We start from the raw sequence: 72089 nt of genomic DNA, 5'->3' as shown, positions 1-72089 counted from the left end.
TGTGTGTGTGTGTGTGTGTGTGTGTGTGTGTGCACACGCACGTGTGTGTTGTCATTGAGTTATAGGTGTTCTTTATATATTCTGGATTTTAAACCTGTGTTAGATACAGTTTCCAAAAACTTACATCAAAGAACCACATTATTCATGAGCTTATGCTTTACTCTATATATGTCCTCTAGTGCATGATAATATTTAAATTTTAGTGACGCCGAATAAACTTTACTTTGCTGTCTGTGTTTTACTTTTGTCTGTGTTGTCTGTGCCATCATAAAAACCCCACCTTTCTTTTTAAAATAGTTTTAGTGCTCACGTTTAGATTTTTAAAAATGTTTTAAATTAATTTAGTAGAGCTGGAGAGATGGTTCAAAGGTTAAGAGCACTTGCTGTTCCCGGAGAGCACTCGGGTTTCATTTCCAGAATGCACAAGCAACCTTAGCTTCAGTTCCAGGGGATCTAACACTATCTTTTAATCAGATATGTCAGGAGTGTGTGTCATATGCGTATATACACACCCACAGGCAAACACTCATGCACACAAAGCTGAAGCAAAAGTGAATTCTGTATTAGCAAAAGGGCCTAAATGTATGCACTCTTTTGATTACAAGTAGCTGTTTCTCAATACCACTGGTACAAAGGAATGTGTTTTCTCCAGTCAATGATGTTTTGGTCATTCTACCAGCAATAAACTATGTGAAATAGCATGCTCCTGAAATGTGTGTTCTGTGCTACTTACTGATCAACCCTCTAGGTTTCTACAGATCTACAAGGAGTTTTCTAGGAAGGTAAATCAGGAAACATGAGATTTTCAACTACTTTCATTTTAAGCTTATTCTTTCCAATTCATGTCCTTCGAGGTTCCATCTGAATTCTAGATTGTATTTATTTTTAATTTCAATGCAAAGTTTTGGGAGCTTTTGATAGAGATTGCAATGAGTCTTTAGATTGCCCTGGGGGCATTATTGATCTCACAACAATGTTAAGCTTTCCAACTCTTGCACATTGTACTTTGTTTTATCTGTTGTTGTTTTTTAATGTCTCCTAACAACTTATTAGAATTTTCAGCATGCAAGAAGTATTCCATTTCTTTGGTTAACACATTCCTGAGTATTTCTTCTATTTGGTACAATGTAATTGCTTTCTTAATTTTCTTTCTGTATGCTGTTTATTTTCAGTGCCTAGAAATGACTGGTTTGTATCTGTTGGTTTGATATTTTCAATTCTGCTTATTTTTATTCTCTCTTTTCTCTCATACATAATGATTTTCGTTTTTTTCAAATAATATATTCTCTGCAATATATAAAGGCAATTTGTGTCTTCCTTTTTACTTTGGGAACTTTTAATTTCTGTGGGGCTTGTTTGTGTTCTCCAATTTCTCTAAGTAGAACTTCAGCAACCTTCTGAATAGCAATAGGAAACCAGGACAATTTTGGCATATTCCTGATCCATAGTGTCTTTGTTACATTTCTATTTCTGTGATAAAACCACCATGACCAAGACAACTCTTAAATCTGACTCATGTTTGTTGAACTGAATCTTTTCAACCAAAGCAAGTTCATTTAGGTAAACTACAAGTTATTCCACAATTGACTTTTAGCAATATAATATGAAGTATATTTACTGGCAGTTCAATATGGTCTTTAAAATTTCAAATGAGTGTAATTGCTGTAGCGCTTTGTGCGAAAGCCCTGTTACAGTGGTTTATGGAAGACTAAGTAATGAAATCAAAATGCAAAACATAAACAATGTGTGTACTATCTAGAGTATCATAAAATGCAAGTAATTTATAGGCCTCTTTACATAGCATCCCTTCTTTAAATTACAGCCTCATGAATTAGAACACTATTAGGGATCAATTTGAATAATTGTACAGTCTCTTAAGCACCAGGAGTTTAACTAAAAGGAAGACAATTCAAAATGACTTTAATAATGCTGTAGTTATAGACTTTCAGGCGTCAGCCCCCTCGGAGAGTCAGCTCCTCTCTCAGGATTCAGTGGCAGGATCATAGACAGGAGATGGTGAAGGATGACACAGCTATTCCTTTGTAGTTCCTCATTGCTCCCCGAAGAGTGAAATGGCTCAGTGAAGACCTTGGGTGGAAAGCAAACTTAAGGCTCTGGTAGACTGAATTATGCCCTCTCATCTCCAAACTGTTAAAGTCTCTATGACCACACCAGAAGGTGGGGGCTTTTGAGAGGTAAGAAAAATAAGGTCAGAGAGTAAGATCTTAATCCTGGTGTGAATGAGGACCTGTTAGAAATGAAGATATGGACAGGGAGGTGAAGGTGGCTCGGCGCATACAGTGTGGGTTGCCCAAGAGTGGGCACTTGGGTTTGGCTCTTCCGACTCCATATAAAGCTGAATGCAGGAGTGTGCATTTGTACCCTCAGTGCTTGTGTGGTGAGGCGGGAGCTGGAGACAAGAGAAGACCAGGAAGCTCAAAGGGCAGCTAGCACGGGGTATGTAGTAGTGAACAATGGAGGATCCCATCTCTAAAAAGGAAGAAGGTGAGGACTGGCATCCAAGATTGTCACCCAACTCCACACAGACACAATGGCACACACACACACACACACACACACACACACACACACACACACACACACACACACACACACACACACACACACACACACACACACACACACACTTGCACATGCCAGATACCCACCATACACATATGTAAAAGATAAAATAAAAAATAACAGTTCATGAAATTCATTAATTCTTTTTCTTTTCCTCTCCTCGCTCTTCTGCTCCTCTCTCCTCTCTTTCCCTCAAAAAGGAGGTGTTGGGGAAATAATGAGAGGACATCCATCTACGCTTTATAGAAGATTCCTTTGGACACTAACCCTGTTGGTTACTAGATGCCAGGCTTTCCAGCACTCACTCCTAAGGAAACCTACTTACTGTGGGTTAAGCCACACGATCTGTAATATTTTGTAACAGCAACTCAAGCTGAGTAACAAAGAGATTTCACAGGATCTTCTTGGGACCAAGAAAGTAAGAAGTCATTCTCCCATGAACAATTCCTGAGGATTCTCTAGTTTCCAAGGTGTCTCTGACCAACTCATGTGACTGGGGATATTAATCCTGGATAAAGTTAATCAAATTCATGTGTGAGGCATATATGGAGAGTCCTCAAAATAGCAGGGAGCCATTACTAGCCTTTCAGAAGCCCTGGGGCCATTTGCCTCATTTGAAGCCCAAAGTCTTCTTAGTCTGGAGAGACAAGCAGATTTGGGGATAAGAGTTAATTTGGCTTTATTTTTCCCGGAGGATGAGAAATTGCTGCAGGTTGAGGTTGCCTTGATAGAGAGATCGTCAATCAAGGAACAGAAAACTGCTGCTGTAGCGTATGGTCCTGAAGGGACCAGCTTCCCTTTTGGCAGCCATAATGGCCGAACACGTGCTTCTGTGACCTTATCCTAGACACTAGAAAGCCAGATGCCTGCCTTGTGACAAGGAAACAATCAGAAGTTAGTCACTAGAAAGTCAGATGCCTGTCTCGTGACAAGGAGCCAATCAGAAGTTAGCTGGTGGCGCTATGCTTTACGACCCTGGGTGTGCTTTAAGGACAAATGCACAGCAATGATGCACAAAGCATAGCAACCACCCTGGGAGGGCCTATGGGCCATAACAACCAGTTGACCAATCAACACAGGGAAAATCCTCCAAGGAGCCACACCAATCGTGAGCCTGTGCGTACCCCTAGACACTCCCCTTACGCTGCCCTATAAAGATCTGTGCGCAGCGGCTTCAAACTGTCTTTGCTAGCCATCTGCCATGGTGGGTGGATCAAAGACCCGAGCTAACACGGGTTAGCTCGTTAAACTGCAATAAAGCCTCATGCAATTTGCATCAAGCTTTCACCTCCATTCTGTGCTTGGGGTGGCCGAGGTCCTGGGCTAAGATTCTGGAAGCCTGGGCTTTCCGAGGGTCTTACAGTCCATATTACACGTCTTGGGACATGTATAACCCATGTCTCCGAGCTGGATCTACCTTTCTCAGTGATTTGACTTTCCTTTATGTGCTTCATCCCTGTATGATGCTGGTCTTTAATTGATAAGGTCTTGAAGTTATTGTATGAAAGCATAATCATATATCTGCCTTAGGGGATTTACATCTTCGCTGTGGATCCTCGTTCTCCAATTGATTGGCATTTCTGTGCCACTGTATCAACCTGAACTTAACACCACTTACTGGGAATTTTGTTATGGAGAGCAGCTGCTGGCTTTTGTGAAGAGCTGGAAGACCTCTTTCAGTTTCTTCTCCTCAAGCATTTTCTTGTCTCCTGGGGTCATATGGTTCTCCAGGGGCAAAATTCAAGCTGTTCTTGGTAGGGTATTTCTCTGATACCCATAAAGCATCTCTCATATCTCTCTCCACTAGAAGTGATTTCCTGTATGATTCTCTTTATTTGCTGGAGAGACATCATCCATTCACTTTCAGTTTCTGGTGAGATATTTGAACCTTACATTCAATCTTGCATTTCATTATTTTCAAAGTTACAGTTTTCCCTTTAAAAACAAAACCTCTTTTCTATTGAGAACTACCCATTTAATTCTCAAAAGAAGAAACACAAATGAACAACCTTTTGAAAAGTTATTTAACATTCTTAGTCACAACGAAAATGAAAATTGAAAACTGTCTTGGAGATTTCATGTCATGTCAGTCAGAAAGGCTGAATTAACAATACAAATGGCACAACTTCTGACGAGAACATTAGGAAAGAGCAGTAATTCACAGGTGGCAGGAATGTAAACTGGCACAGAAAGTGTAGAAAGCAACATGGAATTTTCTAAAACACTAAAAATAAAGCTACAATATACCTCTCCTCTTCCCAGACTGCATCTCTTTCCTTCCTTCTCTCATTCCTTCTCCCTTGCCTCTCTCTGACCAAAGAATTCTAAATCCTACCACACAGAGGCTGTTGTACATCATGGTTTTGGGTTGCCACACTATTCACAGTAGTTAGGAAATGGGATAACCCTAGAGATCAGTCAACAGAACAATGGATAAACTTGAATATGCACAATGGAGTTTTACTCCAATGTAAAGCTAAGTTATTTTCAGGAAAAGAAGTGAAATTAGGAGTTATGTGAATAAAAGTCACCCAGACTATAAAAGACAAACACAATGCATTTCCTTTCAAATGTGGAGCTTAGATTTTAATTTAATTTATAGGTTGTAGAATTGGGAAGGAGACCATGACAGGGGTGAGAAGAGATTGAAATGGGGGAGGTGCTTAAATTTTTATGTTGTGTAACAAATGCATGGTTTATTAGTCCTCTTCTGTTTGAATTTTTGTAAAGAAATATTTATAAGCATCTTTTATGCTTAGTTGCATAAGTAAAATAAAATTTATTAGAACATGTTTTATTGCATATTACAAAGTTGGTTTCTATCAATAAGAAAGTCAGTTGTAGCTGTCCATACAGCCAGATCTCATGATTTCAGCTTTGCTATCATACAATATTGTTTTATCTCCTTCTTACAATATAACAATTTATTAAGCCTTTGAGTATTACATATACACACATACACACATATATACATACGTGTATTTTGACCATACTTTCCAGAACAACTCTCCCCCAATCTTCCCTTCTTCTATTATGCTTTAATAACCCACCAAATCCAATTTGTGCTTTCCACATACACATGCATGTGGGGCCATACACTGGAACACCGTCAGCCTCCCAGGAGCCAACCCCATGAAGAAAGCTGAGTTTTCTTCATCCAGTGGCCATCAACTGTCAATAGGTATTCAGCTAGGAATGGGGGCCAGTGAGCACCTTTCTCCTCCTTGCTAGAAGGCTGTCTGGCTTAATCTTTTGCAGCCGACCACAGCTACTCTGAGTTCATGAATGCATCAGTCCTGTCATGTCTAGAAAACACCTTTTTCGCCCCTGTCCTTCCCACCCTCTGCCTCTTACTGTCACTTAGCCCCATCTCATTCCCCAGTGTTATTGGACACTGGGGGAAGGGGCTGTGCTATGGATTGAAATATACTATATTCTTGTGAAGCTTTTGCAAGATGATCCTGGGACCAAGCCTTGTGGCATCAGTTGAGGTGAGCAGAACTGCATTGGCCAACTTCCCAGTCTGTCTCAAGCTGAGGCTTTTCTTAGGAGGAGGGATTTCCTGTGTAAAGCTCAGAAAAGTTCCAGGCGGCTTCGATGAATTTGCCTACTTTATCTAGAGACCCAGCCAGCACTTAGCAAGAAGGACGATGCATCAAGGTTGGGGCAACAAAGCATAGCACTGTACCCAGTGCTCAAATGTGTGGCAGCAATACTCTCTTTCCTTCCTTCTTTCCCTCCTCCCTTCCTCCCTCCCTCCCTCTCTCCCTCCCTCCCTCCCTCCCTCCCTCCCTCCTTCCCTCCCTCCCTCCCTCCTTCCCTTCCTCCCTCTCTTCCTTCCTCCCTCCCTTCCTTTCCTTTTTTGAATACATTTTATTTAAATTAGAAGCAATTATTTTACATACCAATACCAGTGCCCTCTCCCTCCCATCCTCCCATTTTCTCTCCAGACCCCTATCCCATCCCATCCCCCATCCACTCCCCAGGGAGGGTGAGGCCTTCCATGAGGGATCATCAAAAAATCTGTCAAGTCATTTGGTGTCCCGCGCGCTGTATGTTCTCGCCGGCAAGAAATACACGCAGGACACTCGGATCCTTCTGCAGACAAGCTTTAATGCATCTTGAGAGGGGAGAGCATAAGCTTACCAGAGTGGAGACCCTGAACCAAGAATCCCATTCCTTAATAAAGGCTGGCAAGCAGCCGCCTGGGACATGTGACCCTATGAATGGCTTCAGCTCCTCAGGCCAAATGAGCCACGGGATAGGCAGAGATCAAAGGAATGGAAATTACCCAGCGCCTGTGAAATAATTTACATTTGGTGTCTTCAGGCACCATCATTGTAATGGAGAATGCAGGAACGGCTCCCTACATATCCCCCTTTTTTTATTAATTAATGATAAGGCTTTATATTTTTACAAGCAAATAGGTCACCCATATGTTGAGGGATAGAGGCAGAGGTTGTACCTTCCCAAATCAAACATTAAGACTGTGTACAAGAGTCGCCATCAGGCTGTTAGCTTGACCCGAAGCACTCTCGACCTGTCCTCTGCCGTTTTTCTGGGAAAGGGAGACTGGGGCAGGCAACCCTTATGCAGGACAACATACCTCTCAGAGAAGCCTGCATACTAGGCAACTCTGTGCGATGCCTTTGCTCAACACCCTCATGGGCTGCTCAAACCAGACACTCTACCCTGTGCAATGAGCCTAGGCTCCGGGTGTGCAAGAGCTGTCTGGCCGGCGGCCTATTGCTTAAGCATAGTTAGCCAAATATCAGTGGAAGCACTTGGGCGATCTCTCTTTAGTTTTGAGCCTAGAGCTTACAGACCAGCCAGAAGTAACATCAATCCGCAAACGGCTGCACCAAACAATCCCACCCCCACCCCTTTCTCTCCGTCAAGGACAGGAGTTAATCTGGATAACAATAGCGGCTCTCAACTCCCAGGGAGAGGGTGGAGTTTTGACTTTTGAAGGTCCGAAGGGGCTCTTCGGGTTGAGTCTTTCTGGGATCCACAGAAGATTTTCTTCATCCTGTGGGAAAACACAATAGCTCCCCTGGATCTTATGAGAATAGGATCCGGGCCTCTCCAAAGATCAGTTAAGATATCTTTCCATTTTACCATTTTCTTTGGCCTTTTAGGTTTTGAGGTTTGGCGCTTGGCCTCAGTATGGCCCTGAGCTGTAATGTTTATGAGGCTTTAAAGCCCCAGGCATTCCAGGCCTTTAAGAAATATTGAATAACATACATGGCCTTTTCCCCTATCAAAGACTGGGAAAGCCATCTGTAATTTCCTCAGCTCCTCTAATGGTAAGAAGGAGTGGGTACCAAATAATGGGGGTGCTGATGGAAGTACACCCGCTGGATTAACAGGCGATGGCCTCATATTTGCTTTCACTTTTGGCAGCCGATATCTATCGGGGTGGTATCGTGCTGCCTCCTCCTCTAGCTCTGCTTCCTTGCTAGAGTCTAAAATATCAGAGTCTGAGCTGCTCAGCTCCAAGGCCTCTAGTTTCGTTGTAGGGCAGAGGCTAGGTTTTGAGTCTTTATTTCTCTTAAATTTACCGGGGTGTGACCGGTTATTCCCTATTTTTTCTCCCTCCTTTTTTGTTTCTTTTTCACCTAGCTGAGCTGTTTTCTCTAAAACTTTATCTCTTGAGCTTTTAGAGTCATCAGAGCTATCAAGATTTCAAGCTTTAAACTTATTTACAGAATCCTCTAACAAATTATTCACTCCCTTGTCATTAGACATCCCAGGAGGTCCTTTTTTCTTACTTGTTGTTGTTCTTAACAAATTACTCACTCCCTTGTCACTAGACATCCCGGGAGGTCCTTTTTCCTTATATTTTATTGTTGGGCGTGCCCCATCTCTCACCACATTCGGTTTCTGATATGTAATTCTGGACTTCTTTAAGATTGTTACAACAGTGAGAAAGGTCAAAATAGCTCCTAGCAAAAGCACAGAAGCCTCTATATTAACCTCCCAAAATAGCAACATTCCCAAGCCAAAGTCCAGAAAAAACATACCTCTCCGAATTTACCACCCTGCAGTTCTGAATCCGCCCCATTAGAGGGGTCTCCGCAGTGCCGGAGATGTTAACAAAGTTCCCGGGTTTCGGCACCATATGTCCCGCGTGCTGTATGTTCTCGCCGGCAAGAAATACACGCAGGACACTCGGATCCTTCTGCAGACAAGCTTTAATGCATCTTGAGAGGGGAGAGCATAAGCTTACCAGAGCGGAGACCCTGAACCAAGAATCCCATTCCTTAATAAAGGCTGGCAAGCAGCCGCCTGGGATGTGTTACCCTATGAATGGCTTCAGCTCCTCAGGCCAAATGAGCCACGGGATAGGCAGAGATCAAAGGAATGGAAATTACCCAGCGCCTGTGAAATAATTTACATTTGGTGTCTTCAGGCACCATCATTGTAATGGAGAATGCAGGAACGGCTCCCTACAATTTGGGGCAGGGCCTAGGCCCTCCCATGTGTATCTAGGCTAAGAGAGTATCCCTCCATGGGAAATAGGTCAGAGGCGCCATAGACTGCCCAGTGCTCCTAGCTGACACCCACGTTCAGGGGGCCTGGTTTGGTCCTATGTTGGTTCCCCAGCTGTCAGACTGGGGTCCATGAGTTCCTACTTGCTCAGGTCAGCTGTTTCTATGGGTTTCTACAGCCTGGTCTTGACCCCTTTGTTGGTCATTCCTCCCTCTCGAAAACTGGATTCCAGAAGTTTGGTTCAGTGTTTAGCTGTGGATCTCTGCTCTGCTCCCATCAGCTACTGGATGAAGGCTCTAGAATAGCATTTAAGGTAGTCATCATTCTCATTATAGGGGAAGGGCATTTAAGGTATTGCCTAACCTATTGCTTAGGTTCCTAGTTGAGGTCATCCTTGTGGATCTCTCTGTACAATTCCCTAGTGCCAGATTTCTCTTTAAACCCATAGTGGCTCCCTCTATTGATGTCTCTTTTCTTGCTCTCCTCTCCCCACTCAATCTTCCTGATCCTTCATGTTCTCCTCCCCCCTCCTCTTCTCCCTTCCTCTTTCTCCTACCTCCCGCCATGCTCCCAATTTGTTCAGGGGTGTTTGTCCCTTTCCCCTTCACTGGAGGACTGTGTATGTCCTCTTACGGTCTTCTTTGTTTCCTAGCTTCTCTGGAGGTGTGATTGTAGGGTGGTAATCCTTTGCTCTATGTCTAATATCCATATATGAATGAGTATATACCATTTTTGTCTTTCTGTGACTGGGTTACCTCACTTAGGATGGTTTATTCTAGTTCCATCCATTTGTCTGTGAATTTCAAGATTCCATTGTTTTATTCTGCTGAGTAGTACTCCATTGTGTAAATGTACCACATTTTCTCCATCTATTCTTCAGTTGAGGGGCATCTAGGTTGCTTCCAGGTTCTGGATATTACAAATAATGCTGCCATGAACATAGTTGAACAGATGTCCTTGTTGTATGAGTGTGCATCCTTTGGGTATATGCCTAAGAGTGGAATTGGTGGATCTTGAGGTAGACTGATTCCAGGGAAACCACCATACTGATTTCTAAAGTGGCTGTACAAGTTGGCACTCCCACCAGCAATGGAGAAGTGTTCCCCTTTCTTCACATCCTCCCCAGCATAAATTGTCATTGGTGTTTTTTATTTTAGCCATTCTGACTGTGTAAGATGATATCTCAGACATTTCCCTGATGGCTAAGGATGTTGAGCAATTTCTTAAGTGTCTTTCAGCCATTTTAGATTCCTCTATTGAGAATTCTCCATTTAGTTCTGTACCCCACTTTTTAATTGGATTATTTGGTGTTTTGGTGACTAGCTTCTTGAGTTCTTTGTATATTTTGGAGATCAGCCCTCTGTCTGATGTGGGGTTGGTGAATATCTCTTTGCATTCCGTGGGCTGCTGCTTTGTCTTGTTGACTGACATGTCTTTTTGTCTTATAGAAGCTTCCCAGTTTCAGGAGGTGACATTTATTAATCATAAATCTCAGTGTCTGTACTACTGGTGTTATGTTCAGGAAGTTGTCTCCTGGGAACTCCTACAGCTGATAAACACCTTCAGCAAAGTGGCAAGATACAAGATTAACTAAAAAAAATCAGTAGCCCTACTATATACAGATGATAAGAAGGCTGAGAAAGATATCAGAGAAATATCACCCTTTACAATAGCCACAAATAACATAAAATATCTTGGGGTAACTCTAACCAAACAGGTGAAAGACCTGCATGACAAGAACTTTGAGTCTTTAAAGAAAGAAATTAAAGAAGACACCAGAAAGTGGAAAGATCTCCCATGCTCTTGGATAGGTAGGATCAACATAGTAAAAATGGCAGTCTTGCCAAAAGCAATCTACAGATTCAATGCAATTTTGATCAAAATCCCAGCATAATTATTCACAGACCTTGAAAGGACAATACTCAACTTTATATGGAAAATAAAAGATTCAGGATAGCCAAAACAACCCTGTAAGTAAAGGAACTTTTGGGGGCATCACCATCCCCGACTTCAAGCTCTATTATAGAGCTATAGTAATGAAAACTGCTCAGTATTGGCACAAAAACAGACTAGTTGACTAATGGAATTGAATTGAAAACCCTGATATTAACCCATACACATATGAACACTTGATCTTTGACAAAGAAGCTAAAACTATACAATGAAAAACAGAAAGCATCTTCAACAAATGTGCTGGCATAACTGGATGCTGGAGTGTTGAATACTGCAGATAGATCCATATCTATCGCCATGCACAAAACTTAAGTCCAAATGGATCAAAGACTTAACATAAATCCAGCCACACTGAACCACTTAGAAGAGAAAGTGAGAGGTACCCTTGAGCAATACTCTTTCTAGTGTCTTCAGAGTTTAACGTTTATGGTTTTCTGATTCAGCTACCTTCTCAGACAACAGATATCTTCCTTCAGCCAATATTTGCTGAGAGCTGTGAGAAGCTGAGCAAATACTCTATCTAATTGCAGGAGAACACCCAACTCACAGTCCACACAGGAATTCCTTTTGAATTGTTATATGAAGCATAAAAAATAGGACCATGCTAAAGAATGTTACAAATTAGTAAATAGTCTTGCTCTGTCTGCTAGGTTCTTAACTCAGAGTCTCCATGATGCTTACACCACATATACCTTGTGTTTTTCTTTAAAATATGCCTCCCAGTTTGGAAGGTGTCTGGGGGTAGATAGACCCCCATCAGACCCATGCTGGAATCTCACTTCCTCTCAAACTCTCTTTAGGTCAGTGAGTAAATTGTAGTGTGTTAGACACTAAATCAGTTTCTGTCATGCACTCTTAGGCAAATGATAATTTCCACTGAAAACTATTTCTTTAGTGATGATAAATCTTCAACCATTGCTGACAGATTCAATTTCTGCAAAGCTCAAACTGTCTAGGACATTCAGCTAGGATCATATCACTGGGAACTTACTACCCATCGACTGCTCATTTGATCTCAGATTCACTCATCTTGCTCCCTTCCTCTTTTTTTAATTTTTATTTTTGAAATTATAATTCAATTACAACATTTCTCCCTTACTTTTCTGTCCTCCAAACCCTCTCATAGATCCTACCCCACTCTCCTTCAAATTCATGGCTTCTTTTTTTTCTTTAAAAGCTGTTACAATATCCATCTATGACTACCCAAGTGTCAGCTGTATAAATATGACACTAATGAACATGTCAGACTGGTAGGAGGACAACCCACCAGGCCTCAGTCCCACACAAGTAACTCAAAGTAGCTGAGGAAACCTGGGAACAGGGAGATGGACTTGTTTTGTCGTGGCCTGGCATGTCTCAGCCCCAAGCCACGATAGCCATGAGGTTTGGCCTGAATGGGGGAGTGTGGACTTGAAAGCTCTTAGCAACCCAAATAGCAATAAAGACCAAACACAGGCATCTTGTCATCTTCAGAGAACTCTCAGTTCTCTAAACTAGAGTCTCTTGTTTGTTCAGCATCTTCTTGGCTGTTTCTTAACCATGCTTCCATGGCCACTAGGAGTCCATTTTTCTCCTCCTGACCCCTCTCTGCTCTATGACTCCTAACTCTCTTTTCACTTGGGCTATGCTATACAATAGCAGACTTGCTCGCATTAGCAATACAATTGTAGGCCAGAGCTCTTGGGTGCTCCTGTTTACTGAAACCGGAGGCTGGACCTTAAGACATTCCATAATAGAACTCTCTTAGTCCCAACAGACTTCTCATGGGAGAGCACTCCAGTTGTGATTGCTTGTCTACTGGTAGAAGCCATATTCATGAGTTAAGTTCAACCAACCAGGAGCCTGAGAGCACAACAACCACTGTAGATAACTTTCACTGGTGTGCAAATTTGGGATTTGTAGAGTGTTACTGAATTCCCAATCTATAATACTCTCTTTAAAATTGATCTTTATGGCTGGTGCCATCTTGCCTGGAGATGCCTCGAAGTTACATAGAGTCCTGGAGAATCTGTTCCTAGTAATCTACTTGTTCAAAGTGCACAAAACCCAATATCCATTGCCTCAATGTAGCAGAGAAACTGGGATGTAGTTAGTACCTGAAGACACTTCATGAAATCCTGCTAAAGTTATTGACTCCCCTGGAGTCAGTAAAGGCCTCCACAATGAAGGGACCAGCTCCCCATTTCGGCAGCCATAACAGCCGGATACGTGCTTTTCTGACCTTGTCTTGGTCACTAGAGGTTAGGTGCCTGCCTCATGGCAAGGAACCAATCAGAAGTTAGCTGGTGGTGATATGCTTTACGGCTCTGGGTGTGCTTTATGGACAAGTGCACAGCAATGACTCGCAGAGCATAGCAACCACCCTGGGAGGGCCTATGGGCTATAACAACCAGTTGCCCAATCAACACAGAGCAAGCCCTCCAAGCCTGGAGGCACACCAATCCTGAGCCTGTGCGTACCCCTAGACACTCCCATTACACTGGCCTATAAGAGCTCTATGCAGCTGCTTTGAACTGTCTTTGCTAGCCATCCGCCATGGTGGGTGGGTAAAAGACCCGAGTTAACATGGGGTTAGCTCGTTAAACAACAATAAAGCCTCATGCAGTTTGCATCAAGCTTTCGACTCAGCATGGTGATTGGGGTGGCCGAGATCCCGGGCTCATACTCCGGAGGCTTGAGTTTTCCGGGGGTCTTACACACACAACTCCGTCTCAGGCCGTGCTTGAGAACTTCCGGTGTAGGAATGAGAGAAGTCGGGTATTCTGGAGGGAAGTCAGGTCCTCTGTTTCAGGCAGGGGTCAAATGTTTAGTACTCACTCTTCCTTCCACTGTTTTCCTGACTTGTTCTAGTCCTCATCTTCCCACCCCAGCCGAATTTGGACCCTTAGGAGGGCCTGTGGATCCACTGCTTTTACATTGGCATGCAGCAACCCCTCCCCCACACCCAATCACATGGATCAGTAAGCAGAAAGTAGAGAATGCTGGCCCTCAGCTGACTTTCTTCTTCTCCATCTTTTATTTAAGCTGGTCCTAGATCCTATGGGATATTGCTACTCACATTCAGGCAATCTTGACACGTCCTTACAGACACCAAAGTCCTGCTTCCATCCATAAATGGTTCTTTTTTTTAAAAAAAAATTAACTTTATTGCATGTGCATGAGGTATCAGACCCCTGGAACTGGAGTTACAGACAACTGTGAGCTGCCATGTGGGTGCCGGGAGTTGAACCCGGGACCTCTAGAAGAACAGCCAATGATCTTAACCACTGAGCCATCTCTCCAGCCACCCTAAATGGTTCTTAATCCACTTTAACAATGAATTTTTAAAGATTCTGGCTCCCTAGGGGCAGAACCAGCTCTTAGCTATAGTAAACTTCACCCTGGAGTAGTAGCTGTCTTTGGTTTTAAACCTCAGAGTTGTCTCACACACATCATCTGATTCCTGCTTTCCTAACATCTTTGCAGTTACCTCCATTGTTGGGTTCCCCTTGTTGACCCAAGTGCATGGCTTCTGTGTGGTAGTGGATACTGACTACCTCACTAGGGCTACTGCTGTGTGTGACAAGCACAGTAAATGGCATCATCCTCAGGCTGTTCATGCATACTAACTTGGTCTTCACAGCAAAACTCTACCCTGGTCTTTCAGGAGGCCCCATGGCAGGAGCTTTAGAAGACAACTCACAGGTGATCCCTGGTGGATCTTATAGTGATGTGGACACCAAGTAGGAAAAGATCAACCCAGGAGGTGAGTGGAGCTAAGTGGGGAAGGACAGAGATGACAGTGAGCTAAGCCTAAAGGATAGAGACGACACTGGGTGGTACTCTACAGCATTGCTCCATGTCGATTTTCTTCTTGCATGGTGGTAGAAAGGTGTGTGTCATCCCACTTAAGCCCCTCTCTGGCCTCCCTCATCTAGGCTGGTGGTTAGCAAATTAAGCTTTTATCAACAGGCACAGGGAGGTGAGGGAGGACCGACTGAGCACATCATACAAAGCAGCTGCCTTAGAGGTGCACAGGAACACCATTTAAAAATATTTTATCTGTTTGTGCTTGTGCGTGCATGCATGTGCCTGTGTGTGTGTGTGTGTGTGTGTGTGTGTGTGTGTGTGTGTGTGTGTGTGTATACGCATGTGTTTTCTAAATTGTTCTAGTACCAATAAAAACTCAAGAGTCAGATATTGGGGTGAAAATCTTGTAGATCACAAAAGCAGAAGAGAGACTATCCACCAGCTGACCTTCCCTTTCTTTTTTTAAATTAAATTTTAATTTTTTTTACCAACCACAGTATCCCCTCCCTCTTTTCCCCCTTTTCCCTCCCTCTGCCTCCCTTCTACCCACCCCCATCCATTCCTCCTCCATCTCCATTCAGATGGGTAAGGCCTCCCATGGGAGTCAACAAAACATGGCAAACCAAGCTGAGGCAGGACCAAGCTATTCCCCACTTACTGCATCAAGGAGCTTGGCACAGTGCTAGGCTGTGGATCTCTGCATCTGCTTCCATCAGGTACTGGATGAAGGCTCTATGATGACAACTAGGGCAATCACCAATCTGAACACAGGGGAAGGCCAGTTCAGGGACCCTCTCCATTATTTCTAGGGGTCTTAGCTGGGGATCATCCTTTTGGGTTCTTGGGCGCCTCGCTGGTACCAGGTTTCCCCTAACTCCACAATGGCTCCCTCTACCAATACATCTCCCCCATAATGCACTTGTATCCTTGCACTTACAACTCTACCATCCTGATCCCACAGTTCCCCTCCCCCTCCTCCTCTACTCCTCCGTACTGCCAGTTTATTCAGGACATCCAATCTACTTCCTCTGCCCAGGATGACCCATGTTTCCTTCTTAAGATCCTCTTTGTTACCTAGCTTCTCTGGGACAGAGGACTGGAGCCTGGTTATCCTTTGCTTTATATCTAACATCCATTTATAAGTGACTTCATACCAGTGTTTTTCTTTCTGGGTCTGGATTACCTCACTCAGGATGATTTTTTCTAGTCCATCCATTTGCCTGCGAATTTTATGATAACACTGTTTCTTTTTTCTGCAGAGTGATACTCCATTGTGTAAACGTACCACATTTTCTTTATCCATTCTTCGGTTAAGGGGCATTTAGGTAGTTTCCAAGTTCTGGCTACTATGAATAATGATGCTATGAACATAGTTGAGCAAGCGTTCTTGTGGTATGGGTGTGTATCCTTCGGGTATGTGCCCAAGAGTGGTATCGCTGGGTCTTGAGGTAGATTGATTCCCAATTTTTTGAGAAACCGCCATACTGATTTCCAAGTCCCAGCCAGTGCCTCTTCTCTCCCCAAGTCCCAGATCAAAGAGCATTGGAATTCCAAGTCCCTCCTTTCTATCTGTATTCCTGGCTTCTCTATGACTAATTTCAGTCAGCTAGTCACTGGCTCCACCCCGTGATTCAATGTTAACTTTATTAACACAGTCTAGGAGTGTCAGAGTGCGATCCTTATATCCCACAGTGTGTGTGTGTGTGTGTGTGTGTGTGTGTGTGTGTGTGTGTGTGTGTGTATTCATGTTACATTGCTTCTTGCTTAGAGGGTAACTTGGTAGAATTATTTCAATCCTTTTACCTTTATCTAGCTTCTGAGGCTGAAACTCAGGTCATTAGGCTTGCATGGCAAGCAGTTTTATCCACTGGGCCAATATAGTTCCAAATAATTTTTGATGGATTCTGTGTGGGAGGTGCTTGCTGGGAAGCATCCTGTTTGGAAGATGCCTGCTGGAGAGATGCATGCTGGGAGATGCATACTGGAGTAACTGGGGGAGATGCATGATTTAGGGGAGATGCCTGCTGGAGAGATGCATGCTGGGAGATGCATACTGGAGTAACTGGGGGAGATGCATGATTTAGGGGAGATGCATGGTTATGAAAGCATGCCTAATGGGAAAGATGCAGACTGGGAAGGATGCTTGCTGTGGGATGTGGAGTGAAGATACCACACATTGAAGGAAGCATTTCTGGATCACATAGGGAAGTATGGATCGGTTCTTGCTGCAGTTCTCAAGCCAGCCTTTCTCCCGCTGTGCACCTTAGCTTTCTAATCTACTTAAGGAATACTTAGGTGGGTTCTAGTGCACTCACAGTGTTGTCTCTCAGCATTTGGTATCAGCATCTTGTCTCAGACGGGGGCAGACCTGTTCAACAAGGAGTCTCACATTCTGCCTTTAAGAGAGACATACATGGATCCCCTTGGGAAGGGGAAATAGACAAGATCTCCTGAGTAAATCAGGAGCCTGGGGGATGATGGAGGCAGAGAAGAATATGAAGGAGCAGGATGGTTCAGTTGGGGTAAGGACAGATAGGAAGAGTAAGGAAAGATATCTTGATAGAGGGAGCCATTATAGGGTTAGCTAGAAAACTGGCACTAGGGGAATTGCCAGGAATCCACAAGGATGACCCCAGCTATGACTCTAAGAATTAGTGGAGAGGGTGCCTGAACTGGCCTTCCCCTGTAATCAGATTGGTGACTACCTTAATTGTCATCATAGAACCTTCATCCAGTATCTGATGGAAACAGATGCAGAGATCCACAGCTAAGCACTGAGCAGATCTCCTGGAGTCCAGGTAAAAAGAGGGAGGAATGGTAATATGAACAAAGGGGTCAAAACCATGGGAAAACCCACAAAGACAGCCGACCTGAGCTAGTGGGAGCTTACTGACTCCCAACTGACAGCTGGAGAACCTGCATAAGACCAAACTAGGCCTTCTGAATGTGTGGCTTGGGCAGCTTATGGGACCACTGTCAGTTGGACCAGTATTTATCCCCAGTGCACTAGCTGGCTTTTTGGAGCCTATTTCCTATGGGGAGATACCTTGCTCAGCCTAGATACATGGGGGAAGGCCTTGGTCCTGCCTCATTGTGATATGACAGACTTTGTTCACTCCCCATGGGAGGCCTCACCCTCTCTGAGGAGAGGATGGGGGTGGGTGGGGGAAGGTGGGAGATGTGTTTTAATTAAAAGATTGTTTTAATTAAAAAAAAAAGCCTTGTGCCTCTGAGTGATCCTGTGGCTGTGCCGTGAAATGTGCGTAGTTCTCCACTGAGTGTTTTCCAGCTATTTTCTTGTTGTAAGGATCTGAGATGCTGTTATACTTGACATTTGAAACCAAAAGAGTCACTTCATAGCAATCGAGAAGCTGTTTCAGTTACTGATCACCTCCCACACCCACATAACAATACTGGGTTTTCTCTTAGCTTGAGTTGGGATTAGTAGTCTCCCTATTCTATTCTCCCTCGGTGTCCCTTCTCTTCTTCTCCTTTCTCCTCTCCATGTGTCTACAGGTGCAGGCGGAAGACAAAAAATTTCAAGTGTCTTCCTTAGTCATAGTCATCCTCCACTTTATTTTTGAGAAGAGTCTCTCACTGAACCTAGAACTTCCCAATTTGGCTAGACAAGTAGCCAAGAAGGCCCCCCAAAGAATTCCCTTTTCTCTGCCTCCATCCTTTCTTTTTTAGAACTTCTTAAGACATTTGTTTTCACCATTTGCCTTATTCGATTTTCTGGTTCTTGCTTGATGGAAGCTACAGGGAACCTTGGGTATCTATTGTCAGGGCTCATATTTTGGTTTTCTACGCTTTCTGGTGTTTTGCTTTGTCCTGGGTCAGTTCCCATCATTTCAAACCTGTCCCTGTCATTTCTATAGTGTGACAGCCTACCTGTAACTTTGCCATAAAGCTCAACTCCTCCCAGAAGGTCAACCATTTCAAAATTCATACCTGTGTACATCATACTAAAGACCCACCACCTTAATGGTTCCCTGATGGTGCATAGAAATTATTGAAACAGAGGTGTTGAGATACGATTAAGAACCATTGGCCAGATAGCCCAGAGACTTAGGGTTAAACCAAACATGGCTGGCAAAAAAAGAAAAAGAAAAGAAGAATCAACGAAACAATTCCTAATGATCTTCTGTTATACTTATAGATCATGCCTAGTCCAGTTGCCATTAGAGAGGCTGTCTCTGGCAGCTGATGGGAGCAGATACAGAGACCAGCAGCCAAATATTAGGATGAAAGGGAGCCCAGGATGAATGTCTCCAAGGAATGGGTTCCTTCCCTCAGAACTTGGGAACCCCATGGAAGAGGGAGAGGAAGAATTGTGGGAACCAGAGGAGTTAAGGATACCAGGAGACCACAACCAGTGGAATCAGCTAAGCAAGTCTCACGGGCTTTCACAAAGACTCAAAGCAGCAGTCATAGAGCCTGCGTGGGTCTACCCTCGGTCCTCTGCATATGTTACGGTTATTGGCTTGGTGTTTTGTGGGACTCCTGACAGTGGGTTGAAATGAGCGTGTTTCTGACTCTCTTGCCTATTCTTGGAATATTTTTCCTCCTACTGGGTTGCCTTGCCCAGCCTTAATGTGAGGGTTTCGTCTTATTGTCACTTGTTATGCTGTGTTCAGTTGATATCCTTGGGAGGCCTGCTTTTTCCTGGTGGGTAGATTATGAAGGAGATGGAAAGTGGGGGTGAACTGTGAGGAGTAGAAGAGGAGGAAACTGTGATTGGGAGGTACTGTATGAGAGAAAATGAAAGAAAAAATACCACCTAGATATTTGTTTATAATCCCTTTGCGGTCATTAAAATCTTCATGGATACATGTGTGCCAACCCAAGACTTTACTTTCCAGCTAGCTCCCAGGCAGTATGAGAGGCCAACTGGAGTAAGTAATGACCTCCAGTTTTTCATCCCATGTCTGCTTGTGCATGCAGATACATAGGCAGCAGCTGGAACACCCATTTAGGACACTAAGTTAGCTTTCTGCAGCTTTCCCCATCTCCTCAGTTTGCAGAGGCTTCCAACACAGTGCCCAACCATGGGCCTTTGGGGAAGGACATTTCATATATATTCCAGTTATAGCGTACCTGTTCCCAAGTTTCTTAACCTACTAGATGCGAGGTAATGGCAATGATAGTCAAGAGAGTAGGAGGGTGATAGATGAAAAAGCCAAAAAATGAATAAGAAGAGGAGACGGAAGAGAAAAGAGGGAATGCAGGCTTTCTTTCCCAAGACCTTCCTCCTCCTTGGGACTCAGACTGAGAGAATACTTTAGAATTGGGAGACAGCTCTGCATGAACACCCTGGAGCAAATTCCCCTTTCCTTATTGCTCGTCCCTTCTGCATGTCACTTTGCATTTGTACAATGCGTCCCGTCTGCTGGTAATGCTGTCTGCTTAGAAACTGGATCCATTTCCCTGTTTAAACACAAAAGAAGAAGCTGCCCACAGTATGGAAATGTTACAGAAAATGACCTGTACTGAATAGGAGCCTGTTTTTACAGGCAAATTACAAGTTGCACTTGCAGGTTTTAAATTTAGGACATTTTTCCCTTTTCATATAAATGGAAATAATATTGAACTATCGTTAAATGCTCCAAAAGGCGTGTGAGCTGAGAAATGACTAAAGAGGGGGAGGTGCAGGTTGACATTTATGCTGACTCAGCTCTGAGCTGCAAGATGACAGAAAAGAGCCCAGGCTGTCTCCGAGGATTCTGTACCAATCATGTTAATTGGAAACTGGAAGGAGGAAGTGGTCACAATCAACAGATTTATCACCCAAAGGGCTGAGCAGTTCATAAATTTAATCCAGCAAAAGAATTAGGAAATAGAATTGATGTTTGTAAGAATCGGGGCAGGAGTGGAGAGACCTCTCCAAATAACCTTTCCCAGGCAGATGGCTAGAAAGTGCTTGAACATATTTTATTTGAAGCTATTAGATATATGAAAAGAGGGCTTTCTCCCAGCCCGTAGATGAAGTATTGTAACTATTTTTTTTTACAGCCTTTACAAAAGAAGAACAATAAAGAGACACAAACAGGGTAGTTAAGTTTAATGGTGGTAAAAATCCAGACATCTGAATATATGTAATTTATTTTGCTCAAAACCTCACCCCATTGAGGCTGCTATTAATTAGCATGGAAATGTGTTATAGAGCCAATTTTGCACAAGGTTTGTAATCTTGGCTACTTTATGAAAAGGAAGAACAAAACAACCAGAAAAATGTTTGTCACTTTGTTGCAGAAAGAGGCAGAGGAAAGTCACCAAAATAGCCTGAGGGCATCCATGTGCAAAAATAAGATGCCACCCCCCCAGAGTCCCATCAGAAACCTCCTTCCACTATGGGGGAAGATTGCCCTGAGACAGATGAACTGGATGCCTCCTGTGTTGGTTAGTTCAGTTGTTAACTGGATACAATCTGGAGTCACTTGGGGAGAGAGTTTCAGCGAGGGATGGTCTGGAGCAGAATGGCCTGTGAGCATATCTGTGGGGTTGTCTTGAATACACTAACTGATACAGGAAGATACAGCACACTGTGAACCTCACATTCCCTGAGTATGGGTCCCGTACTAAGTGACAGTGCTGAGCCTGAGATGAAGAGCAACACACAGACATCCATCCTTTCTATTTTGACTGTGGGTGTCATGTGAGCAGCTGTTTTTAGTTCCTTGACTTCCCTGCTGTGATGGACAGTACCCCTTTCTTCCCTAAATTACTTTTGTTGGGAGTGTTTTATCACAGCAACAGAACGTAAGCAAAAGTAGGGCACTACCTGAGTCCCACCAGTCTTATTTATCAACCGTAACTACTAGTCTATATATTTTATAAAGACTTAACTTATAGAGGATGCCAGCGGCATGCATACTCTCTTCCTGGGATCACATCATGACTTCTCTCTACTACATTTCCCAGAATCCTCCTTCTCTTCTAGTCCCACCTATCTTGCTTCCTTATTGGCTAACAGTGTTCTATTCAATAAGAGAGACATATACACAGAAGGACAACCCATCACATATGCTTCGTATAACTGAGAGGAAAACGGAGGTAGGCTCACAGCTCAGAAGTGTCAGGAGAGACTGGGGAGTCCTTGGAGTCTGTGGAAAATGTCACAAGTGAATGGCAAGCTACTGATGTCTGGAAAAGTCTTGCAAGGGTGAGATCCTTGCTGAAATATCCTTTTAAATTGTTTTTAAAAAACATAATAATTTCTATTTAGTGGTGCCTACATTTCATACCATACTTTTCAAAGATACCCAACATTCCTCCTTACAACTCGTCTCAGATCCTCAAACATTTCTCTGATGCCTCCATGTCCTTTTAAATTATCCAGATATATACATGTATAACAATCCAATTAGTGCTACACACTTATGAATGAATGGAATTTGCATATAAATCAATGAAAGTGGAAGAAATTATGCTGGGTAGGGTAACCCAGACCTAGAGAGAGACACATTGTGTCTGTGTCTAAGTGATGAAGACATCCCTTGCTGAGTTACTTGTTTTGTTGTTGCTATTTACTGCTTTCTGTAAAGAAAGGGAGACATGTGTTTGAATTTTGAAGTTTGGTACAGTGGAAAGGATGGAGCTTTGGAGTGGGAAAGGTGCTACTGCTAATCTCTGCACACTTGAGGAATTTAACCAGCTCTTCATCCTGAGGCCCTACCTCTGAAAGAGAAGAGGGTCTCTTAGCCTGCATTTCTGTAGGATTCCAAGTGTTGTAAAGGTTCCTGGTCCCTCTCAAATAGCAGTAAACACCCATGAACAGTATCCTGGAACTCTTTCAGATCACAGGAAATACTCATGAATGATCTCCTGGAACCCTTTTGGATCACAGGAAAACAACCAAGAATGATCTCCTGGAACTCTCTCAAGTTTTGGGCTATGATAACAACTACTAAAATTCCCCCCATTGTTTTATAAATCACTCTTTGTCCTTCTGCCCTGTTAGCTGTTATTTCTCCCAGTTTTTTATCCCAAACTTGTATGGTCAGCAGGGCTGGGGGCACACACACTACTTACACACACACACACACACACACACACACACACACACACACTACTTACACACACACACATACACACACACACTACTTACACACACACACACATACACACACACACTACTTACACACATACACACACACACACACACACACACACACACCATGGGACAGAGAGAGAGAGAGAGAGAGAGAGAGAGAGAGAGAGAGAGAGAGAGAGAGAGAGAAGTAGGGTAGGGGAGTAGGGGAGAATACATCTTAGGGAACAAAGACATGACGTTCTCACCAGAGGCTTCACAGCACAAAGGGACAGCAGAGGCTGTTTCTAGAACCCAGGCCTTGCCACTCACATCTACTGATCTCAATGACATCCTCACCTTTCTGAGGTCCTGCTTCCCATGTGAGGGTGGCAACTTTCCCTCCTCCACCGGGCAGAGCTACTGCACAGATTGATTGGATATGCAACCAGCCAGGGCTATGTCAGGCCCAATGTTCAATGACAAGCAGGACAAGATTTATCATAAGTTGACATGGCAGTAATTGTCCTGTGACTGATAGTGATTTTGCTTTTGGATGCTGAATGGAATATCCTGTAGTAACCCTATTTATATAAATGGATGTATGCACAGACTTCAAAAGAAGAGCAAGAAAAAAGAGCCAACTCTTCCTGCGTATGAATGGAAACGTCACTGCAAAAAACTCCCCTCCTTTCTCAAATTCAGAAAATGTTAACGCACACCGCTGTAAGTTGGAGGACAAATGTGACAGCCCCCTGGGAAGGCAGAGGGAGGACACTGACCAGTGAGCATTACTTGGTATTAGGCTGAATGGCATATCCCTTTAGAAAGTGAGTTCCTAGCCAAAACAAGTAACAGGAATGTTCCTGTGATTAACAAGGTACCAACACACCGGCCAATAATTCAGAGAGTCAGCAAACAGCTAGCAGCTGGCCCCAGACCACCGGAGAATGATTCATGAGCCTTCGCTTCATTCAGCAGCGAAGAGGACACAAGTCCTGGCACAATAACCATATTTCTTACTGGCTTTGTCCAGAGAAAACCTTCAACTAAATTAAGAAGTGAGTTCCTTGGAGTACTTACATCCCGATTAGAAAAACATAAACCGTTTGTGATTATCTCTGTAACCTAAGGGCTCTTGGAGAGGAAACAGGCAGCAATGTTCTGAAACCGTAAATATCAAACTGTCCCAGCCAGATTCTCTTTGGTTGCACTAGGGCAAGGGCCCTGGAATACAGCTGTGCATCTCAGCCGAACCACAATGTGACATCGAACTGAAGTGGAGGTCAGGCCATCACTAGAGCTGAATTCCACGAGAGAATAAAAAAACAAAGAAATGGAGGAACAACTTATAAACTTATATATCAGAAAGAAGGGTGGAAGAGGAAGGAAAGGTGAGGGCAGAGAGAGAGAGAGAGAGAGAGAGAGAGAGAGAGAGAGAGAGAGAGAGAGCAGAAAGAATGGGTCTCCGTTACTAGGTGTGCCTTGTTAAGACCTCACACAGACATCTTTCTCGTTTATTATTAAGAACAGAACTGTAAGGTGGGACACACTGCTTTACAGAGAGGGAAAGGAGCAAAAGCAGCGTGAACAACCAGGGTCACTCCTTAAGTCATTGGGACACTAAGGTTTAGAATCAAGGAAGGAGGAGAGGAGGAGAAGGGAGAAAGAAAAGGCAGAGAAGTTCCGAAGAATGACTATAAGAGGCCACTGGCTTCATTGTGGGAAAATTAGAGGCTTTTCTATCATGGTCAAATGGGCATAAACAGATCAACATTTTAATTGTTCTAAGCTTAACTTTCCGCCCTGGAAAATAAAACTGCAATTAGAAGTGAGGCTGGCTGGAGGTTCCTTCTTGCTAATAAGGATGAAGAATGCCAGCCTGGTGGGCCAATTTGTTAGCAGGGACCACCTTCTGCAAATTCAAAAGATTTTGCAAGCTGCCAGTGCCCTGGGCTTCTTCTTATTTTTTTGCATGCTGGCAAAGAAATCTGCAGAAACCAGGGACAGGGCAACTCAAAATAGCTTCCCAGCATCCATTTAGTTGGAGGAGCCAGGGACGTAGGAAAATTCTTTTCCTGAATGCCAAGAAAAATGCCCCTGAGTAACCCCACCATTGGAATTAGAGTAAAGGCTTCTACCCTCCCCAACCCGCTTCCCTAAAGAAAATAAATAGAAACAGGAAGACAAAGGCAAGGAGAGGCTGTAAAAACAACAGGGCTTTCTTTGTCTCAGAGAAGGAAAGTTGTAGTAGAAGCAAGAATTGAATAAGAGGAGAAACCAAATATGCCCCAGTATGTATTCTTCAAGCACTGGGTGCTGGTTTTTCTTGCATATGCTGTGACATGTGTCTGTTCTCAACAAGCCTATTGTCCTAGTCATGGGACAGAGGTCAGGATTCACACCTGGGTGTTGCCACCTCACATCCTAGGGACTCTGTTTTCTGATTGTCATTGGCCTCACACACCCTAAGGCTCGGCTTTGATTTTAGGCATGTGTTCCATGTACCTGATTTAAAGATATTTGTTTGACTGACACTTCTTATGAATCAGAGGAAAGCATTTAAAAATGTCCTAGCCAGAAGCAATCCCGTTTTCTCATTCAGCATCTGTTTCCGAATCCCCAGACAGTATGCCTTCACAGTGGAGATGTCAGACATTGCCCCGTTTTGATAGCAAGGGAAGACCCTCTGAAGGGCATGGGAGATCGAATGGAAGATGGTCTGTTTTTAGCAATATGGCTCCTATCATAAGACAACCCCAGGACGAGAGCAAAGGTCATGGAAAGCCCCTGTGTCTCAAGGACAGTATGGGTGAGTCCCCCATGATGAAGAGGTAAGAGCCGAACCTACAGAATGTGACCCTTATCCTTCTGAAGTCTCTAATCCTTGCATCAACTTTAACACTGCCTCCAAGTTGACACAGACCAGGAGTTTCTTGGGTCTTACACATTTTTGGAGAACATTCTTGAGATCTCAGATGAGCTGTGCTGATGAATGGGGGCATCATTTAAAACTCAAAAGCTCCACCTGGTTTCCTTCTCTGCTCTTTAATTCTAACACTGAACTCCTTCTCACCAAGTGACTCAGTTTCAAAGTCCTTCAAGTCACAGCAACATTCCAACCTGGAACTTGGAGGCACCACTTCAGCATTCCTGTTCTCAGCTGCCCCCCAGCTCTGTTAACTTCCATCCCTTCACACACACACACCCTCTTCTATTGTGAGCATTCATCATCCCCACAGGACCTCAAACTCAGTGTCTTCATAAACTCCAAGTTCAGTGCCTGCCATGTGGCTGATGTCCAGAATGTCTTAGAAAATAAAGCAAGAATTGACCAGTCACCTTGAACTTGTAGAGGCACAGATCACCATGTCAGGAGTTCATAGTGAAGAGAGGGCTGATATGCAACATGAATAATATACACCCAGAGACAGAGATATTGGGGCTTAAGCTAGAGATCAGAGAAGCAAAGCAGCCAAGCCGCCAGAAAGGTCTTACCTCTACCAAAGCTGGGACAATCATGTCCTCAATGTGGCTGGGGACTAATTATCAGTCCTGAGACCCTGCTCGTGTTTTATATACCTCTCTAGTGCTTGGATTAAAGAAAGAAAGACTTGGGTTCTGCTTTTCTTTTAGACTGATTTAGTCTCATGTAGCCCTGGGTGGACTTGAACTCACAAAGATCCATCTGTCTCCTGAGTCCTGAGTCCTCTATGGCTGTTGCTAGCTTTGCATTCTGATCTCCAGGCAAGATTTATTAGATCATAAACAATATATTTCCACACTGGAATCTCATGGAGGCAAATAAGCAGAGAGAGAGAAAGAGACAGAGAGAGAGAGGAGAGAGAGAGACAGAGAGAGACAGACAGAGAGACAGAGAGACAGAGAGAGAGGAGAGAGAGAGTGAGAGAGAGAGAGTGAGAGAGAGAGAGAGAGAGAGAGAGAGAGAGAGAGAGAGAGAGAGAGAGAGAAGGAGAGAGGAGGAGGGAGGGAGAAGGAGAGAGGGAGAAGGAGAGAGGGAAATGAGAATATAGGTGTATGTATTGTGAAATTCCAGTAGCCTTCTCAAAGTTACCACCTCAGTATTATCATTTATGTCTGCTAGTCTCCTGAAAGGTCCATCCTTCTATGGACTCCATCACATCTCACTCTTACCATGGGGTAGGGACCAAAACCTTAGCCCATGGGCCTGTGGGTCACATTCAAGTTACAAACACAACAGTGTACATTCTCAGGATTCTATTCTCTGCCTGGGAAGACACGTGAGAAGTCACACAGCACCCAGGCCATTCCCAGGTCCCTCTCCACGTTCTGTTTCCCTCCTCCTTGGGAGTGCACAGCTGCCACACTAACACATTCCCCCCACCCCAACCTTCCAAGTAGAATATTCCCTCCACACATTTCACTCTCCTACCTGAAGAGCTATTTTGAGCTGGCACCTCATTTACTTGCACATTTGGTGAGCAGCTTAATGGCTTCTCCTGGGACTCATTCATTTGTGCCGTTAGAGAGGCTGAGAAGGAGGTCGCCACACAGTCAGACGCAGGGTGGGTCTCAGAAGTGCAGCCAGTATGACAGTTTTGTATATGGTTGGAGCTTCTTTACCCAGGGGAAGGGAGGCTGATGCTTTTATGCCATTGGCTGGGGAGCCTCAGGAGAAAACACTGGGCTACATGAGTTAGAGGAGGAAGATTAAAGTCTTCCGCCTACAAGGTATATCCATATCCTGATCCCCAAACTGGTGGATATTTTCTTGCATGGCAAAAGGGACCTTGCAGGTATGATTAAGATGAGTGATGTATTATCCAGGTGTTCCCACTGCAATCACAGGGGCTTTATGAATGGAAGAGGAAGTCAGCAGAGCAGAGAGAGAAACCTGAAGGTGCCGGGAAGGTGACTTTCAAGGCAGAGGCAAAGGCCATGAATCAAGAAACCTAGAAAAGACTAACCCGGTCTTCCTGCAGTTTTCAGAAGGGAGGCAACCTTGCTGACACATTGTTGAGAGATTTGTCACACGTGTTCTCTGAAGGAAAATAAGGGGACAAATTCTATGTTGTCTTAAGCCACTTACAACTGTGAGAATGTGTTATGGGAAGTTCAGGAAGTGAATAGAGGGGTCTTATAGTGAAAATGGGTCTTTATTTATTTGTTGACCCACTTGATAAGTGAACTATGAAGCAAAGCCCACGTAAGGGCACCTGAGAGATGATGGGGGCATGGCAGTGTGTTTTATGCTTTGCAGTGTCCATAGTCTTTAAGGAACGTTGATAGCAAGGAGCAATGTATGCTGGAATAGTGGGATGCCCAGGGCCACAGGATATCACCAAAGGGAATCAATGGAGGAACTTGATTGTATCACCTACAATGCAGAGAGGAGAGTAGGAGAGGTGAACAGAGAGGAAGGCCTGAAAGGGTGGGAATGTGTCAGTCAGTGGGGGAGGATCAAAGGTATCTGGGAGCAGGAGGGGTGGGAAGAGGGGCAGAAAAGCACGGAAGAGTATTGACTTCTTAGGCAATGTGGGATTGCAGAAGCATAGAGGGCTGGGTGGGTAAAATGGGGGACATGAGTCTAGATGGTTAGGCAGGGCCACATCAAAGGAGCAGAGTCATGCAAGAGAGGTCTTGGTAAGAAGAAACATAAGTAGCTTGATATGAGTTTAAGTGGATTTGAAGTGTGTTGTACTTATTCATAAGAAGCCATTGAACTTGAACATTTATTTCTTCACCATAACTGTGTTTCTTTTAATTAAAATGGGATATGCTCCAAAATCTCCTACTAACATGTGTAGTCCAAGAAGATATGCTTGCTCTTCATTCAGCTCTGTGTACCTTGGCCCACTGTCATCCTCTTGATGCTCCAAGTGAGGATGCCTGCTTCCAGCGAAGATCCAGCAAAGGAGAGATTGAAGTTTAGGACCTGCCCTGAAAGAGTCAGATGATGTAACAGAAAGCAAGAACCTTAGACATCCAGGTCAGAGCTGTTGAGGTTAGACACTTAGCAGAGGAGGGGAGTGTGGCAATGAGAGCATGGAAGTGGACTCCTGGCTGACTGTATTAGACTCCACGTGGAATGGTCCAGTTCCTCCCATTCAAGACTGTAGTGACTTAAATGATGCTCTTACATCCATTACCCCACCCCCAAGTTTATGTTCCACGAAAATGCTGGGCTGTGACTTTATCTGGAAATGGGGTCTTTTCAGATGTGTTAGCTAAGGTGAGCACACACTGGATGAAGATGCATCCTACTCCAAGGACAGGTGGACGGATGTAGGAAGAGAAGATGACACAGACATGAAGACGGAGGTAGGTATTAGGTATTAGGTAGGTATTTGTCCCACAAGTTACGGGACACCGAAGATTCCCTAGAGACAGGGAAAATCCAGAAGTGTGAGTGTGTGTGTGTATGCACACGTGTGCAGAACAGGCAAGCATGCCAGTGCCATTGCCAGCACTAAGCAGCACATATGGTCTCTAAACCACCTACAGCAGACTAGCCTGGGGCAGTGTTGTTTAACCTGGACCATGGTCCAGGAACATTAGTGTCCCTGAAGCTAGGTAGGGATGCTCATCCCTAAGCCCCGTTCTAGACCTACTGAATGGAAATTTCAGGGAATGGACCCAGGAGTCTGTGGTTAGCCAAAGCTCTCCCACTGATTCTGGTGAACAATAAGAGACTTATGAGGCCTAATGGCAACCACTCAACATGGTGAGACAATTGGCCCAAGTCAAAGAGGAAGGAAACGCTAAGCTGAGAAATCTGGAGTTGACCAACGGATGCTCCAGAGTGTGGAGTATTGTCAGACCCTGTTGAGACCATAGGTGAAGGCACTGGTGCCCATTACTGTGGGAACACAGAGATGAAGAATGATCAGAATCTTATACAGTTAGTGACCCCAGCCCTACTGCTCCCTTTCCCCATTGTCTTAACCATTGAGTTTCACCTAAGCCTTGTGGCTGACTCCATGGAGAGAGCTACAGTGGACAGTAAGGCACCTGTACCCTCAGCTTTACTATCTGGATGCAGGCTAGCCACCTGTCATTTTACAGATCCTGTATGAACTCAGTGAACATGGGAGTTACCATTTTGGTAATCTTTACACATGGAATACAGATGTCACTGTGATACCTTGAAGATAAGGGCATGCAGAGACCAGCTGTTGGAGGTCACACACACAATGAATGGTAGGACTCTACCATCCAGTCAAGTCTTTGCTACCCATAGTTTCCTTCTATGTTGTGTGGCTGATGACTTCAACAGCAGAACAGAGGGAAGAGTTCCTTCTAAGATGGGTGCTGTGTAAGTTGTTTCAGGCTCAAGGTCTCCTGGGTCAGTTCAGAAGCTCAAAGGAGACACTGGGGTTTCCGGTTCTTAACCCTGGATCTAACCTGGATGAAAAAGCTTCTTGGCCATCTCATCATAACCTCATTTCTGAACCAGGAAGGTGAGCAGACTACTTGGTCGATCACATGTCTGGAGTCACTGGACTTATTGCCAAAGTGAAGGTGCTGCTAGACAGGTGGGTAGTACAGCATAGAACAGTGTTGCACTCAGATCTGGTGAGTCATTTAAGCGTCATTTCCTCTCTGCTCTCTCACTTCTTCATAGCTAGCAAACATCTGTCCTTGGCAGTTGCTATCCCAAGTGTTTCCTGTGTCAATATGGCATAAAGGGTGTTTAAGGGTAGAAGTGATCCTCACCCTATGATAGATGAGTCCACAGAATCGGACAAGCTGCCTCAGGCTAAGCTATTGGATTTCCTTTAACCCAAGGCTCCTGCAGCAGAGCTGAGATGTATAGTAGGAAATTACCAATACGGAGTCAGGTAGAAATATAAGGGTATTTAATAGGGAAAAGCCTTACTTACAGAGCGAACCAGCCAGCCGGTGGTAGTCTGTACAGCAAGAAGCAAAGAGAAACCGAAACCGAAAACGCAGTCCCCCTACTCACTCTGACCACGCCCTCACAAGCCCTCAGGTACTCCTGTAGCCAGCCCCTAAGAAGGCGTGGCTACAGCTTCCCCTACAGAGATGCTTGAACAATGTGAGTCAGTTTCCAACTTGGTCCTTGGCCTTCTTCTGCTCTTTATCCTCTTGTTTCTTACGTTCCCACCAGGTGTAATGATGCTGTTTCCATTCTTATTCAGAATACAGATTCCCAGTTGCCTGGGATCTCCTGTTCCCTTTTAAAAGGTCCTGCCCACCCCCAGCTCTCTCTCTGTCTCTCTTTCTCTGCCTCTCTCTCTCTCTCTCTCTCTCTCTCTCTCTCTCTCTCTCTCTCTCTCTCCCTGTCTCTTCTCTTCTGCCCCTCCTGTCCCAAAAGGCTGGTCTCCCCTCTCCCCTCCCTACTTTTTCCATTCACTTTCCCCAATTAAAAAAAAATCCACCAAAGTTGAATGGCGTCTTTCTCTCACACGCCACTTTTTAAAATCATGAGAGTCAGTAAAACCTATTATGATTTCTCCTACTCCCAGCTTAAGGAACTGTGAACTTGAGGGAGTTACAGACAGCTCCATGAACAGTGGTTATTTTTTTAATAAGGAGAACAAACCATAACAATGCACATCTCTAACATCTGTTAGAGAAGTGCACATGAGTGACTAAGAAGAATTTTGTCACATTGCAGATACTCATCGTTTTCCACCCTCACTTATTCTTTCTGCCCCTTGTCACTAACCCAATGCTGTCATCCGTGGTAACAGTTATCCCACGATGGGGATACGCACCAAGGGAGGAGGCAATCAGCTTCCATTCTGCTCTCAGGGATTCTACATCTCTGAGCTGGGAGAGTCATAAAACACCCCGCAGGGCTGTAGTTGTTGAGAATTGACCTACCTTCATTACACGAGGACACTCACAATGAATGGAAGGCAGATGCCACTGTCTGTAGCTGAGGCAATGTCTCTTAGTTGAATTAAACAGGATGAATGAACGCACAGGTCACACTATAAATAAAACCAGAGACATTTCCTCATTTCCTTTATTGTGAAAGAACTCACACACCTGGGAAAACCCTCACAGACTAGACATGACAGGGATTTCTCTGAACCGGTGACTCTTCTTTCCTCCCTATGACTTTACCAGAAGTGAAGGGAAGCATTTAGTAGGAGGTTTGCCTGAGAGCATCCCCCACCAGAAGTCTTGTCATCCAGGACCAGGCTGAACACTACCTTCCTCACTGGCTTGGAAGGCCAAGGCACAATAGGTAGAGCTTTTGGTTATCTCTCAAATGCTATGTGAACTGGTGTAGGACTCATTGGGCGCTCAAGAGGAAGGGCCTGGAAGGTCATGTGGGGACTGAATGGAGTCTGCCATCAGGATGGATGATCACCTAAGATCAACTCCTTAAAAGATCTTGTCGTTTCTCCAGAATCACAGGACACAGCTTATCTTTGGCCCCTCCTTGTCTGCCTTTGAAGGGAAAAAAACCCCGGTAATTTGATCTAGAAAATTAATCTCGGTATCATCAACATTATCATCATCATCATTATAAGGAATTAAAATATTACATCAATATTATCCAGGCTCATCACCATCTGTAACTCCAGCTTGAGGGGCTCTGACAGCCTCTTTTGTTCTCCACTGGTAAGGTACATACACAGTGCAAAGAATACATGCTGGCAAAATACCCATATTTGGAAAAAAAAATTAAAAACCTACTATGTGCCCGGATCAGAGATCCTGTGAATACCAAGTCATTTCCTGTCAACAGTTAACCCTCTCATTAATTTTCTTTTAAGGAAAAATAACAGGCAATTCTCCTTAATTAATGAATCATCACTATTGTAAACATTATTGAAGAAGATTGGCCATGCCCGATAGGGTAACACTCTTCACGTAGAAAATCTCACCGGACGTAGTGTCTTGGAAGACTTCCAGAGCAGGGAGTCATGGGGAAATATGAGGTTATGAAATATTTGTTTTCTGTTCCTATTCCCTACCTTTCTGTAAATACTGTCGATGTCTGGAGCAGAATTTCGTTTCCCATAGCAACAACTCAAGTAAGTAATAAAGGGCTGAGGAAAGCACCCGCTCACACCCTAACATTAAATTATCCACAGGACTCTTGGAGCGTGCTCATCAGGAACATAACATTAGGTGCTGGTTGATTAGAAATTCTCTGGCATGCATTGTTAGAGTGGGTGTGTTGATTTTGGAAGGGGTATTTAAAATTTTTTATTTTGCCGTAAATGTTTGAAAAATCTGTTACTTGCATAGACCAGGCTATTTATGAGTTTGGAATTGGAAAACACATGAATTTTAAAAAGTTTACTAAAACAATTTTCTGCCCTCTAGCTCTCTCAGAATGATGTTCCAATTAACCAGGAAAGTGCGGCAAGTGTTTACATGGCTAGGCTCACTCGCCTTCTCACCCTTCCCCGTTACTTTCCTCCCATTGGAAAGCACCCATCACCCCTCATAGTATTCATTCTCTCTCTTGCCCTGGGGCAACAATTATCATTTTGTTCCTTTGCTTTTGACCATCAGTCACCATTCACCTCCCTCCCACGTGTCCTCCTACCCTGTCTAATATCACTTGCTCCTCAGTTAAGATGGAATGTCTTGCAGAGATCTAGAAATCTCTGTTAGACCCACAGCACTATGGTTTCCAGGTCCTCCCCTATCACTCTATCAGAGTACTAGCACTATGTAACTACAAAGTTTTATTTAAATAATCTCTTTCCCCACTATGCTGAGAACTCTTTGACAAAGTTGTCCTGTTCACAAATTTAATCACAAGCACAGCAATTAACTGCCATGTAAGTGGTAGCTGAATTAATGAACAAATCAAAATCATCCATTAAATTTTTATTAATAATAATTGTGTCAGTCAGCTCTTGCTACATAACAAGCTCTCTAGAATAGTCTCATAAAATAGTGTATTTTCATCCTCACACTTATTACTTTATAGGTGGCTTCCAAACATCTGTATGTCAAGGGACAGGCAGAGAAGCTCTGATCCACCTTCCTCTCATTCATATGGGATTAACAGGTCACCTGTGCAGGAATTAAAATAATAATGGCAGAAATGCAAGAGACAAGAGGCCAGTCATGCAAAGATAATGCAATTCAAGGATATCCAAAGCCTTTGTTTTTCAAGTCCATTATTATTCCATTAATATATATATATATATATATATATTATATATATATATATATGTCATTAGTGGGTGAGAATTATACTCTACTCATAAGTAGCAGGTAAGGAGATCTTGTATCTATTCAACCATAAACAAAGGATCAACCGACATTGAATTCATGGATGTGCTCTTTTCCTCATAGGAAATATGTTAAACAAATTTCACCTTTGATGCCCTGGGCTTTGCTGCTTATGACATTCCTTATTTATAAAGTGAGTCACAGCACCTGACACTGACAATATTCAAATAAGGTAAAGCATATACACAAATGATTTTCCAACCAAATCCTATGTTGTTCTTCATGAAGACTACATGCCACTTTGGAGATAGAAAGGATTCTAAAGTTAGGCAGACCTGGATGTTGTCACTTGTTAACCACATGATTGGGACAGGAGTTAAAACTCTGCAAGTCTACTTTGTCTCCTGTGATAAATGGGTATGATAACGGTATCTAACTCATAGGGTAGCTGTACGGTAAAATGGCACATAATCTCTGTGCTATTTATAGGCACACTTTATTTGTATCTGTGCTGGTTTATGTAGATTGGCAACTTGACATGATCTTGAATCACCTTGGAGACAAATCTTTGGGCAGGTCCATGAGGGATTTTCTGGACGAGGTTAATTGGGGTGAGAAGAACTACTCTAAATGAGGGTGACATTACTCCCTGGCTGAGGTCCAGGACTGCATTTAAAAATGAAGAAAAACAGCTGAACACATCCACACTATTGCTCTGCTTCCTGACTTTGGGTACTATGTGATTGGCTGGCTCAGTCTCCCTAGGTTCTCCACCATGGTGGACTGTATCCTCCACCCCTGCCCCAAACTGTAACCCTGATAAACTCCTACTCCCTTAAGTGGTTTATCAGGTATTTTGTGGGAGCCATGAGAAAAATTAACCCACCTAACTCTTTAAACCCCAGTTAAGGCCAAACTAAAGTGCAAGGTCCTAGCTAGCCCTTGCTGGGAACTTCAGCTTGGTTGGCTGCTTTGTTTGATCACTCTTTTCGGGGCTACTTTGATCCACAGAATGGATAGATTCTTCAAGGAAGGAAATATGAGTTAGATCTTCTTTAGGGCTAGTTATCTTACAGCTCTGATGTTGGTTACTTTTCTCCTCGGTGAATCACCTTGGCATTTGACATTATGCAAAAATACTTCTAAAACGATACTGTTGGCCCATGGCCTAGTGTGCTTACTGGGCCATCTCTCCCTGGGTGGATTCACTCACCGCAAATTTTCGACCTCCACCTTATATATGTGATGACATGTATAGGCTACTATGGAGATTGCTCACTGTGCATCGGATGATTATACATGGGTGCCAGGCTGGCCTTGATGCCCTAAGCACCAAATAGTTCCAGTTCCCTAAATCTTAACCTTTTCCTCAGTTGCTTATCTCAACAAAGGGCTTCACACCCACCCAGCTACAAAAGTAAAACACCTCCGAACCGCATTACACTTATCCATTCCCTCATCCTAACCCTTTCATTAATGATATGTTGTCAGTAAAGGTGTTTGGGGATTGGAGAGACGGTTCAGTGGTTAAGTCCTTGTTACTCTTTTGGATGACATTGTAGCTCCAGGGAATCCCATGTCCACTTCCAACACTGGCAGAACATACACACAAGTAGCATAAATACATACAACACATAAATAATGAAAAAAAGACCTTCAATCTTAGACTGATGATATAGCTCGTTGGATAAGAGTCCATCTGGATAAGAGTCCTGATTCAGTTCCCAACAACCACATTGGGTGACTTACAGCCTTCTGGAAAGCCAAATCCAAGGATACAACACCCTCCTCTGGCCCTGGCAGGGACCTACACACATAGCATACACTCGTGCCCCCCCAAACATACACATAATTAAAAATAAAAAAACAAGTCTTACAAAAATATGTTCTGGGTAATGGGAAACATAAAACCCTCAACATAAATGAGCTTTAAAAGGTTGTTATCAGCTCACATGGTATCCAGAATGGAACAGATTCTGGTTATAAATCTCCTGAAGCCCTGCCATTTTCTTAGCTTCATAGCTGTCTCCATTTCCCCTCAGTCAGCTTTGTTCCCACACTAGTCATATGTCTCCTGCAACAATTCCAGGCACTGTTATCTGTAAAGACAGACAATGCAAAATTAACAAATGCTGCAGGATTATCTTCCCAAAGTGAAGAGTCTCTCGATAGATGTTGTCAGTTTTCTGTTGGCTGAAAGATTCATTCTTAACCCGTTCACCAGCACATAGGCTGCATCTGTCATGCATAATGTGGGCCACCACACGGATGCTTCCTCATCCCATTTATTTGGCAATACATAGCAAGAGCCCTACAAAGTCTGCTTCCTCAATACCCCAAGATTTCTGCCTTAGTTAAGACACTAAGTTCCTCTCATGAGGATCCTTCCTTTCTGTCTTCCCAATTTTCATGCTTTGAGCTCCACTACTCATCCTAATCCTTAAAAAAAATATTAAAGATAGCTTTTTAAGGGAGCTCACCTGACACCCCTTGCATCCTAGAAAATGGTCATATTTTCTCACCGTGTGCAGCCCAGACTCTACAATCAGATTCTTCGTAAGCTAGTCATACTTCCTTTCCCACTGTGGCATTCCTCTAATCCTAATGATTTATGGTAGGGTTTTTATTGATCATTTTAGCAAGGCATTGCGCTAAATCTTCTCTATGCATTGTATCAGCTCTCTGTGAGGTAGATATTACTGTCATTGACCCTGCATGACAAAGGAAGCTGAGATTCAGGCAGGTCAAGTAGTTTTCTCAGGATCACCTTGAGAGCTGTCTGTGTTCTCAGTGTGAGCTGAACCTGAGACCAGGAACTCTTTTCAAAGCTCTTGCTTCTAACCCCTTTATCACACATCTTTTCCTCCATCTGAGTTTTTCCCATCTAGAAATGATCCATCCTGTCAATTGCTTATGGATTCTACAAGTATTTTTGAAAGCTTCTTCTATGCCAGGCTCTGTATGCCAGGGATCCAATGAAAAATAAGATAGATTTCACCGGAATTGTAACTTTCTTTTTAAAAAATATCATTCTGTGCTAATTTCATACATGAATACAATGTATCTAGGTCGTATCTGCCCCATACTTTGTCTCTGTAACCTCTGGGTAACCTCTCCCATTCCCCTTGCAATTTTCTCTCCTCTTTCCTCCTTCTCCCCTCTTCTTTCTAATCCACTGAGCCTATGTTGTGTTTCCTCTATGTGCATAAATGTAGGAAGACATCCACGGGAGCATGGGCAACTTACCTACCAATACTACTGAAGAAAACTAAGTCTCCTTCATCCAGCAACCATAAACTGCTAATAGCTCTTCAGCTAGGGGGTAGGGACCTGTGAGTTCCTTCCATATTCATGCTGTAATGTTGACTGTCTTGATCTTGTGTAGGTCTTGTGACAGAAACCACAGCTACTTCCATCTAGATTCTATTTCTAAGACATGTTCAACTTGGTAGATATGTCTGGAGAAAACCCAACAAGGCCATGTCCTCGTCTGCTAAAGTTTTCATAGTTAAGACTATACACCTCTCTATAACTGCCTTCAGAGTTCTACCCTATCTTTTTATTTCTCTGTCATTGCATACAGCAGTCATAATACTTTATCTGTCTCCGGGACCCTTTAGACAATGAGAGATACACATCAATCTCTCATACTGCCTTCTGGTAGAGACCAGCTATTTCTTGATGAGTGCATTCTGTGCATATTTGTACTAAAATGGGTTATAATAATAGAACACTGTCAACAATTTTTTTGAGATGACACTCTGGACAAGATGGTGCTAATAGCCACAAGGAAGTGACTATGAAAATACTGAAAACACATTTGCCATCCTCAAGGATTCTGTACTCAAGTGTTCTAAACATATAATTTCTAGGTCCAAACTTCCACCAAGCATAACATTGATTAAGTTAATTGAACTCATGCATTCTTCAGATTTATACACTGATCAGTTATTGACCACAGACTGGGCTACATGTCTTGTGTGCTTATGTTCACCTGATTTATGACATTGCTGGTCTGCCCTGATAGATCTTTTTCTATTAAGATGGCCTTTTAAAATACACCTGATTTCTCTCCATCTGTATACTCTTCCTTCCCTATACTCAACACATGTTCATTAAGAAACCACCAAAGAGTCCCTTTATCCATGAGAGCATGTATGAGTGAGTGATTGCTAGAGAGTGATATCATTGCCTACCAGAGTTGGAAGTCACTTGGAAAATTATCTCACCCAAACTTCTCAGGTTGTTAGAGAAGTTGAGCATTATTAGGCTAATTTATTTGAGGTTGTGCAATCAAAAAATGATAAGATTTTTAAATCTGAATGGAACGCAAGAGTCCTACCTTTCTGTGTTGATCTAATGCTATTTCAATAAAATCAAGGGATTCTGTTTTTCTGTCCCTCCTGTGCAGTGGCAGTTTTTTCTGGAAGCTTGGAGGTCTTGATTGTAATATCTAAAGAATGATGCTTTAAAAACATCCCATTGTTGCAAAAATGATAGTCTTGGCTCCAAGACAGGCCAGTTTCTGGATTTACTAATTCAGCTCATTAAGTTTAATCTGTGTCCATAAAGAAAAATGTTGCCTCTTGATTTATTTAGCTTGCAAGACTATATTTCTTTTTACACACAGACTGCTGGGACAGTCCCTGAGTCAGCTCTCAGCTACCCTTCTTTCACGATGATTTAGGAAATAGTAGAGAAAGGAAGCATAAGAGAAAGGAGAGGGGTTGGCTAAAAGCCTTCCAGATACAGGAGAGGATGTCTTTGGTTTCATAGGACAAGCCAGACATCAAAGAGATGAAGGGAAGGCATTTCTATCAGGAGATAGAAATAAGAGTGTTGGGGGGGGATGGGTATCTTTTTTTTAAACTCTAACCAAGAAATTGAGATTGAATAAATCATGTAAGACCATATTAAGATGAGGAGTACAATGCAGATGTGAACATCTCAGCAACAACAATAAGATGTCACTTGCACAGTGAAGCCATGGAGGTGGGGAGGAAGATGTGAAGGAGAGAGAAAATACGTGTAATGAACACCATCAAAAGGAATAGTGATTTTAAGCTTATTTTTAGAGTTCTAGCAGCCAACAGAACTTAGAGCATAACAATAGTGCTGTCAAAAGCAGGGAAAGAATACAGTGTGAAGGGAGGCAAACAAGAAATCAAGAAATGCAGTTTTAAGCACAGACCTAGACCAGTGGGGGCCAACGTCAGAATAAAATCAGAATAAATTGCAGGAATAGATGCTGCTGCCAAATGGTGAGATAAAATTGCAGTTATCCATTCCAACTTGAACATCTCTGCACCATCAAATCCTTATCATGTGCACGCAAGACTTTGAAGTCAGAAAAACCCATAATTCAGCAGCAAACTAATTAGGCGATGCACCTGTGTAGGCTAAGTCATTAGGGGATGCACCTGTGTAGGCTACGGCCTGAGGATCGGCTGAATAAGACAGGGCCAAGTGTTAAGTATGACAAGGGAGGGATTTTTCTGGTTGAGGAAAAAAGCAAGAAGGACTTGGGAGATTTCCCAAGGAAGTGAAGAGGTAGACAGATAATGAAAAATTGAGTGTCTACTGGAAATGAGAATGCAAGGGCTCTAGAGGCAGGGATCGGAGTGCCCACAGTTAGATGAATGCTGGAATACGGTGACTTTTTTGAGCAAGCACAGATTGGGCAATACTGGTGGAGTAGGTGGTGAGTTATAAGACCGTGGGGAGAAAACAAGAGGGGTTCATATATCATGAACCTTTCAAGAGATTGCATTTCCATCGATAGACCACAGGACACAAACTCAAATGCACAGAACACTGAGGCAGATGGACAGAACCATGGATGAGGACAAGAAACAAGAGTGCTAACGGGTCCTCTTGTTTGCAGTTGTCATAGGAATTAGTCACAGCACAGGGTCCTCGTTCCAATGCTCCACCACAGTATCCGATATTCAGTAGGCCCTAAACTGAAGAGAGCACTCAAACATTTAACTTTGAGGGCATTGGGAATTTTATGCGGTGGGTCCTGCTATGTTATGACAACAAATAAACTCCAGTATCCATATCATAACAGGAAACAGGCTTATGTCCCACTCAGATAGACCGATGTGTGTGGAACAGCCCGATTTCATGTCCTTATGTCTGGGGGCGGGACTTGTGGCCACTAGGGTCATTAAACTTACCTCAGGGGCACTCACTGTCTCTGAAAAGCACTGGCTTGGGCACCCACTGGTTGGGATGAATTCAGTCCTTGCTCTCAGCCTAATTTAAGGGAGGACTGAGAATGGTCACAGCACACGGTGGGATTCCATAAGCCCTCACTTGTCTGAAACCGCGACTCATTGTAAAAGCCTATTTAAAGATAATACAAGGGCCGGTGCGTCATAGTCAGCCTCAGCAGAGAGATGGTAGTCTATGATCTCTTCCACTATTCAAGACCTAAGGCTTTAAAAATTATTGCACTCGCAGAGGCAATGCCGAGGACTGGCCAGATGGGGGCGATACTAGATGCAGCAGATTTAATGAAACTGCTTTGGGAATCAGTATTGGGGATCCACGACAGGGTAGAAACTGGATCCAGAGAGCAAGTTTTCCTCCTGAGTAGTGTGTTTTCTGTTGGTTTGGTGTGAAGACGGCATCCACAGCGTTTATGGGAGTTGGCCAAGATGCCCAGGTCAACAAGCAGCCACTGCCGAGCCTGGCTTTATTTATTGTTTATTTATTTTTAAATATTAGTAGAAAAGTAATGAAAATGTAAAACCTTTGACTCTGAGAATTGTGCTTTGGGGAGCTTATTTAACACAAACACCCAGTACCATCAGATTTTGTTCATAACTGATTTTAAATGCGAATCTTTCCCCCAAAGAGATTGCTTTCTTCCTAACGTGTAAGACCCGCCAAAGGGTAAACATCAAACCGATAATGTATTCATTCTTTAACCTTGATTTAGACTCCTTTGCCATTACCTTCTGGGAAATCCTTGGCTTAAGCGAGAAATATTTTTATCTTTCTCACCTCTAAACGTGCCTCAGCTCTGGAACAGGGAGTATTCTAATGAGCGAGGTTCCCAGCCATCTGCCATGAGATTCTGCTTGAGAGTTCATCCAAGTCTCTAAGGCTGGGAAGCAGTTAATCCACTTGAGCCTAGAGCAGAAAAGAAGCCTCGGTGTGAAATAAGGAATGGAATGTTCTGGGTTTCATTCTATGGCCAGCAGAGCAAGGGCTCACACATCATAGCTTGTCACTGAACCATTTTTTCCACTCCCTGCCAAATTCTCCCTGGAGGTAGAAACTCCCCAGGCTTCCTGGTATTTGTCCTTTTGTTTAGAGGGTCAGACAAAAGAGTTATCAGGAAGAGAAAAGCACTTGGTTACCAAAACATTTGGAGACATAGATGTTGTTAGCATTCTTACCCTCTAACCTAAGACAGAATTCAACAGATGAGTTATTATGATGATACCCTTAGGGACCATGATTTTGACTGGAAGAAAAAACAATCAAATTGTCCCTGAGTGTCTTTTTAGGAAAGATCCAGAGAATGTCTGAGTTTTCTATTCTTTACACAAATGCACTATTAGAGCAAAACCAAATGGATTATACATCGAATCATACACCCATAAGACCAAATACTACAACAATGCATGCTAGACAGTGTGGCCTAGGTTAGCACAGAAGTTCACCAGAGGAAAGTCTGAGGGATTTGAATGACAAAATTAGCAGGCAGATAGCCTGAGCATAGCCTCTGGCACTATGTTCAAGGAAGAGCAGACCTATGCACAAACATACATAACTGGAAACAACCCATAGAATTAAGTTTTCAGTGCTACAAAAATGGTCTAATTGGACTCATATGGAATCAGTGGATATACTAATGTACTAATTATACTGTAAATACAAAAATATTAGAAACATGGGCTGTTGGAGTTGGCCCAATCAGTAACATGCTTGCATCGGGATAATTCTATACCAAGCATCCATGTAAAGAGTCAGGCATTATGGCATGCGTTGTAACCCCAGCACTGAGGAGGCTGATATAGACAGATTCATCAGCCAGTCTAGCCTGATCAGTGCTGCAAATTCCACCAAGCAATATGGATGGCTCTTGAAGGAGGGCACCTGAGACTGACCTCTGGCCTTCCCATGTACATGTACACAATGTATGTGCATGCACACACACATAACACATACACACATGAGAACACATAAGCATACATATCCCCATGTGTACACATACAGAATAAATACATAAATAATGGGAAATAATTTAGTAGAAAAATGAAATGAGTTAAGTGATGATCAATTTAAGGATTAAGAGGGGAAAGGCACATGGAAAGGAAAGTAAAACAGTAGAAAAGAATAGTTGTGGGTAGCACTCTGATTCCACAGTGATCACAATGAAAAGCTATGGAATTCTACCTTGCAAAAACCACCAGACACGGTGACCATATCCATGGGCAGGAAAACCGTGGTCAAAACATATTTCTAGGAAAGAGAAGGAATACTTAGGAATGCCAATATTTGAGAAATGGGAATTCATGGTAGACAGCAATAATTGGGAACAAAGATGCCCACTGCTCCCTAAAGCAGCCTTGTGATTGGCACCTAATGGCTGTCAATAAACATTTCTTGAAGGAATAATTGAACATACACAAAGAAGAAGAGGACACTTTTAATGTTTCCCAGACAGAAATATAAAGTTGGAGAGCCAGAGAGTACAGAGATCATTCGAAGGAAGTTAACATAATGCAATATTCTGCACCCAGCTGATAGGGAATAACAAGGTTCTTATTATGTATTGACAGACTTTACAAAAATAGCCATTTGTTAGCTACGAACAGTCTTTAGAAATTCAAATAATGGTGTTGCATAAGATCAGTAATTCCCCCCCCCCCCGATACACAAATTTTATTGGGTCTGAGAACCTCCTAGTGAGCTAATTAAATCATGGGACATTGGGCTCAGTATGTGGAGTACAGAGTCAACACATTTGGGGCAAGAGTTAGGAATCCTCATTTCTAAAAAGTTCTCAGGGAGATGAAGGTGGTATCTCTCCTGGGACAATTCTTTAATTTTTTTTAAAAAATATCCTCCCAGATCTTTCCCCATCTCCTTACCTATCCAATTTCATGTTTTCTTCTCTTTCTCTCTCCTCAAAATAAATAAACAAGACAAAAGGCAAGGTAAAAATGAAACACTAAGACAAAAAATATAAAATATCAAAATAAATCAAAAAGTGGAGCAAAAAAAAAAAAGAGTTCATTTTGTGTTAGTCAATCATTCCTGAGCTCTGGAGTGTGACACGCCATTGAGAAAACCGATTTCCCTTTTACTAGCAGGTACCAACTATTTAGCAATGCTAAATCACTATTGGGTTAGGTGTGAGACTTTGTGTCTACTTCCCCTTCTCCATGCAGAAATTTTTGTGTTGGTTGAACTTGAATTTGTGCATGCTGTCCCAGTTTCTGTTAATCAGCCTGTTGTGTCTGCACGACACTGTTTCTTTGCAGTCATCCCCCACCTCTGTCTTTAAATTTTTCTTACCTCCCCTTCTTCACAGATCCTCTAGCCTTGGGGGTGGTGGTTGACAATGACATCCTGTATAGGACCAAGTGCTCCAAAGTCTCTCACTCTCTACACATTGGACCATGCTGAATCTCATTGCCTAGTTATGAAAGTAGCTTCTTTGATGAAGGCTGAGCAACGCTCTGCTCTATGGGTGTATCTCACAGGCAGGTCACTGTTGTACCTTGTAGTCTGTGTGGCTGGGTGAGATTTATAATTTCCCTTCTCTCTAAGATCACGCAAAATCCCTTCCAGCGCTGTGAATGCTAGGCTGAAGTAGATAGGTCCTTCCTACCAAGCTGTAGAAAGCAAGGAATAGCCTTGGAAACCTGTGATGTTAGCGGAAGAGAGTCTATGGGTCTTCTTTGGTCAACAACTCAACAAGATGTAGCTCATTCCTGGCACTGAAGGATTTACTTGGTGGCAGAAGATGTTGAGTCAGGACAATGTCACCCCATTCTATGATTCTAGTTAAATTCTTTTCTAATATGTACATATTTGAGGAAGCCTCTATAGGAGTAGGTTTCCACATGGCTTTTCAGAAGACCTTTAGTGTTAATTGTCTCTCTCTGGTGCAATAATTACTCCACAGCAATTTGCAATATTTCACAATTGGTAAAGAATAAAATGTCTTTTAAAACGAGCAATCAAATCTGTACCTCAATCTTTTTTAATGCTCTTTAACTACTCACCTGTAACTCCAGGAGATCCAACAGCCTCTTCTGGCCTCAGTGTGCACCTGTGCTCATGGGCATGCAAACACGAACGTATGCATCATTAAAAATTTTAAATGACTCAAAGAGACATTTAATTCTTTTCTTTTAAAATTGGAATATACTAATTACACAGCGATCATTTGCATACCATGTCCTTTTACGGTATTCACACTCAACCTCGACTTTCTCCCCACTCGGTCTCCCGGATGCCATTATTTTCATCCATTCCGACAGATGGTCTCACTTCTTCCTTCACGTCTTATGTTCAAATGATTCTATGGATCTATATAAAATCTAGGAGTGAAAACTGAGTGGCATTTGTCTTTCTATTTGGTTTAACATGATGACCTCCCACTGGCATCCATTTTCCTGCAGATAGTAGAATTTTGTTTTACTTCATGGCTGAATAGGATCCCATCATGCTATTCTGCTACTCGCATAGATCAATGCCTTACTCAGTCGTCGTCAGACAGGCTTCCTTTGGCAGCAGATATGAACACATGCCGAGACCCACAGCCAGACACTACATGGAGAGAGACTCTAAATGGGAGGTCTCCATCAAATCCTTCCCATCGGAGCTCGGAGAATCTCAATGAAGGGGAGACTGAAAGATTGTAAGAGCCCAGAGGACACCAGGAGAACAAGGTCCCCTGAGTCAACTAAGTCAGGCACATAAGAACTCACAGAGACGAAAGACAACGAAAGCATGGGGTCCACAAGAACCTGCACCAGGTCCTCTTTATTTTTTTATTTTTTGGTTTTTTGAGACAGGGTTTCTCTGTGTAACTTTGGAGCCTATCCTGGCACTCGCTCAGGAGACCAGGTCCTCTTTTTATATATTATAGTTACTAGCATGGTATTTTTGTGGGACACTTGACTGTGGGAGCAATTGGTTCTCTGACACTTGTGCCTACTCTTGGGACTCTTTTCCTCCTGTTGGGTTGCCGTGTCCAACTTTGATATGATAGCTTTGGCTTCATCTTATTATATTTTAGTTTATCCTGTTTGGTTGATATCTCTTAGGAGCCTGTTCTTTCCTAATGAGAGGGAGAGAATCTGGAGGGGAGGTGGGGAGGGACTTGGGAAGAGTAGAGGGAGCAGAGACTATCATAAGGATACATTGTATGAGAAAACAATCTTTGCTTTTCAATAAAAGAAAAACATGGAAAAATCCATCCTGTATATATTCTATATGGTCTTTATCCATTCATGTGTTGACAGATCCCTAGACTAATTCCACAACTTGGCTATTGCCAATAGGACTGCAGTAAACCAGGTTGCAAGTGCCTCTGTGGTATGTACATCTAGGTATGTACATCTGTGGTATGTTCATCTCCAGCCCATTAGGAATGTATCAGGGGTGATATAGCTGACTCATACGGTGGACTCTGTTTTCACTTTAAAACAAAACAAAAAACAAAAAAAAAACCTCCACGAAGTCTTCCACTGTGACGGAAACAGTCTACATCCCAATCAGCAAGGTACAAGGAATTCTTTTTCCCTCCTCTCCTTGCCAGCATTAGCTTCCTTATTCAAGGCCATTAGGACTGGAGTGAGGTAGACTGTCATCATTTTAATATCCCTGAAGGAATTTCAACATCTTTTCATCTGCCCATTGACATCTATCCCTCGTCTTTTAAGAGCTGCCTGTTCATTTCCCTAGCCCATTTATTGATCAGATCGCTTGGATTCTTACCCTTTTAGTCTTTTAAGATCTGCACGTGTTCTAGCTGTTAGTCAGACAGACACACAGCTAACATTGCTTAAGCTGTCTGATCCTTCGCTGTGCAGAGGCGTTTTCCCTTCACACAATCCCATCTGCCAATCCTTGACTTTATTTTCTAAGCTAACAGTGTCCTCGTCAGGGACCTCGTACGCCCTGGTTTATGCCTCCCTACATCCTGAAGCATGGTTCCTACATGTCGCCCTAGCCACGTCAGGGTTTCTGGTCTTACATTAAAGGTTTTTGTTTTATTTTGAATCGAGAAATAAGGAATTAGTTTAATTCTTCCACAGGTGAATTTCCAGAAAAATTGTTGACAATGGTGCTTTTTCTCAACCCCTGTCCCCCTTTTTTTTTGGCTTCTCTGTCAAAAGCTGGTATCTGCAGCTGGCTCTTCTACTCTATATCCGTGCTTGTGTGTTTGTATCTGTGCCTTCCATTTTATGATCATTCTGTCAGTGTTTGGTTCCGTGCCAGTGTTGTGCCAGGTGACACAGCAAAAAGTATTGAAATCAGGTGCACTGATACGGCCAGCATTCTTCTCAGTCCTCAGAATTGCTTCAGCCTTCTTTTGTGACCAGGGCCTCTCCTGCTTCTCTATGAATTTCAGGACTTATTCTCACTTTCTGTGAAGAATGTCATTAGAATCCTAATAGGGCTTGTGCTGAATTTGTAGATTGATTCTGTATATAGAAATTTTCTACAGTATTAATTCTGGTAGCTCATGAACACGAGCATCTTTCTATCTGTAGTGTTGTTTTTCAATTTCTTTCTTCAGTTTTAATTTTTTTCTTCATTACAGATGTTTTTCAGTTCCCTAGAAATGCTTATTTCAAGGTTTGCTTCAAAGTGATAAACAATGGGGTAGTTTTCATTTATTTTCTCAACATGTTTTTATTGTTACATAGAAAAGCTACTAATTCTTACAGATGATCATACATCCTCCCATATATTAATTAGGAACTTTTCTCATGAGATCCTGAGGGCCTTTTAAGTATATGATTACGTTATCTGCAAATAGAAAAAAAAGTTGACTTTCCCTTCTCATTGTATCATTTTATTTCTTTCTCTTATCTTATTGTTCTAGCTAAGACTTTGAGCAGTGTTGGAAAGCAGTGGGGACAGTGGATACTTTTTTCTTGACCCTTATTTCAAGGAAATGCTTCAGTTTTACCTCCATTAAGCATAGAGCTCGGTATAGATTGCTGTGTTGAATATCCTTCACTACTTGAGGAATGTTCTTTTCTATTCCTGGTTTCATCAAGGTTTTCATGGTAAGATGTTGGACTTTGTCAAATGCTTCAGTTCTCCAGGCAAAGAGGCACAGTGTATCCGATTGTATTAGAAACAGGACCCAACTATTTCTTGCACTCAAGAGATAAGCTTTGCTTGGAAAGACACCAAATTAGGGTGAAAGAATGAAAAATTGTTTTATAAGCAAGTGGAACTAGAATACAAGTAAATGTGGGTTTACTAATATATAGCAAATTGTGCTTTGAACAATAATTCGTCAGAAGAAATAAAAATGATTGTTTCATATTGATTTGTTGAACTATCAATACATTAGAAGGATATAATAATTTTAAACATATACACAAGGGGTGTAAGGGTGGCTTCAATATCCCGACCTTACCAACAGGTAAGGAGACAAAATAAACATCAAAAATTGACATCAACCTAGTTGCAGAGAGGGAGGAATGAAGATCAAAGGGGTTGGTACCAGGAAACCCACAGAATCAGCTGGCTTGTACAAGGGGGAGCACATCGACCCCAGACTGCTGTCTGGGAGGCCAGTACTATTGAACAATGAATTGGTCATTAAAGAAATCAAGAAGGAAATTAAAAATTCCTAGAAGAAAACTGATAATGAAAACTCAATATACCCAAACCCATGGGATACAATAAAAGCAATTCTAAGAGAGAAGTTTACAGTTATAAGTGTGTACATTAAAAATTGAAGATGTAAGATAAACAGGTAGGCCAGTGAAGAAGGTTGGGAGCCTTCAGATCTCCACTCTCCCTTCTCTCCTTCAAATCTATCCCCCCCCCCCCGTTCATACCCCCCAGCTCTACAGCAGATCACTTTCCTCTTAGCACTGTTTTCATTGTGACCCATAAGTTTAGGATCTCAAACAGGAGCCTCAGAAACAAACCTCACCCAAAGAATACAAAAGATGGAAGAGAGAATCTCAGACATTGAAGACATGATGGAAGAAATAAATACCTCAGGCAAAGAAAATGTTAAATCTAAAAAAAAATTAGACACAAAACATCTAGGAAATCTGGTTTGTTATGAAAAATAACAAATCTATGAACAATAGCAATAGGCAAAGGAGAAGAAATCCAGGTCAAAGGCATAGAAAATACTCTCAATAAAATCATAAAAGAAAATTTTCCTAACACAAAGAAGGAGATGCTTATCAAGGTACAAGAATCATGTAGAACACCAAACAGACTGGACCAGACAAGAATCTGTTTTCAAGAAAAGAAAGAAATTAAATGCATAAAATAATTTTAATTGACATGTATTCATTGTTTATGATTATAGGTTTCATAAAGACACTTATTTTGTTTAATTTTATCATATACTTTGAAAATAACCACTTTCTATGCCATCTCCTTTTGAGAAAAATCAATTTTACATTTTAACTTGTTAAAAAACAAATTTAGATACCTCATATAAGTAACAACAGCACACATGAAAGCTCTAGAACAAAAAGGTGAAATCAAACCCCAAAGGAGTATACCACAAGAAATAATAAACTCAGGGCTGAAAACAATAGAATAGAAACAAACAAATAAAATAAACCCATGAAATATCAATGAAACAAAGAGTTGTTTTTTTGAGAAAATCAATATGATTGACAAACCCTTAACCAAATTAATTAAGAGGCAGAGAGAACAGATACAAATAAATGAAACTAGAATGAAAAATGGTGACATAAAAACAGACACCGAGGAAATCCAGAGAATCAGAAGAACATACTTTGACCTGTGCTCCACCAAACTGAAAAATCTAAAAGCAAGTTAAAGAGACCCATAAACCCTAGTGAAACAGAAGCAGTAATTAAGTCTTCCAACAACAAAATAGACCCAGGTGGTTCTAGCAGAGATTTCTACCAGATTTCAAAGAATTAATGCTAACACTTCTCAAATTATTCCACAAAACAGAAACAGAAGGAACATTGCTAAATTCTTTTCATGAGACCACAGTTACCCTGAAACCTATACCCATTGAAGAGAACTTCAGACCAATTTCCCTTATGAACATAGATGCAAAATTCTTGAAAACTGAATCCAAGAACACATGAAAAAGTGCATGCACCAAAATCAAGTAAGCTTCATCACAGAGATTCAGAGATGGTTCAACATAGGTGAACAGGTAACCACCATTCACCAAAAAGACAAACACCATATGATCAACTCATTAAATGCAGAAAAGGCCTTTGACAAAATCCAACACCCTTTATTGATAAAAAAAACATGAAGAGATTAGGTATATAATAGACATACCTCAGCATAATAAAAAGTTTACAGGAAGCCCACAGCCAACATCAACTTAAATGGAAAGAGACCCAAAACATTTCTACTAAAATAAGGAATAAGACAATGTTTTCCACCCTCTCCATTCTTATTCAATATAGCAATTTGATTTCTTAGCTAGAGCAATAAGAAAGCTGAAGGAGATCAAGGGATATAACAAGGAAGGGTAGAAGTCAAAGTATCTTTATTTTCAGATGATTCGATAGTATGATTTGTTACCAAAAATATTCCACCGGGAAATTCCTACAGTTTATAGACCCTTTCAGGAAAGTAACAGAATATAAAAGTAATACACAGAAATCAGTAGCCTTACCACATAGAAATGAAAAGTGGACTGAGAAAGAAATCAGGGAAACACTGCATTTCACAACAGCCTCAGAAATAGAAAACATCTTGGTGTGATTCTAACCGAACAAGTGCAAGACTTATATTCAAAAACTTTAGGACACCGAAGAAAGAAATTGAAGAAAATATCAGAAAATGGAAATACCTCCCATTCTCATGGACGAGAATGATCAATTTAGTTAAAAAAATAGCCATCCCACCAAAAACAATCGACAGACTTAATTCAATCTCCACCAAAACTCCAACACAACTCCTCACAGAACTTGAAAGAACAATTCTCAGCTTCAAATGAAGGAAACAAAAACTCAGAGTAGCTAAAATAATTCTGAATAATAAAATGAGTGCAGGAGGTATCACTATCTCCAATTTCAAGTTTTACTACAGGGATATATTAATAAATATAACATGGTATTGGAGCAAGACCAGACACATTAATCAATGGAATAGAATCAAAGACCTAGATGTGAGTCCACATATATATGGACACCTGATTTTTGATAAAGGAACAAGAAACACTTTTCACAGTGTCTACTGTGAAAAGCATATTCAATAAATATTGCTGCTCAAAATTGATGGTTGCAGATAGAAGAATGCAATTAGATCCATATTTATCATTCTTCACAAAACACAACTGGAAATTGATCAAATATCTTGACATAAAACTAAGTATACTGAACCTGATAGAAAACAAAATGGGGGTTAGCCATGAGTTCATTGGCAGACGAAAAAGACTGACATTGGCAGACTGAACAGAACACCAATAACACAAGCACTGAGGTCAACAATTAATGAATGGGACTTCATGCAACTGAAAAGCTTTGTGTATCAAAGGTAGGCTGTGGAACAGGAAAAGTTTTTTTTATCAGTTACACGAATGATAGAGGGCCAATATCAAACATATAAAAAGAACAAAAAAACTGGATTACCAAGAAAACACACAATCAAATTTAAACTTGAGAAGAGGTCTAAACAGAATACTCAAAAGAGGAAACTCAATGGCCAAGAAGTACAGATATTTAAAATCTCTATTCAACAGGGACATAGAAATCAAAAAAAACAAAACAACAAAACAAAACAAAACAAAAAAACCAAAAAACTTTGAGATTTCATCTCACACCCACCAGAATGGCTAAGATCAATAAAATAAGTGACAGCTCATGCTGGAGAAGATGTGGAGTAACAGAAACACTTATCCATCGCTGGTGGGGGTGCAAACTTATAAGCCTCTATGGAAATCAGTGTGGCAATACTTTGAAGATAAGAATTAAGCTATGTCAAGATCCCCTTGTACTACTCTTAACCATATATCCAAAGGATGCTTCATCCTACTACAGAGACACCTTCTCAACCATGTTCATTGTCACTTTATTTGTAACAGCCAGAAATCGGAAACAACCTAGATGTTTGTCAGTGGATGGATGAGAAAATTTACACAATGGAATATTACTCAGTCATTAAAAAAATGAAATCATGACATTCTCGGGTAAATGTTTGGAAATAGAAAAAAATCATCCTGGGTGAGATAATCTAGACCAGGAGGACAAATAAATTATATATGCACTTTTTATATGTGGATGTTAGCTGTCAAACCACAGATAAGCATGCCATATAGCCATAGAGGTTAGTTATTGATAAGGGACTGTGGAATGGGGAGGAATGGATCGCCCTAGGAAGGGGAAATAGAATAAATAATTAAGGATTGATGGAGGCGCACTGGAATGGGCAGAGCATATATGGGTAGAGAGAGAGGAAAGAGGGGTGATGGAGGGAATACTGGAAGGACTACTAAAACTAGGGGCCATTTGAAGGGTCATATGGAAACCTACTTACAGCAGAAGTTTCCTAAAATACATACATATGTGATGTGGATTGACAAATAACAAGGGAGACAGAGAACCAACAGGACATCTCTAGTCATCAAATGAAGCTTCCAGTACCAGGAATTGGTTACATATGTTCTAGTTTGGAGCCAAATTGGTTGCACAGGAACCCTTAAACAATCCAGGCTATCGCCAAAGCAATAGTTGTGGTTGCTTTCCACAAACTGACAGTAAGACCTTATTGCTGAAGACAACTCCTACACAACTCATTGAACATAGAAACGTCAAGCTGTACCTACCTAGAGCCTTCAACCCTACAGATTAGTGTCCATGGTACTGGAACATACTCTGCATGCTATCAAGGAAAGACATAAATACCAATACAGCCACAAACCTTTTGATCTAAATTGGTGATCCATCTGGTGCAATCATGGCACAATGCTTGTGGAAGACACCAATTAATCTCTGAATTGATTTAAGAATCACTCCATGAGATATTAGCCCATACCTGAAACTGCCTGGGTGGCCAAAACCCTAAGACTAGATAGTATTGAAGTCTAGGGTAACCTGAATATTATTGTTCTAAAGAAATGCTGCAATAAAATGCCTCCAAGTGACATTATGCTATATTCAAAGATCAGTTCTTCACTCAGCCATCACAAGAGAAGCTTCCTCCTGCAGCATATGGTAACAAATACAGAGACCCACAGTCAGAAAATAGGCAGAGTGGAAGATACCCTGGGAACATTTAGCCCCAAATGGCATGTCCCCATCAAATCCCTCCCCTCAGGGTTCAGGGAACCCTGTGGAAGAGGAGGCAGAAAGAGGTGATTGAAAGCACCAAGAAAGCAAAGCCTTCTAAATCAACAGGTTCAACACACATAGGAACTCCCAGAGACCGAGGCAGCATGAAAGGGCCTCTACCCCATGGATTCCTAGAGCTGAAAGAGAAGTGGACATCCCCCTTCCCTAACCCAGAAACCATCTCCAGTTGATTACCTCTTGAAAATTAGTTTTCTCCAGAGCCATCTCACTGGGGTAACACACCACTCTTAAGTGTAAGCTCTATGCCCAGTGGGAGATGTCCAACACTAAAAAAAATCAATGCCATATTTGGAGTTTCCTGTCTCATAATGTCTTGTCAGGACTTTGGTTTTAATTTTATTTTTTACCCTATGGGTCCTTTTCATATACATTATAGCTTCTGGTTTTGTGTTTTTATGGGATCTGTGAGTGTGCAAATGAATGTATCTCTGTATCTGTATCTGTGGCCTGCGGCTTTTCTTGGGCTCGTCTGTTTGTTTTGTCAGATTCTGATTTCTTTGTTTTTATTTTATCTTTTTTTTATTTATTGTCCCTTAGATGCCTTCCCTCCCAACCCAGGAAGGAAAGAGAAAAGGAGATGGATTCAGATGGGAGATGGCGACAAACTGTGAGGAGCAGAAGGAGGAGAGACCTTATTCAGAATATATTGTATGGAAATAAATCTATTTTCACAAAAATAAAAATAATGAAGTTAAACGAAACCAGGCATTAACATGGTCCTGAATGCCAACCTCATGGGGTATTTCCTGCAGTTTTTACTCTATATTTTGGTATATTAAAGTATACAGTGTTAGTATCAATTTGCTTCTCTATTCATATATTGTTTGAAAATAAAGGTAGAGGCAAAAAATTGAAGAGATCTGAGGTAAATAATTTAATGGTACAACTCAGAGCACTAGAAAAGCAAAAAATCGGTCCCCAAACCCACATATAAAAAGAAAAAAAGAATAAAGATCAAGTTAAGAAATCAATGAAAGGGAAATGAAAAGAACAATAAAGAGAATCAATGAAACAGAGTAGTTATTAGAAAAGAGAAACAAAGTTAACCAACCCTTATAACAAAAGATTATAAACAAAAGAACCAATGTAATAGAATTGGGACCAGAGAAGGAGACATTACAACAGATATTAATGGAATTCAGGAGGTCATTAGGGGAAACTTCGAAAGCCTGAAATGCAATAAATTGGGTTTTAAAAAAATATTCATTTATTCTTCTTTCATACAATACATCCTGATTACAGCTTTCCCTCCCTCCCCTTCCCTGCCCTCTCCCTCAGATCCACTCCCCCACCCTGTCTTCCTCCAGCAAACAGCAGGCCTCCCAGGGACATCAATTGAACATGGTACAACAAAATACAGTAAGACCAGGCAAAAGCCCTTACATCAAGGCTGGAGGAAGCAACCCAAAAGCACAATAACATCTCCCAACTAAATATATCTTAGTAGCCAAAGCCAGACCAAATGCCAGCATTGAGAGAGGAGTTGGGCACACCCCTATCCCCAGCTGAGAAGCTTTTGGCTGCTAGGAGAGGAGAGATTAACTCATCATAAGGGTGTTTCCTCTGATATGACCGCGCTTCTGTGGAAAACTACACATCCAGAATATTTGAGCAACACAACCTGGCCTCGAATGATTTATTTTAAAAAAGAAACGCAGATTTGAGGGGTAGGGAACGAGAGTGGATCTGGGAAGAGTATGCAGTTCCCATTCTAAATAGCTTCAGTTTAAATATACCACCTAGAATATCAATTTTATGATTTTCAGGGAAAACGTGGGATTTCATATATAGCATATGAGCTGGATACTTTTCTGCCAACTTGTCACAAGCTGAAGTCATTTGAGAGGTGGGAATCTCCGTTGAGAAACAACCACCATAAGATCAGTCCATAGGCAAGTCTTTGGGGTATTTTCTTATTTGGTGAATGATGGGGGAGGGCCCAGCTCATTGTGAATTGTGCCATCCCTGGGCTGGTGGTCCTGGGTTCTATAAGAAAGCAGGCTGAGCAAGCTATGAAGAGCAAGCCAGTAAGCAGCACCCCGACCTATGTATGGCCTCTGCATCAGCTCCTGCCTCCAGGTTCCTGCCCAGGTTGAGTTTCTGTCCTGACTTTTTTCAATGATGAAGTATGTTGTGGAAACATAAGCCTAATAAATCCTTTCCTCCCTGAGTTGTTTTAGTCACAGTGTTTCATCACAGCAGTAACCCCAAGTAGGACCAGAGGTGACACGCCTGACCGTGGTGTTTTCGGAAGGACTGTGAAAGGACTTAGAACTTTGGACTAGAAAAGCTTCTGAGTGCTGAGAGCTCAGCTGGCTGTTCTGTTGGAACTCGGAAGGTAAGAATGTTGAAAGCAGTGTAGATGACAGAGGCATGGCTTTTAAAGTTCCAGAGGAAAGCAAAAGACTTTACAGGTCGTTTGTGTGAAGACTCTGACGTATCTGGTCAGCTGCGGCCGATGAATTGGCTGTGGTTAATAAGATACCAGAACCACGGAAGCAAAACTAAACCTTTGCTTTGCTGGGCTAATGGATTCTGGTCAGCTGAGGGTGAAGAATCATCGGGACTAAGAAGAGGCCAGCATCATTGAGGTGAGGGCTTCTGAGATGTGGGGGTTTTTGTTTGTTTGTTTTTTGTTTTTTGTTTCTTTTTAAGGTGATCACACCGAACCTGTCTTCCAGAAGGGTCCGAGTTTGTACCTTGTCCTGGCAGCTCAACATGATAGGTGAGAGCCACCCAGGTGGTAGCATGGGATGACCACCAAGAACAAGCAGCAAAGGAGCCAGAAAGAGCCTTGAAGACAACCTATGTGTGTTACAGGGGGTGGGGGGACAGAGGAGTGACTACATCCCTTTGGAGGAGCCCAAAAGACCTCGAGTAGACCCTGGATACTGAACATTGAGTTATTTATACTGTTTGAGTTCTGTTTTGCTTTGCTTTGATTCTGACTGTGCCCTGGTTCTTCTCTCTTGAAGTAAGAAAGCATTTAACTTATTTATTTATTTATTTTATTTCATAGGAGCCCACAGTTGAGAGACATTATAATTTAAAAAGACTTTGAATTTTAAAAGGGACTGGATGTTTTAAAGAGACTGAATTTTTTAGTGTTTGAATTTTTCAAGGCTGTGGAACTTTTTTAAGTTTGTAAAATGTTTTGTGTTGTGATGTCTTTACTAGTGTGTGATTTTGGGAAATGTTGTGGCTTAACAGTGATGTGTTTTTGTGCCAAGGCGACAAGGGGTCAGTTGTGCTGGCTAGTTTTATGTCAATTTGATACAAGCTAGAGTCATCAGAGGTGAGGGAGCCTCAATTGAGAAAATTCCTCCAAAAAAATCAGGCTGTAGGCAAGCCTGTAGGGCATTTTCTCAGTTAGTGTTTGATGACTGGAGAGCCCAGCCCACCGTGGGAGGTGCCATCCCTGGGCTGGTAGTTCTGGGTTCCATAAAAAAGCAGGCTGAGAAAGCCATGAAGAGCAAACCGGTAAGCAGCACTCCCCCATGGCCTTTCCATCAGCTCCTGGCTCCATATTTCTTCCACTTTGAAAACTTTAAACAAACTGTCTCCAACAGCATCAAAAGGTAATCTAAATATGTCATGTGTTTCATTATTAGTACAACTGAGTGCTGTCGTAATGTAGAGTGAATATAATTCAAAGAAGTGTTAAGTAAATATTTAAAAAGAGACTTCTAGAATTTATGTTGCAATACAAAATGCTAATGTTCATCTCCATATAATTTAATTGGATGACTAGTTTAACTTGAAAGATATATCTCTACCTCCTATCTGTCTATCTGTCTGTCTATCTATCCATCCATCCATCCAAAGACAAAAGAATTAAGAAAGCATGTCTGTGTGCACAGATAAGTAATAAAACAGTGTCATCTAGAACGAGACTCACTACAAAGTGATTGCAGTTCACTTGGACAGTCGGCCGTTGCCCTTGCTGTCATACTTTCCAGGAAATTTTCATGTTCTCTCGTGTGCACCTCCTAACTATCAATGTCTGTCTGTCTGTGAATAAAGGGCGGTGAGGGGTGATGTAGACTATGCCAACAGATGGGAGATTATACGAGGGGAGAGCAAGACCTCTTTAGAAAGGGAGGTGGGACAAAAGCTCTTGTGTTCTGAAAGCCAAAATAAGGCCACTGAGGATTTGAGGAGGTTACAAGGGAGGGAGGAGTAGAGATGGCAAAGCAGGGGTGAACAACAACAGCAAACCAATTTATGTTTGAAAATGTCAGAGCAAACCCAGTTCTATTTACATCCTGATAGCTTTTTTTAATTAAAATTATTAAATTTATTGGCTGTCTCTGTCTCTGTCTCTGTCTCTGTCTCTGTCTCTCTGTCTCTGTCTCTGTCTCTCTGTCTCTCTCTGTCTCTGTCTCTCTCTGTCTCTCTGTCTGTCTCTGTCTCTGTCTCTATCTCTGTCTCTCTCTCTCTCTCTCTCTCTCTCTCTGTGTGTGTGTGTGTGGTTCTCATATACTATAGCTCACACGTGGATGTCAGAGAGCAACTTGCAAGAGTCAATAATCTCCTTCCACCATGTGGGTCCCAGGGATCAAACTCAAGTCACCAGGCTTGGAAGCATCTACTTTTATTCCCTGAGCCATCATTAGCCTTTAAAATTTTTTACCTTTTCAATCTCAGTGAAGTAGCAGTTGTAACTTTTCCACAAATGATTTAGTTATTTGAACGTGGTCCGTACAGTGTGGCATTCTTGTCAGTTCAGGTGCACGAATTTTATTTTTAATTTTTTTCTTATTTCTCAAAGTGCTCATTAAAAATGAGCACAAAAAATGCAGGCTGTAGAATCAATTATCTTAATCAATTCAATAGCCACATGAAAACAAAATCAATTTTAGAAACCTGCACCTCCCTATGACTAGATGGGAAAATTCAGTCTAAATAAATTGCAAATCTATACAGGAATCATGAGAGGTAAAATAACACACTTCATATGATACATAGAGTGATTTAGTAAAGTTGGTCTATGAAAAGAAGTCTTAAAGAGAATGTGAAAGTCAGCACTTTCACGTGAGACTAAAATACAGAATCCTTAAAGTTAACAGCATTGGTTCATGTCAATAGACACTAAGTGAAAACAAAGAGGAAAAATCATTAGTAGGGAAAAAGTATTTGCAAGGCAACTGGGGGAGAGGAGCTCGACTCAAAACATATAAGCGCCGCTTTCAAATTGACAAACAATCTAATAAAAGTGTCAGTGCACCTGAAAGCAATCCGAAGAAAATACATTAAGCATCGAAAGTGCTCAATAAATGATTCATCAGCTACCTGCATCAAAACAAAGGGTACCAACCCCTTCAACATCAGGAAAGACGACACCATCATATTTAAGTGTGGCCATTCTGTTAAGAACGTGAAAACATCACACCTCTTATTTTCCTCTGGAAAATTATTTGACAGCAACAACGCATGTATAAACTCAACACCACTGCTTCTAGTCAGATATTCAGCCAAGCACACCAACGTACAGTCAAAGCCATGTACAAGAAAACCCACAGTAGCCTTTTATTTACGATACTCAGTATCAATCATAGAATGGAAAAACATATCACAGCGTGGGTATCCTCCGTATTCTCGGAGATTAATCCTAGAACACTCCACGGATACCAAAATTCATAATTAACTTAAGTTTCCTGAGAAAAATGGTAGACTGTTTGTCATAGAACCTACACACCCTTCAGTGTAGCCCACAGCCTGTGGGATGCAAACAGCTGAACGTACTTATAAATGCAGCCCCACTCAAATTGCTGAACTTACTTCAATCAGCAATGAGATTTTAATTTTTCTTGTAACTCAATTGCGTGGCTCTTGAGCATGAACTTTGTAAATGATAGCATTGTGTCACCATGGCAAGAGCTGGATAGCTTACATTGCCTAGTACGGTGCAGATATTTACTCTGGTACACACTTTAGGAAATAATAACACAGGGGAGTGGTCCAGGCAAATGTAAGATCTTCCAAATGTTTTCAATTCACATTGACTGAATCCAGAGATGGGGAAGCCATGAGTGTTGAAGGCTGGTCATAGTTATTATCACAAGGGATATTATGCGTCAATAACAATATTCTATGTAGAGATATGTGTAAAGAGCTGGACTTGAACTGCAATATTGCATATGGACAGCATACCTAAGGGAGTAAGGCCTTTATGGTTGGTCAGTACTCTCTGTGTTGCTGGAAGGTGTGGTGGTGATAAGCTTCCTACAGGAGGAGGAAGCGTCTGAGCTGGAACACAGGGCATCTCTAAGCTGGTCATGGTTTGTTTCATCTCCTGCTCTGTAGATGGGTATGTGCATGAGTTTATATCCTTAGCTCATCAACTTTACACATGCAATGTATGTGCCTGTCTGTGTATACAGAACAAGTCATCAGAATAAATCTCCAATGCAGGGGAAAAGGACAAAATAAAAAAAAAAAAAAAACAGAGGCAGAAAGTGACAACGACATCAGCAAAACCCATGTAATGGAGAACACAGAACATACTAAATAGTGCTTCTTTTTGGCAGGAGAGGTGATGATGGTGGTGGTGGGAGAATAAGCAAAAGGTAAGCTTGTAGCAATTCTACTCCATAAACAAAGGGAATTGAAAGGGGAAAAATGAATATTATTTTCTTGAAATAAAAGGGAAATTTTTTAAGTTACATTTTTGTTTTTGTTTTCCTCAGTCGTATTATTTCTGTACCTGTTGGAACATCAATCTTCAAGAACATTTAAACCCTACCTGGGTTTTATTTTCATTAACCCAAAAGGTAATGGGCTGCTGTTCAGGACTCAAGATTATGAATTTCACAATAGGAAACAATGGAATTCATTTCAGAACCACAAGAAAAAAATATCTCAACACATTTGTCTTTTTCAGCGTCATTACCAGTTATGACAATGACAGCATGAAAAGGCACTAATTCTAAAACAGTCACAGATATTTAACTCACAAGATGTTTGCTTCTGCTCAACAGTACTTGGAACCCAAGCTTTGGTTTCCATTTGCAATGGGTTAATTCCACCAGGGCATAAGGAACCTCTAGCAAGTGCTGGCTGTGAGGCCACATCCCATGATGTAAGACTTCTTTCTAATAGGCCCTCAGATTTTTATGGGACTAAGACAGAGACACACAGGAGCGATCAGGCCCCCTAGCACCACTATAGATTTATGACTTGGGTTGTATCATGGCTCAGGGTAGTAAATAACTCTTTGAAGAAATAGGGAATAGGCAAGAGTCAACGTTGTGAGCCTGGAAGCAAGCATGCATGGCTTTGGCCAGAAAGCAGCTATGGATAGCTCTCTGGTATACAGGAAGGCTTAGAATCAATTACTGGAATGTCCAAAGGACCCAATATGAAGGATACCAAGAAGGTCACGGTAAGTAAGTGACAGTAAATTGTATCCTTCAGGCAGAGGCAAGCTCCATAATAGCCTAGGCAGACAAGTAAGGACATCCCAGGGGTTTTTAAAAGCTAACACTCGGTTCACTCTGCCCTTTGGTCCTTGGAGGATGTCTTTCTCAATCACTTGACTACACCAAGAATATTCTTCATTGTCTTGCTGCTGCATTGGGCAGTGCAGTGGGCTGTGGTTAATTTCCTTTGAAAGCACTGCCTGCCAGCCTAAAAGTCATGTGTTGTGGGAAAACTTTCCGAGGTCTTCAGTACACTTAGTTTTCCACTCCATACCATTTATATGTTGTCTGTGCTTATGATTTTATAAGATTCACTGCAGTGGGCTATGCGTGTTTTTTATAGAGGCTTCTTCAGTAGACTTTGGGATGTCTGATAATGGTAGAGTCTCAGCCTTCTTCTTTGTAATCTGGTGCTCTGGAGAGTCATATTTTAAGGGGTGATCTTTATTACATATCACTCAATTTATTACAACTTTTATTACATATACCTCTCAATTGTATAGCCAGGGTACTTAAGCAACTAGTTTATCAAATGACCATTAAAGGCAAAATGTTATTTCTTTCTATTCTGAAATACTATTCTACACTATTTTTGTTTCATGGTTTTGAGGTTTTTTTTTTTTAAGTCACAGTATGGCTATCATGAAAGATATTTATACATACTTGAAAAGGAAAGTCAAGCAAAAATTCACACTTATTGCCTATATCCTATAAATTACACTAAGAATAGATTCCATATGTATCGAGTTTAATTCTAAATGTCAAATTGGCCTGGGTATGGAGCCCAGTGGGAGGGAGGGATGGAGGGAGGGAAACAGAGAGAGAGAGAGAGAGAGAGAGAGAGAGAGAGAGAGAGAGAGAGAGAGAGAGATCATGAAAATCAAATCCTGGAAATCTTTCTGAGCTCTTTGACATGCTTTATTCCTCTTGGAGGAAATGGTAGAGGGGAAACCATGATCAGAATTTATTATATGAATTTTCATTTTAAAAAGAAAGTCTGAGTCCAGAGTGCCTTGGCCAAAGACTACAACATCACAAGAACTCTCACAACTTCCATAAATATTCTCCCTGCTAAGTAGAATAGCTGATGTCAGTTCTGCATAACAGGCACATTGTGAAATCAAGATTACTCTCTCTTATCACACAGAGTTACTCACAATCCGAAAAGCTGAGTACCTGGCAGAGTGACTAAAGCACATGCCACTGCCCTAGATAATTATTTATGCTAGTGTGATCAACAGTTCCTGCTTGCCCAAGACTGTCTTTTTATTGCCATATAATAAACGTTCAGTCCCAGGCCAACCTTGTACCTACATCTTCCAATCTGATCTGGAGAGAACTGGGATTGCTTCCCCCCTAACCATGCAATTTGCTCAGGGAAATCTCACATGGGCAGCAGTTGCTGGACATTGCTTCTGGTGGAAATGTTAACATTTCCTATGTCTGTGATTCAGCCTCTTCCACAGCAGTGGTGATGCTCACAGGGGTGTTGACCCCTAGACATTTGCACCCCCCAGATTTCCAGGTGACTATCTGGAAATGAGAATTTCTTCTTCTCTGAGCTTTTGGGGAGCCAGGAAGAGAAAGTGAGATGCTAGACCTCTCAGATTGTGAGCATGCCAATTTCTTCAAACTATTCCTGTTCTATCTTAAATTTTGTGGTTTCATAGTTACCCTGTAATTAAGACAAGACTGATTTCATTTACCTCAAGTGGGTTTGCTTAGAAAGAAAGTTGGTGTACTTTTATAACAGGAGAAAGCAGCAAGAGGAATAACAGACCCAAGATGCTAGGGGAAGGGTCTTGAGGGGTGTTCAGTTACAGGGAAATCATGGATTTATTCAGAAGTGAGAGTTTCTTCTTCTCTGAGCTTTTGGGGAGCCAGGAAGAGAAAGTGAGATCATTTAAGGGCGGAGAAGATAAGTGCTTACCAGAAGAGCACTGGAAGAGATTTTTGAGGTTAAACTCTTGACTAATTTTTCCCTTCATTAAAGCCTCAAGTCTGTCACCTACACAGTTAAGATATAGGCCATGCACTGAGACTCCTTCAGCATGAATATTTCTCAACTGTGAAATCACAAACACATGCCAGGTTTCCTTTATCAAGAGACAAAGGAGAAAGGCTAAGATAAACTCAAGGAGAAGTCACCATAAAGAAGACACTAACAAGTCTTCTAGGGCTTTTTAATCAGCAGGATTCATTATGGTAGATGTGAATGGCTTCGTAGAGTTCCTAATTTCCTGCTTATCTCATTAACTATATTTGTGCCACAAATGACTTGACTTTTAGTTTGTCGACAAGAACAGACAAGGGTAATTAAATAATTATAGACAGTAAATGCATTTCACTCTGCATCAGTTAGACAGGAGACAAAAATGAAGTGATGCCAATTATCCCAGCCCAAGCATTTTCTCTGTGTCCTCTTCATTGTCAGTCAAAGGACACAGAGTGCATGCTTTCCACAGCATGGTGCCGGTACCTCAGCACTGGTATCCCTCAGCATCTTCCAATTTTAGCACCTAGGTTTCTTCACTCATAAAGTCACATTTTCATGTCTTCTTTTCTAAAAAATATCAGAGTTTCCATGTTATGTGCTTTACCGTTCATCCACAGATTTATTTACGCTGAATTCCTGGACAGCGAGTTCTTTGTACATAAGGCAACAGACTCGGAAAGATGAGCTAATTTGTCTAAAATCAAACATCTGCTTATTTGCTCACACAGGATGAGAGCATGTAGCTATGCAAAGGACCAGAAATGAACGAGACAATGCGGTGTGCTCTCTACCCCTCCGAAAGAGAGCGCTGGGTGATGCCATCTGGGAATTGGCTTTTTAGGCCAGGAAAAAGAAATTAAATTCTGCCTGAAATACCCATCGAAAGTAAAAGGAAATGTGGAGTGGTACAGTTTGAAACTTAAATGTCCCTCTAAGACCTATGGGTTAAATTTTTAGTTATCCGGGTGGCACTAGACGGGAGAGAGCGGAGCCATTAAGAGATGAGGTCTGGTGGGAAAGTCTTAGGTCATTGGAAGTCACTGATGTCATGACTTCTATCTCTTTTGCTCCCTAGATGTGGGGCCAGTGGTTTAATTCTGCAGCTCCCATTGTGATATGTTGTCTTTTCACAGGCTCAAAGCAATGGACCAACTGATGGTCATCTACATCAGTGGATCTCAACCTTCCTAATGTTTCAACCCTTTAACCCAGTTCCTTACATTGTGGTGACCCCCAATCGTAAGATTATTTCATTGCTACTGTCATTTTGCTACTGCTATGAATGGTAATGTAAATATCTGCCATGCGGGATATCTGATACGTGACTCCCCAAAAGGTCTTGACCTATGGGTTAAGAACCACTGGTCTAAGAACATTTCTCATCACTATGAACCAAATTAAATCCTTTATCTTGATCAGCTGACTATCTCAGGTTTCTTGTTATAGTGGCACACAGAGTGGGGAGATAAATACTGTTACAAACAGAGAGGGAGACTTCAAATCACATGAATACGGAACTCCATCCCAAGACTTCTTACCTGTAGCCAAGATAGGTTATGATTCAAACTGTCTTATCCTTATCCTTCTTATTCTTAAAATTGAGTATGTCAACTCTTACAAAATCATAGCTTCACTCTCCTTAAAATCCCAATTGTAAAGGAAATGTTGCAGATCTTTTAATACACATATGTGGCTTTCACAGGTAGTCATGTAAAGTACATATAATTTATATGCATATAATTTTCTTGAAAATTTCACTAGCACAAGAATGCTGTCAGAAATACTCTTTTCCTCTCTTGCTACAAGTCACTGTATAAACTCGGGCCCCAAACATTTGGTGGCCTGTGGCACTTGTTTTTTTTTTTTTTTTTTTTTTAACATAAGCACGTATAATCTCATAGCCATCCAGTCTTAGCCAGTGTCATAGGCTCAGTATTGATGTCCTCTTAGATTCATGTGGGGAACTCAATAGCCAATGTGATATTATTAAGACATCAGCCTTTAGGAAGTCACCATGGCATGAGACTTTCCAGTCATAAGTGAGATGTAATTACAGCCTTTAGAAGAGAAGTAGAATGCTGGGCTGGAGAGACAAGTCAGTGCTTCAGAGCCCTTGCTGCTCTTCCAGAAGACCTGTATTTAGTTCTCAGTGACAATTTATGGTAGTTTGCAATGACATGTGACTGTAACCATTAGCTTGCAACTCCATGTGACTCTACCTCCAGGGTATCCAATACTATCTTCTGTACTCTGAGGGCACCTATGTGCTTGTGACATTCACTCACACAGACACATATACATGAATGAAAACAAATCCTTTTGAAAATATAGGAAGTTGGAAGGAACCCTTCTCCCATGTTCTTTTTGTCATTTGAGGACACAGAGAAGGTGCCATCTGGAAGGAATGGGCCTTCACCACATACTTAATCTGTTGGTGTTTTTACCTTGGATCTCCAGAGATGAAGGCCTTCCGTGTCTCTTGCTTTTAAATTTCCTCAAGCCAGGTAGTTTCAGTGCGGCAGAGGAAACAATTCACAGGATGAAGAGACAAGCAGAGAATGTGAGAAACATTTGTCATCTGTTCTTCTGTCAAAAGATTAATATCCAGAATTCACGAGAAACTCAACAAAAATCAACTTCCCCAATTAAAATTTGAGTGAATGGCCTGGATGGACACTTGTCAAAAGAAGAGGTAAGTAGAGAACAGGTATGTGCCAAAACTTTGGAGATCCCATATTGGGCCATACAAGCATCAGTGAAACCTAGTCACCCTAGACCTGGTAAACCTCTCTTCAGAGATGCAGCAAAGGGACTGTGATTGGTGCAATGTGGGGCTTGAGCCAACGGAACTGGAAGCTGTGCTGTGCTTGGTGAAATTCTGTTTGTGCAAGCATGTCAAACCCCTCTCCTGGTTTTATAAAGAGCCTTTCTGGCACTCTTTAGGTATTAATATGAAGGCATTTCTCTTCTGTACATCTCCCCAAAACCATGGCCAGTGTTTCAATATTAAACTCCAAGAAAAGTTTCTCCTCAACAATCTGCCACTGGTCTGTGGCCTTTGTCATTGATAGGCTGGGATAATGAGATTTTAGGTAAAAATCAGACTGAAGCTTGGGTCTCCTAGCCAGAGAAGTTGTAATCCCTGTGAGGGAATGACGGAATCCCGGAAAGGCACCGCTCAGGGCCCCAGTTCCAGATGCTCTGAGCTGTAAGCTGAGGACTGATACCCAAAGGTCTTAGTTGTAACACTAAAATGTAGCTGGAGAGAGCCAGAAAGAACCTGAGGGAAGATGCCACAAGAAGCCACAAAGAGCATCAGAAGTACAGAAAAACTGGAAAGATGTGAGCTGGGATGAGGTGAAAGCCACAGCTGAGACTAAGAGGAACATAACCTTCCATTGCTTAGGTGAACTCAAGTGACAAGCTAAGGGTTAGAGTTGAGGGTCTCTGTCCCACCTGGTCCCACAGCTGCAGCTGTTTAGTCCCAAATAAACACATACAGGCTTATATTAATCATAAACTGTTTGGCGGATGGCTCACGCTTCTTATTTGCTAGCCCTGTCTTAATTATTAACCCATTTCTATTAATCTATGTATGGTCTTAGCTTACCCATGCCTGGACCTCTTTCTTCCTCAGTAGCTACATGGAGTCTCCTTCACTCAGCCTACTACTTTTCTCTGTCCCTGTTTGGATTTCCCACCTGGCCACATCCTGCCTGTCCACTGGTTGAAACAGCTTTATTCATCAACCAGTTAGAGAAACATGTATTCACAGCATACAGAAGAACATCCCACATGAAGGAGTGACAACTCTAGTCATTGATGCTGTTACTCTATGCCTAGAATATTTTAGCAGTGGTTCTCAACTTGTGGATCATGATCTCTTTGAGGGTGGAGCAACCCTTTTATAGGGTTTGCATATTAGATATCTTGCATATTTATATGATAATTCAAAACAGTAGAAAATTATAGTTATGAAGTAGCAACAAAATAAATTTATGGTTGGGGTTCACTACAAGATGAGGAACTATAACAGAGGGTCACCACATTAGGAAGGTTGAGAACCACTGACTTAGAGCAACCAACCTCCAACTCTGAGAGCTTCCAGCCATAGCCTATAGTTCTCAAGGCTTAGTACTATAAACCCCTGGATCTTGAAGTTCAACCCGTGAGCCTTTGGACGTCAAAACTATCTGCCTCTTTTCTATCCATGGTGTCATGTGGGCAGAGCAAAAGAACCCAGGAACAACCGTCATCTCAAATTCAGGTTCTAATTAGGGCTCTTTTCCTGGGGTGCAGTCAGATACCATCTTGTTATGCCCTCATGCAGCTGTTTATTGCTACATGCTGTAGAGTGGCAAGAGAGGGAGTAAGAATGAAATTTGCTGTCTTGCTATATGGATATTAATCATTTAGGTGCAGGGTCCAACCTTATGACCTCAATCTAATTGAACTACTTCCAATTACTTCATTAGATGATCCTTCTCCATATACAACTAATATTAGGCACCTTTTTTTTTCTCAACATGACAAAAATACCTGACAGACACAACTTAAGGAAAGAAAGTTTTACCTCTGAAACCTCACAGTTTCAGAAGGCCTCCTTGTGTGAGTGCAGGGGTGGTATGGCACAGTTCAAGGATGTGGAAGCTTCTCACTCACAGTGCACCAGGAGGCAGAGAGTGGCTGGGACCAGGAATGAGGTCCTTCAAAGGTCCATCTCTACTTCCTCCAGCCTGGTACTATAGAGTCAGGGTGTGTATTGTCTGAACATATTTTGCTAAATTTTGCTCCCTCGTGATTTTCAGATGATAAGACAGGAACCAGGCTCCATGCACCATCCAGCTGGCTTTTGTTTCTTTCCTGTTTGATGGATAGTCTTAAAAATAAGAAATAAATTATGAAATTTCCCAAGTATTTAATAGCAGACTGTTTAGGTAGAATTAAAGATTCGTAGCTGGCAACATGAAGTAGAAATAGCATTTGGGTTTTGGAATAGACAAAACGTCTTCCAAATCCTGGCTCCTTCCCACATGCTCCAAGAATGTGGACAAAGAATATCACTTCCCTTCGACGAAAACTGAAGCAACAGTGTTAACCTTGTGACTAATGTCAGGATAAACTGCATTCCTTAGGCCTTTCCTAAACACCCAATCTGCATCAATTTAAACTCTTTAACAACCAATGAGTTATGGGCACTTACCAAATATGAGCAGATGCTATCTACCAGGAAAAGAAAAGAAAACAAACAAACTATATGTACATTTCTACCAAAGGCATCTCCGGCCTGATTAAACATAGGAATAGTATTCAGGGCAAAGATAAATGAATGTGCCACTGTATGTTGCCTGAGTGTTTGTGTCTCCCCAAATTCATATGCTGAATCCTACCCCAAGGTGAGGCGTTTGAAAGTAGGACCTGTGAAAGATGAATAGGCCATAAGGTAGAGTCCTGCAGAATGACATTAGTGTTTGATTAAAGAATTCCCAGACAGCTATGTGGCTTTTTCATGATGACATGGTGAGAAGGTGGCATCTCTAAGCCAGAGAACAAACAGAACATCATCAAGCAAATGAATTTCTGACACAAGATTTTAGGCTTCCAGACCTCTCAAAATAAAATACTGTTGTTTGTAACTTTCCCTATCCCCAAACTACTAAGATATTCACTGCGCTGCCATGACAGAAGTAAACAGGTAAACAGGACAAAGCCTGTTGGGCATCTGCTCCTTCGTATACTCTGGCCTCAGCAGGGAAACCAATCCTTAGTAGTGCATTGCAATGCCAAGAATTATTTTATTTGATGATTTAATAGGGGAGGGACACAAAATTATGGAAAGATTGGACATGTCTGTTCAGATTAGGAATAAAAGCAAACTGATGAACAGACACCTGACTCAGTCTGGTCTTTCCCTGTAGCAGGGAATACTGGTTGAGCACTTCACTCTCTAGATGTATACATTTTCCAACTGTTCCCAAACAGGTAAGTATTGACAGCCATCATAAAGGATAATTATCTCTTACTCCTTGACATTATATACAGGATTCCATGTGGTGCTCCCTGGAGTGCTAAGGAGGCAATATTATCTTTATTTTACTGGGGTGAAAACTGAAGATGAGAGAGCTGACCAGTGAATGCTAAGATGACATGGTACAGGTTCATTTCTCAGTGACACCCTGGAATCAGCGGGGATGTCTCAGTCCTGACCCAGTCCTGGCCCCCTGAGGACAAACAGAGGATGAAGACGTTTACCTGAATAGGGTAGCATAGTGTGACTAAGTGATCCCTACCTTACCAAGAAGTGATAACTACTACAAAAAGCTTCAAGGAAACAAGTATCATGGCTGGAGGTGTGGTTTTGACATGTCAGACCATAGAGAATTCCTTATGTTTGGCAGATATGTAACTGTACTGTGGTGATATTTATTAAGCATCTATGTCATTTTTGGATATGCAATGATTTGGCAGTTGTCACTACTGAAAGAAAGTATGTGATGCTACCAATGTGGATTCCCATGACAGACACAGGACCTTAGGAGAAGTGCTCCTAGCAGGAGAGCAGAAGGCTATCTCTGGAGTGGCATGCTCACCTAAGACAGGTGATTATTTAATGAACAGATGCAAAAGACATGCATGTTGACAAAGAATCAGGAATCCCAAAGATCACTATAAAGAGGCACTGAGTGGTGTAAACCCAATCCGAAACAATGTGCTCATGGGATTCAGTGTTCGATTCCACTTCTTTGTACTCGACAGAAATCTTCAAATTTTAACTCATTCTCCTTCCTTGAGACTCAAACCTGTCTCTATCTTAGTCATGGAAACCATTTCCCATTTCTAACTCCCCTCCTGAGTTGTCTTGGCCTTCTGCTGTATGGAGCCCTTGCTGCTATGACGTCAAGCACCCTGAGACATTTAGAGATTGTGCTAAGGAGTCATCCAGGGATTTCTTTGTCTTATTTCCTGGCTTTTGTGTGGACCAAATATAGTTTATTATAATTTATTATATTTGTAATGAGCTTGTAATATGATTGTATTCCAGGGTCCACACTAGAGCCAACTGCAGACTCTTAATCTAGCAAGTGTAACCAAGCCTCAGGAGCAGGCTAAAGTCTACCAAAAGGCCAAGTTTATCTGGAGGCCTTGTAGTAGACAGCAGCTAGAAGTAATGAGAATTAGGAACAAAATCAGGGAGAATCCAAAGCCAGTGTAGCGTGGCTGGAGGTGTGACTTGGACATTGAAGGCCCCCTGCTGGCCAGGTGTGGTGGCTCAGAGCTGTAATCCCAGCATCCAGGAGGTCAAGACAGATGGACTGACCTGAGTTTGAAGCCAGATTGTACTAGTCATTCAGTTCTTACATAGTCACTGTCACTGGTGAGACTCTAATAAAAGACCTCTTGCAAAAGGTTAGAGTCATATGCTCCAGCCCACACAATGGACCTTATTAGACCTCTCACCTCTTCACTGAGACCGATGGCAAATGGTCTCAATATCTCATGAACTCCATTGTTAGCAGACTCCTTTCATTACTGAAATGATTAAATGATGGCAACACTCCAGCTTCTGGCCAGATCATATAACACTATCATGTGGATTAACCAGTAATAAGGTTACTCAAGTAATAAGGTTAATTAACAATTAACAAGTATTAATTACACACTGCCAATCCTCAAAAGCAGCACGAAGCTGTTTATAGCAAATGTTTCAGCTACTAGCATTATCACAGTGAGATGAGCAGGAACACTACACATGATAGAAGAGCATTGGAAACAGAGGGGAGAGAGACGTGGGCTTCAGCTGGGAGCTTTCCAGCAGCACCCACAGAAGTGATGATGAGTAGCGCTGTCAACTAAGATGGAAGCCTTACTGATATGGGAAAGAGAATTGAGTGGAATAACTTACACAGGTAGAGGCCAACTACTCTATGCAACCATCACATCACTCTTGTGTTTCAGGAAAGAGGAAGAAAGACGATTTATATGCACCTACAGCAGCTAAAGGGAAGACCTGGATCTGATCTGGGAAAAATGCATTCCGATGCCAATGCATCTGCTTTCTTTTGAGACTGAGGCTGCCTTTCCATGGAAACATAATCAGATCCCAAACAAAGACCAGCTGACAAAGGGCATGCAAGCATCATAACCGATTTCATCATATCTACTTTCAAAAACCTCATTGAAGACATCATTGAAAAAATCCATTCTTCTGCCATGTGTGATAAAGATGATGGTCTTTATCTTGATGCTTCTGCCCTTGAGAAGCTCAGCATAAAGGAAGAAGGGTGTCCACTAAACCAACTCCTAAAGTAGACACCTACTTTATAGTGTTGAAAGCAGAGGGTCTCATGGAACTCTGTTTTCCATGCATAACATAACTGTTGCCACCATCTTGAGAGCGTTAGTTGTGAATACCCTCATCATATCATAATATTAGACCCTCATATCAATCCTAGTACAGTCTTAATAACATTCCCTAAAAGAAAGGAGTGGAGAGCAGTCCTCAGACTTTCTTACCTGAGATTCTAATCACCTACTCCTTCTCCCCCTCCCCAATCTACTTACAAACCTGCCTGAGCTGCATGTGGTCTTGGGCATAGAAGGTTGAGTTGGAGAGTTTTCAGTGGAGCAACAGCCTACAAGTAAAGCAGGGGACTCCAGAAATATAGCCTTCATGATTCCTCCCGCATGCTGAATTAATGCAGCTGTTTTGGCATTGCCCACACTCTTGTGATAAACCCAAACTCAATGATTCCATAGGAGACTCAAATTGGTTCGCAAAGCTAGACTTCGATGGAATTATTTCTTTGGTTTGCCATTGACCTATGAATTTTGGCTGAATAGAAATAGACTCCCAGGGAAATGTCAAGTTGGCGACACTACAGAGAGACAAAAGAAAGAGAAAACGAAGATAAGGAGGAAGGTAGAGGAAATAAGATATGAAGAGGGGGGCCATATAAAAAATATCTGGCTATGTCTAAAATTGTGTAATTCCTAGACATGCTTACTGAGACCATCTTAGCCCCCAGTTTCTTGATTGCTTATAAAGGTTCTGGCAACAGAGATACAGAATAGAGTTCAAAGACCTATCTCATAAAAAGCTTTCTTTTACACCAAGTGGAGACCATTACAGAAAACCACAACAGGGCCTAGTGCAGAGATCAATAGTTCATGTGAAGCCCAGCCCCAGTGGATACATCCCTTGTACGTAAATCTCAAGGAACAACACAGAAAAGAGAGTTGAAAAATTCTAATGTCCAGAGGACCAGAGTGTATCTCCTAGAAACGACAGGAAAGTTGCACCCATGATATCTCAATAATAGGTGTCTGAAGTGCCCAAATAGGACCTTGAACAATGATAATACCAATAGACATGGTAACTCAGAAGGGAGAAACCTCATGGGGTCCCACCCCTAGACAAAGAACTACAGGCAATTAATGGCTACTGAGAGAAGATAATTAGCCTCTCCAAGGGATGAGTCAACTAATCCAATACAAAGTCATCAGCCCTGAAATCATACACACACAAATCATACTAAATGGACTCAAAGGAGTAATATTATGCATCTCTCTCTCTCTCTCTCTCTCTCTCTCTCTCTCTCTCTCTCTCTCTCTGTGTGTGTGTGTGTGTGTGTAAAACAATAAAAGATGCCATCAATTTGAGAAGGAATGAGGAGTCATGGGCAAAGTTGGAGGAAGAAGAGGTAGTTATATTTTAATTAAAATTTTAATAGAAAAAGACAAAAAAGACCTATTTTTTATTGTGGTTCATTGAGTGGTTTAAAGTGGGAGAGAATTTAAGTGTATTATCCTGGCTTTGCCAGGTCTCTATAAAACATTGAAAACCCTCTCCCATACACTCACTCGAGTGTGGTGGCTGAGCAAAAACGAGCACACAAGCTGCCCTCCCCTCCCTTCTCACAGATGCTACAAAGTGTTGGAACATCTGCCCCATTGTGAGGAAGGATGGAGAGCAGCTGCAAGTGAGCAAACACCACTTTTATAAAAAACAGGCCTGGTGCCCATGTGGTGTGGCATGAGTGGCGTGGCGTGGCATGAGGGGGTTGGAAAACCCACATTCAATTGCTGCTTGAGAAAGTGCGTTCAGAATGGTCAACACACTTATTTGCTTTCAATAATGG

At 41.9% G+C, this 72089-nt stretch overlaps 1 long non-coding RNA gene across 3 annotated transcripts; it reads right to left on the bottom strand.

Moving 5' to 3' along the window:
- Nucleotides 1-35658: 35658 nt before the first annotated feature.
- On the bottom strand, nt 35659-65412 carry LOC103158614. 3 transcript variants are annotated; one of them, XR_004771276.1, is made up of 5 exons: nt 44426-48018; nt 44254-44300; nt 42416-42481; nt 41015-41143; nt 35659-36102 (listed from the first exon to the last, which is right to left on the bottom strand). It is a non-coding gene; the product is annotated as an uncharacterized LOC103158614 (long non-coding RNA). The 3 variants fall into 3 exon arrangements; XR_003488040.2 differs by lacking the exons at nt 44254-44300; nt 44426-48018 and adding an exon at nt 64395-65412; XR_003488039.2 differs by lacking the exons at nt 44254-44300; nt 44426-48018 and adding an exon at nt 43114-43179.
- Between the last annotated feature and the right edge of the window lie 6677 nt (nt 65413-72089).

This window comes from Cricetulus griseus, chromosome 10, assembly GCF_003668045.3.
Source record: "Cricetulus griseus strain 17A/GY chromosome 10, alternate assembly CriGri-PICRH-1.0, whole genome shotgun sequence".
Lineage (NCBI taxonomy): Eukaryota > Metazoa > Chordata > Mammalia > Rodentia > Cricetidae > Cricetulus > Cricetulus griseus.
Note: the sequence above shows the minus strand (reverse complement) of the source record. Positions and strands in the feature narration are given on the sequence as shown.